This window comes from Carya illinoinensis, chromosome 4, assembly GCF_018687715.1.
Source record: "Carya illinoinensis cultivar Pawnee chromosome 4, C.illinoinensisPawnee_v1, whole genome shotgun sequence".
Lineage (NCBI taxonomy): Eukaryota > Viridiplantae > Streptophyta > Magnoliopsida > Fagales > Juglandaceae > Carya > Carya illinoinensis.
Genome location: NC_056755.1, coordinates 12,762,351 through 12,833,555, shown reverse-complemented (window position 1 = coordinate 12,833,555; position 71,205 = coordinate 12,762,351). Strand labels below are relative to the sequence as shown.

Here is a 71,205-nt window from a genome sequence, read left to right as displayed (position 1 = left end):
GATGAAAATTCCTCTGGAGATATGAAAATTTCTTAACTTTTCCTGGTCGAAGCTAAACTCTTTCAAAGATGAAAGCCGTGTTTGAAAGGATAACCTCTGTTTTGTTTTGGTTTCTTTCGTGTGTTTTTTTTTTTTTTGGTTCCTTTTTGTCGGTGTGGTCTATACGCAACTGATATGGTCCAATCTTGAGCTGTAACTGTGGGAGTCACCCACGTATACATCTTTTACCCCATGGCCACGTCTGGCTACGTTTTGATGTCCTTCTCATTGCGGCCCAATTAAGATGTACGAAGTAACAACATTTACCAAACTTTGAAACTTTCCTAGCTGCAGACCACTTTTTATTTGTTTTTTCTTCAGAAATTTCGCAATGCTTCGTAGCCAATCAAGAAGCAATGATTTTATAAAAATAAATTCCCAAAATATATAAATTTATGTAATGCATTAAATTTAATTTATAATTAAATTAATTAATTACATCAAATCACTTCAATTTATAAATTATTATTAATATCCAAATCCAAATATGCCATGTTCTCCATCATGAGCTGTCAATCACGACCCGTCTATAGTTCATGGGGAGGGGAAGCCAATGCACATGTTTTAGTGAGAGTACTTCTAATGGTTTTTCATCTTATTCTTTAAAATATCTCATAAGTCTTTTTTTATTTTATTTTACATAATAATTTTTACAATTCTCTAATTATCAATAATATTTTCATATCTTTTAATATTTACAATATTATCCTATATACAATATCATATCATTATGTTTTATTTTGAATCAAACTAAAATTGACATTGATTCAAAATATAATAAAAAAAATAGAAAAAAAATTATGCAGTTTACTCAAGAAAAAAACCATAATTTTGTTGCAAATTTATAGTTGGAAACTTGAGACCTAAAGTCACAAGAGCTGATTCTTTGAGCACATCCCAGCAACACAATTAAAGGAACAGGGCTGAAACGGAAATAAAGTATATTTCTGCACTGAAAGAAAACAGCAGAAGATAAGAGAGAGAAACAAATAAAAAATTCATTCATCTGTACCCAGGTCTTGTACATCTTCTATACACACTCCCAATCCTACAATTTATACGTATTCGTTAAATCAGTGGAATACATGCATTATCTATTGTGGCCTCAACTGTCAATTTCAGTCTTCATCCTCATTGCTAGAACTCTTATGGTCAGAAGATGGCCGTTTCAATCACTCAAATATCTCCTCCAAAGACTCGGACGAGGAAACACAAGAGAGTTTACTTTCCTGAATTTGGCGCAAGGGAAGAAAATTTTTGGCCCCCAATGTTTGACTTGAAACTTTGAAAACCTATCTTCATGGAATCCCACGTTCAGGCCAAACCAGCATTGTTACCCTCCTCGTTCAATCAAAGAACGTTCTGAGAAAGAAGAGGTCAATAGGAATAACAAGTTTACCCTTCCGTAAGATAATTAACCCTGATGGATCAAATCCATCCATATCATCTGCCTCAGTTTGAAATATAAACATCTTCCAGCTCCCAAAAAAATTAATCACACGCTCAAAGAAACTGCTAGCAACCAAGAGGGTGTATATGACCATGATAAGTGGATAGATTCTGTTAAACTCATCTCCAAAGAAAGGGACAGCATGATCGATGTTCCCCATTCTCTGCATTACAGTTTCATAAGACACCAAGAGAAACTAATCAATTACTATAGTAGGGGAAGAGGGACAGAAGTTTCATTCAGAACCTCTAATAATTATTAGTCTGATGTATTTTAGGAACAAATATAATGATAAACTCGATACATGAGGATAAAGTTTTGAACTACATTTTTTTTTATGACGGCGGAACTACCCCACCGTAGAGCCCTTCAGACTCACCCATGGAACCTACAGGGAGACTAGCACAACAACCCACCACCACGGCCTCCCACTTAAATTGCAGTTTGATCCCAAGGGAAATTGAACTTGGGACATGGGGCTCATGCACACAAGTTCGCCCTTACCACTTGAGCTACCCTGGGTGAGTTTTGAGCTACATATAACATGATTTGATACTGGATGAGGTTCCCTCATGGGAAGCAAATTCAAATCAAACAGGAAGTGCTCTGAAGATGCATGTGCAAACATAGGCAGATTTTTCTCAAAACTTGGAAGGAAAAAAGAGAAGCCCTTTACCAAATAAAAAAGAGTTTGAAAAGCTTTCCCAAGAGTTATATAGAATCTTCCCGGGCCACCCAAGAGTATCCACAACTTTCTTTTGATTTAGTAACTCACACTCCATGGGAGTGGAACCAGAGAACACGCCAACCACCAAATGTGGAAGGGATGCGAGGGTTGGAAGTGCCATTTGGCTCAAAAGTACTAGGCTTCAAGATTGTTTAACCATAAAAATTCCCTGTAACTGCAAACTATAGAGAGAATGGTTCCTTTGGTAAAATTATAGTCAAGGCCAAGGTGAATGCTTCACGTCATAAATGTTACTGATATGTTGTCAATTCAATATAAAAGTATGATTCCAGTCAGAAAAAGAGAGGTCATGTCCAAAAGCAAAAGAAATTGGCAATTTGCATGCCTTTTAGCACAAGAAATTCCAACTAAAACAGATCAAGAATGAAAAAGGTATCCTTTTAATAAGTAGCAAGAATAAAAAGATACATGGCTTGTGTAAAATGAAAAATGAAATACTTTAGCGTCTTGTATGAGCTAAATGGAATGCAGATCTTTGCATCCGGTGGAACAACACCCATCTATATATTTTCTTCTAAGAAAAAATTACTTGCTGCTAGGCTATCCATGCAGTGTTGAAAGAACTGACACCCGGTGATTGAAATACCTTCTCAAATACAGTCTCAGTGTCTTCATTGTCACCAAGACTAATGAGATCGAGAAAGTTGTAAGAAATTGGTGGAGCATACCGAGCAACCATCCTAGCAGAGATTGAAACGACGTGTAAGTACATTTGCTGAAAAATGGATAAAGCATAGTCCAATTTGAGACGACATAGATATGAGGCAAAAACTTACAAGCATATCATGAGCAAGTTAAATAGGCTTGTTTGCCTTGGAGTTAATGAGTAAAACATAAACATTCCAACCTTGAACAAAGAAGAATACGTGCAGAGGCACATATACATTAGAGGAACAAAAGCAAGGACCTGGAGAAAAAGGGAACCGATCAATTTGCGATTTCTCTTTACTGGAAAAAAATTAACCTAAAAACTACCCCAGGTCTAACTACTGGAGTCAAGATCCAAAGGCAAAACACCATACAAATAGCTAACGTCAGGAAAGTAGGAAAAAGAAAAGTAAGAGGCAGCTCATAACCATCTACCACATAATGAACAGAACAATAGGATTAGATAAGGAACAACCAAAAGGCAAACAGCACTCAATTTGCATAGTCTAGTCGTTCTACTTCTAACAATGAACATTCAACTCCAGCAAACCACAAGCTCGTGTTTCCAATGGACATATAAGCAAAACATGGTATGCCTATATAAATAGCCGCCCAATTATCCACATAAATAGACAAACAGATCCAATCAACACATGTATTTAACTTTAATAAGTTAACTTTTAGCAAGTCAATAGCCAAGAGTTTCTCAAGTTGGTTTCTGAGGATGCATCGCCAACAAAATTCTGCAAAAGGAATCACCATTTATTGTGAAGACTACAGTTCAACGCATGCAATCAAATTATTTATTCTAGGTAATAAACTACTAACTAAAATTTAGAGCAATCCAAACTCAGTTAAAACTAGGCAGAAATGACAAATCAAAGATGAAAATTATTCAGCTCCACTCAACAAGGCCAAATATGCCCAAATACGAGTGGACATGAAGCCAAAATAAAAGAATATGTGTGTGCGCGCACGCGCACAACCAAACACGAACACAAATACATATGCAGCAAAAGTCTGTGCAGTGCTTTCAACAAAGTACAGAACACACAGCACTGTTCTAGTAACATTATTTTCTCAGGAAAAGAAGATTAAAACTCAATAGGAAGGTCCTCCATCAAAACAATGCTCATAAGAAGTATAAAAAACTGAGTTCACACTGGTTAATAAGATTTATGGAAACAAACCAATTTATGGATATTAGGTTTACCAATTGTATCAATGAGGTGCCCTATTTTGCCAGCATTAGCAGGTCTAAGGCTTGAGATATACTTCCTGAATTGATGGATATAAATGTCTCAGGTCATGCACAAACAACCTGGAACATATACTAAAAACCGAAATAAGGAAAATGGTAATCAGGAACAGACCATCCAGTTGAAGCACGGTGTTCATAATTTTTTACTGTATCCTCCAGTTCAAGGGCCTCCATGATGTAGGCCATGTACTCACTGAAAAACAACATTAAATTAGGTGCAGTACAGACTATCCTCTGAGTTATCAAAAGAGACTTATCACAAATCTGCCAGAAAAGAAGGTGCAAGTGCAGACTACTTGCTTGAAGGGTGAGGATTTTTTGTTAATATTTAAATGCATCAGAGGATCCCAAGCAGAGACATAAGAAGCACATGAAAAGTGTGCAAAAGGACCACTTCGATGGTAAAAACTAAAAACCCCACAGAAACTAAGATCAAATGCAAAGTTCCTGCCTCAAAATTCTATCGGGGACAGCTCAACCTCTTTAAAACCATGCCTATTCCTCACGACCCATAAGTGCCAAGTCAAATACAAAGGAGACAAGTAACAAGTAACATTCTAAAAGATGAAGACGGTTCAATCCTTTCATTAGTAATGGCTTACTTTAGCAAACTTAACATAGGATCAAACATTGTTTAGGCTGCTTGAAGAAAGGCCTTGCAACCCCTCAATATAAATAAAAGTCAAGTGCCCCCTTCCCTCCCGCTTCCACTGTCTCTCCTACCCACTATGAGAAAATAAGTTTCATATCGTAGCAAACAAACTTATATTATCCATAGAAATGAATGAGGTAGTTGAGTAGGGGTAGAATAATTTAACAAGAATGTGCAGCCAATGGATATAACAAGCGGTTTCTGATTCTTTAAACAGATAATCCAAAGGTAGCCAATAGAATGTGATGCCTTGGTGTTGAGAAAATGAAAATAGTCGTCAAATACATGGATTTTTTTTTTTCTTTTTCCTTTTTCATAAAGGGCGGTCAGAATACAAAGTTAAATTTCTTAGTTGCATGAATCTATGCAAAACTTCACCTAATAAAAAAGTTTTCCTTTTGTAACGGTAGTACTCCTCTCGAGCTTGTCGAAGATGACGCCTAAGTGTTGCCATTGATCTCTCATCTGTATCATAATCCATATCATTTTTCCCCAAGCGGCCTCCTTGTGGTTTGAAGGATGGATCTTACATAAACTGGAATTGGAAGAAAAGATTCAAAATATTACAAAGAAAACCTTGTAGGTCCAAGGGAAGTTTAAAAAGTAAAGGATAGAAAGCTACAAGAACGACCAATCCAAGAAAAAAAAAAAATGAAAATACCATTTGAGTTAACATATTGTCGATAGGAAAATTCTATACACTATACTACCATCTCACTTGCATCATACTAAGTAAGATGTAATACATTTACTACCATTAAATGATTATTTATTACATGTTTCTTTATAATCAAATAGTGATAAATGCACCACATCATATATAGTGAGATGTAAATAAGATGGTGGTGTATTGTATAACATTATTCCGATCAATAACATTCATGTAGGGCCCCCAAAGGATCCCGCTTTGACATATGATTGGATGTTGCTTGAGCAACCTATGGAATCAAAACATAAATTTAAAAATAATTGAATAAAAAAACATAAGAAATGCATAATAATACAGCTAGATTAAGAAACGAAATCGTGCCCAGTGCAGATAAGAGTAAAAAAAAGTTGTCATCCTTGGCAGAGCCAAAAATCAAGTCCAAGTTTCTGTTTTGTCTTTGAAAAAAATGAAACAATATGGTTGCTGCAAACTAGTTTTTTATATCAGCAATCGCATGATGATCAAGGGACAAGAAGCCCTTCAAAAATAATGAAATCCCGTGTAATTGAGCTATGTCTATTCATTATAATAAAATTCTTATTAAGTAAAAAAAAAAAAAAAATCAAACGCCATCAACCTATTGGTCTCGCAATTTTATTTAAAATAATTGCTTGCTTAGTAATAAAAGCACCGTTTTAAACCTTTAGGACAAATGCACATTCAGTTCGCTTGTGCTAGAGGTTCTCGGCTACAGTCGAGGGTGATGTTTTACGGTTGAAAACGCTTACTGCTGTCGGTGGTGGCAGCGTTTCAGAGCTAGAGTTTTCTCGGCGTGCAGGGGTGGGCTTGCGACTCAACCTTAGGTGGTGGATTCAGTTCGCTTGTGGTGGGCGACGGTATGCAGAGAAACGGGATGGAGCTCGGGCGTAGGCAGCAGCAAACAGAAGAAAAAAGGAAAAAGAGGAAGGGGGCGGCGAGATTGAAAGAGATGAAACCCTAAGGGGCCGGGTCTTCCCACTTGCAAATAGCTGAACCTTGTTTGGGCCGGGCCCAAGTTGTCCTTTTGTCAGTCCATGTTTTTTAGGTTTTTGTTTTTTTCATGTATTTTCGTTTATCTAGTCTGTTTTAGGTAATTTTAAAAATCATAGTCTCTAGGGCCTAGGGTCCGTAGAGTTTTGTACTCCACTCCTTGGGAGGGGGAGTTGTGTGGGCTATCTTAGACGGTGGTCTAAGACAGAGGTTTGTCTCTCAGACTGTTTAGTCTGGAGGGCTGTCTCTTAGACGACTTAGTCTGGAGGAATTGGGCAAGACCATGTCAACTACAAAGAAATTTGTGGGTTGGGGGGCGAGTAAATGTTATAATTTGGCTTGTATTTTTCAAGTCAGAAGTTGTAATTGTCTGTTATATGAATGAATGAAACACTGTTTCACTGTCAAAAAAAAAAAAAAGGACAAATGCACATTGCCCCCACTAACGAAATTTAAAGAAACTAATATTAGGAGAGTGTCACGGTTTCATAGCACACTTCCACTTCAAGAATGGGCTTTGAATAAAATATGGTTATCATGCCCGCACAATGGGCTATTAGCTCAATGGTAGAGCGTGCCCCTAATAATTGCGTGCTTGGGCTGCAAGGGCTTAACCTCTCGTGTGAAATTATAAAATTATAGAAGCTCCCCTTTTAAGTTGAAGATCAAACAATTTCATCAAACTGAGTATGATCGTGTGATAGCATCTACTACACTAAGAGTATCAATGAAACCAATTATTGAAATTGATTGGGATATCCTTACCTAACTGGAATCAAGAACTTGTATATTTGTTCCACCCAAAATGGGAATGGGCAAGGGATATGAACTCATAGTCTCTAATATGATGATCGAGGCAATTCCACTATTATAAGCTCATTCCATATCGGTGACAGACCAAAATAGGGTTAGATTATATCAATCTAATAATTAGAATGGGTTATTCTATTGTATCTTACCAAGCTATATGGACACAATAAAGGTTTGTGGATTATACATGTGATTAAGATAATTAGTCCTGAAAAAATATTAATAGCCAACCTTTGTCAATTTTATATAAGAATTGGGAACAAGAAAACGGGAAAAAGAGATACTTATAGAGGGTTGAGAGAGAGAGAGAGAGAGAGAGAGAGAGAGAGAGAGAGAGAGAGAGAGAGAGTACTGTAGCATTTGAAAATTCTTGATGAGTTTCATCAAGTTTAACAGCCATTTTGGCAATTTTATGAGATAGAACTTTTTGATGGGTGGTATGGTCTGCATTTCTCCAAATGCTTTTGGGAATTTCGCTCAAGAAGAAATGCACCTGTAACTGTAACAAGCCCAAATGTATTTGAGCAGGCCATGGCTAAACCCAAAATAACTCCACTCCTGTTAATGAGGGCATTGAACAAGAAATGAGAACATAGCTCAATTGGCCTATTGAGAAACAATAAATCATATTTTCTTCGATAGAAGATAACAAGTTGTATACAAGAAAATTTTATTGCTAAATAAATAGGCATAGCTCAGGTACACAGAAAATATACAAGAGAGTACCTAAGATATCACATTCTGCTTTTTTCCTTTGTGCTTTTAATATTAAGAGAGGTGAGAGGGGGCAAAGGTGCCATTTTCCCTTTATTCTTAGGTTTAGTTTATTGACCATGCTTTTTTATGAACGTTAAAAAAAATTATTTTGCATCAGGTAGTCCAACTGTATCAGTACACTCTTATCCTAAAGAGAAGAGGATGTATAGGATCACAAAGAATTATCTTAACTTTAATAGAAGCTAAATACACCTGCAAGTTACAAAGGAAAAAAACAAAAAACATCTACCACTGAAGTGGGCATTAAACCTCCGCATGACATTCAAGTGATTGCTCCTTTCTGCGAAGTGGGAAATCAGTTTCCGAGTTTCCATGCTCAAAATGCAAACTCAATAAATTTAGAGGTGATGAACTCTATATAAGCATTGGATAGTTGGCCACAATCTTTTAAATATCACAAATCTAGCTTCCATGAGGATAAACCAGCCAATGCCAGATGATAAGATTCTGATCAGCAAGTGGAATGAAAATTTTGAGGTTAAGATGAAATATTAAAATATTATTATTATTGTTTTAGAATTTAAAAAAGTTAAGAAAAAGTTGAATTATTTATTATATTTTATATGTAAATTTAAAAAAATTATAATGATGAGATAAAAATTTTAAATTTAAAATAAAAATTTTTTATTACCAAACCAAACTTTAGATAAGTATATCTCCCATAATAAAAAGACACATTGAATTAAATGCCCTTTCTTTGAGTGTTCTCCTCCAAAGAATTTGCCAATGCATGTACTAGTATGTCAAATCCATCAACTGAAACACAGAAGATTTATGTCCTTTAATGTCTCCGTCCTTTTTAAAGAATTTTTTTTTTCTCAACAAATAGGAAATTTTATAGATAAAATTTTGGAGACAAGATACAAGTTCAGTAGAATGAAAATTTCTTACAGTCTTTTCAAAGGCAACACAAATTACAACACAAAATAAAAAGAAAAAAGAGGGTACTCGGAGCCAAACAATTGACTCCCATCCAAAATTTATAAAGGGAGATTGCTTGGTGACGGTTTTGAAATAGTCTGATGAACAAACTATAAGACTGTAGTTAAATGCTACAGTAAGGGGTGTGCTACAACGTGTTGGTCTGGACTGGCCGGAAGGAACTGCCACTGCCACTACCACTTTTACTTGATCTTTGATTAGGAAAAGTAGTAACATAGGAAAGCAAAAAACTGATACGAATTGCCAGAGAGGAACCTCCACTGTCGGTGATGGCGAGTGAAGTACACGCACTACAACTGGAGAGGACGGGAAGGCCGGGCCATGAAGAAGTAATGCCACCGATCCCATGCTGCGCATGGCGATAGAAAACGTCCCCAGACGGGACAGCGCATGAGACCAACGCGCCGATTGAAATGATAAACTCTTACTATCAACTTGAAGATCGGCGCCCAGGGATGCTAATGGTGGGGTGCGTGATGAACGAAGAACACTAGAAGTCCTTTTTAAAGAATTTATCTGTATGCATATGTGTATTATCAATTAAGTCAAATCCACTTCTTTTTTCTTTTTGTTTGATGAAGTAAAGTCAAATCCACAACTTCTGACCACACCTAACTGAAATATTCAGGAGACAGAGCATAAAACAATCCCAAACAAGAATTTTATACTTAGATATAAATAGATAAAAAAATTGAAAAAGTTTTTGTAGTATTTGAAGAAGTTCTAGTAATATATGATACGACTTGTGAATTTAACACAAATATGATAGAAAATTAACAAGTTTAGGTTTAATATAAATAAGTTCGTGTCAAAACGAGTTGACCCGTTAAGAAATGATTAATAAACGCGTCAACTCATTTAATCCGAAATTAACCTTTAATTATCCGTTTAAATTTTATTTCAAAATTATAATTTTATTATTGTTAGGTTGTAATATTAGTATTTCTTAATATGCTTATGGTTAATTATTGAGATTGTAATTCTAGCGTCTAGACCAAGGTTCATATTTATTATTATTGGGTTTATGATATTGGTGTTATTATGGGTTAGAATTTGAAAAATATTGATATTTCTTATAAAAGGTAGTCTTAGGCATTGTTTGGTTACACAGATGAGATGAGATGAGATTAAAATTGAATAAAATATTGTTAAAATATTATTTTTAATATTATTTTTATTTTGAGATTTGAAAAAGTTAAATTGTTTATTATATTTTGTATGCGAGTTTGAAAAAATTGTAATGATTAAATGAAATGAGATGGTTTGTGTAACCAAATAATGTCTTTTGTTTACATTGTGGTTACTACTAAATATAGATTTTAACTTTTATGTCAACTTATGTTAATCGTGTCAAATGGATTATGCAAGTTAGTTCAATCCATTTACATGAAACGAGTTGAAATGAGTTGTGTCATGTTGACTCACTTCTAATTTATTATTAAGCGGATCAAAATGGATGATATGACATGGCTAATTATTTAAATAGATTGTGTTAGAGTTTAAAGGTCTGACCTATTTAGCTTAACGGATAGTGTTTAGGTTGACCCATATAGTCAAATGCCCATAACTTGATACAACATAAATATGACCATGATCTGCAAACACGAATTGACACCCCTTAATTTGAAGTTAACAAAAGAATTCCGAATGACTTGCTATAATTTCTAGCAACCTAGACGGCAAACAAAAGAAAGTATGAAAAGAAACTATAACCCAAATAACAATTTTTTTTTTGATAAGTATAACCCAAATAACAACACTAAAAGAGGATAAGAAACAAACCAGTTCTTATGCATCATAATGATGAGAATAAGTCCAAAGAGGCCTATAAATCCCACAACTACATAAAATATGAAGTTAACATGTAGCCTGGTCTTCAATCTGTCTTTCATAGCGAAGTCCCCAGCATCTTCAAAACCCTGAATAAGGGGCACCACAGCCCTGCTTAGAGATAAACAATTTAATTGATGAGGAAAGGTAAATCTCTCAGCGGTAAAGCCATTTAGAAGCAAGTAATCATACACTGCCAACTAAAACACTAAAATTATATCCATTCATGAAACACATTAAAGACCAATATGGCCTTCTTCAACGTGTGTGTGCCTTTCCAGTAATTGTTCCCAGTTTAATAGTGACATACATTTTGATTTAGGAGTTTAAAAATACACATTTTTATAAAAAAGAAAAGAAAAAGGAAGTATTGGTTAAAACTACATCAAGAAATGACAATGTTTACTTTTGTTTGTTAGATGGATCGCTTGAATACTTCTTGTGTACTGGGTAACACCCTTTTTTATTATTAATGAAAGCAGTGAGCCCTCTCAATTATCTACCCTCAATCTTCAAAGTTTCAAAAAATTTCTTTGTATCCATAATTTACAGCAACTGAAGCCTTGATACAGATATAAAGTGTCCAGTAGCTTAAAATATGATTCCAGATAGATGCTATAGGAAGACATTGTTGGCAGAACATAGGTGGTCAGCAAGTCATTGAGGCTAATATGTATGGTTGCAACTTGCACACATCTTATCTAAAAAGGCACTTGACTGTGATTCTGTTTTGGTGGGACTCAAATGAGGTTTTAGCCAATTGTTATGGTTGAATGTTTCTTCTAACTTCAATGAACTATGAAGTCAGTTTTTCCTTTTTAAGTGTATCTAATTATTTGACACAACACTCACACTAAAAAACAAATCGAGCGTTAAAATCAAGCATTCAACTCAACTTGATTTGAGTTCAACTCGAGCTCAAACCGATTATTTGATAATTGAGCCAAACTTAACTAAGTACTACTCACTCGTACTTAGCTCAATTACAACCTTAATCCACTTGATGTAAAGTATTTATTTTTGTAATCTCACTTTTATAACTAGATTTTTGCATTGATGGGGCATCCAACACAAATAAGAGCTGTTTACAATATTTTTAATCTAAATATCTATAATATAATGATAACAGCGTGGCCATTTCTAATGGTATTATTTACTGAAATTTCAGCTCCTACATGGGCCATGAGATTTGACATGACAATGAGAAAACAGAAACCCACATCCAAAAAGTGTTGGGCCTACACTGATTTCTCTTATTGGATTGATGTTTTGGCGAATGAAAATACAGATCTAGTTTTTGGTTTTGGCAAGCCAATGAATTCCGCGTTTGGTCAACAACTACCACCAAAAAATATTGTTAAAAAATAAAAAACATAAAAATATCATAACTTCTAGGGTATATTTACATCCCATTAGGATGTTTAACAAATTTTCTTAATTATTAAGTAAAAAAAAAAATTAATCGATTGAGAGTCTTGGTGGGAATATCATTTCTTTTTGTTATATTTTGAGAGTAGACTGTCAATAAGCCTAATGCATGTCAAGATTTAGAAGTGGTAGAATCTACTTTAAAGTTACTTTTGGATGTTGAGATGAATTGTAAATAGTAATATTTTATAAATCTCATTAACATAGATTTAACTTTTTTAAGCTGATATGAGTTTAACTTTTTAAATTAAAATATATGAAATAGTTTAAGGTGAGTTTAATTTATTTTTTTATAAGAAGTTGAAAAAGTAGTTAGTCTCATCAAGTGAATAGTTTGAGATGAGTTGAATTTACAACCAAACACAACCTAATGAAAGCATCCATCATAACATGCATCGACACCATGTTCTCTCTTTCTAATTTCTTATTATTATTTTTACATAGCTTACAAAGTGTTTACATACATGGAAAATGATAAATGAACCCATGAGTTTGCCCGCTCAAACTTAACACCCATGCATTTTATTTGATTTATTTAATTCTTTTTTACTTAATAATTAAAGAAGTGATTTTTAATAAAATTATGTTTTTTTTTTTCATTTTTTACTAAGGATGTTAAAAAAATATTAAAAAAAAAATCAACTAGTCGCACGAGCGGCCCGCTAGCAGCATCTAGACATATATCTTTTATTATCCAAATATTTCCAACATTTAATTCGGGTTCAAGACTTAAAAATAACAATATAAGGTAAAGTCTATATTTTTTTAGTCTGAATTTAATTTTAAAGTATGTAAGTCACGCGTATTCTATTTAAAAAAAAAAAATCATGTAAATCTTAAATTTATTTACTTTAAAAAAAAGAATTGACGGTATTTATACAATCTAAAATTGTAAATATTATTTTTTTTAATCTTAATTTGAAGCGATGAAATGCAATGCATATTGCATAAATTGTGTGAGAATGAATCATTTGATTATTTATATATATTAAGAAAGGCAAGTTTATATTTTTTTTACAAGCTTTTATACCGTCGACGTATGATCTTTCTACTGACCAAACACGCAAAAAATTAACAGATTTTTTTTGCTCTTTTCGTGTTTGATCTGTGAAAGGACTCTATATTCAAATCATTTCTAATTATCAAATTATTGCATCTGGCCGCATGGGAACACTTGATACCATGTCAAACTGAGTTAACTAAGGAACCAAAAAGTAAAGCATCCAAGGCTGGCCAGTGAATATATATATAGATCTATTAGCCTACGCAATATAGCTTATAAGATCATCTCAAAAGTTTTCGCTAACAGGTTGAAAAAAATATTAAATGAGATTAGATGTCCCAATCAAAGTGCCTTTATCTCAAAAAGATTAATAACTGACAAAGTAAATGTGGTGTATGAGATTTTGCACACAAAGTAAGAAAGAAAAGAAAGTTGGGGAATGTGTCTATCAAGTTTGGCACGTCAAAAGCTTATAAAATAATTGAATGTCTATACCTAAAAGTAGTTATGATAAATCTTTTGATCTATGACTTATAAATATATGATCTTCAAACCAAACCATCACATGGTTTAAAAAGATGTCCTAAAACATATATAAGCTTCTGATTCAAGATCACATGGTTAGAAATTAACCAAAATATAAATTTAGTCAAGAATATCCACACTTTGGCTTATTTGAATATCTCTTTGCATAAAATTTCATATCTTTGAAACTAACATCAAATATCTTCAAAATAATAATATAACATGTATATAAGATACTTAGAATCTTCCAATAAAATTATTAAAGTCATTAGAATAGGTTTAGACTACCAAAGAGTTAAACTTTCTCAAAACAGAAACTGTTTTTCTTCTTCCAGTTTCTAAGTTTCTAAATCTAAGAAAATCTTTCATCAAAACCTTTAATCATGCAAAAATCCTCAACCAATAGTCACATATACATGTTAACAATACTCCATAAAAATTTCGGACCAATATCTATCCATTAGCTTGGTCAAAAACTCCAAACTATAACATATTCTCCAGTTTATCTCCCAGAATGACCTTTCTATAGTTTACACAATATTTGACTGACCAAATGATCTTCAAATGGGGCGAATAAGATATCCATGTAAACTAGACTCAAAAAGGAACAACTTATATGAAGGAGACTTTATGATAAAACACTTACAAAAGTTTCGAAATGGGTGTGCAAAAGACCTCCTAAAAGCTGTTCGAGAGAGAGTGTTTGATATTCTTTCAATGGAAAGTGTAAATGAAGATAATTTCGTGGGGAGAGGTGGCTGGAGATACTTATGGATGAGATATGGAAGAGATGAGGCTGGAGTTGAGAGTTGAGTGTAGTTTTCTCCTACCCAAAATATCTATAAAAGATTATTTCATAATATTATATCCAATAGTATCTACAAAAAATCAACTTAAGATATTTTTATCTAATAATATCTATAAAAATCAACTCAAAATATTTTTACCCAATAATATTCATGAAAATTACCTCAAGATATTTCTTTTTATTCAATAATATCTACAGTTTTGAACAGACGTTTTGTCCGAAAATATGAAAAAATGTTATTGCGCCATAAGACTTTAAATAACCCTCCGAGTCTAATGGCACAAACCATAATACATTTTGACACTTCTAACTATCTCCAATAATCAAAAACACACTTCTGATACCATAGTAAATAATAACACTAACTATGTAGTTAGACAAAAACCTATACGATTAATGGATTCGTGAAAACTTATGGGGTTTTCACGAGGTTCCTAAGTTAATAGAAATTTTACAATTGAATTTCTAGCGGGCTGTTACACACTTGTTAGCAAATGAAGCTTTACACTTACAATCTAAAGTAGTTTGGATAGAAGAAGCACCTGATTGTATACGAAACACCATAGAGATTGAAATATCATGTACTAAGTAATACAAGTTATTAATAAATACAAAGTTTATTTAAAAAAATAGAAAAGAGTTAACTAGACACTCTAGAGAAATGAAATTTGTAGTGCTTGAATATCTAAGTCTAGTATATTTTTTTAAAAAAAGTTGATAAATACAATATTTATATAAAAAAATTATATAAGATGTGACACATTTATTACTACTGAATAATTTTATAATAAAAATAAAATTAGAGCGTGATATATATCATTTAGTCTTCTTTTTAAAAAAAAATTCACAATATTTATAGCTAAATATAGGATTACTCAAAATTAAAACAACATATGCGGCACTACGGTGAGGTTTTCAGTGACATTTCTTATTTGGGCCACAAGACCCACACTGCCATGAAACATCCATCCACTTCTTTAATTCCCTCCATTCATCATTTGTAGGTCAGGTCAGGTGGCTCTTCTTTTGTTTTTCCTTTCTTATTTGGAACTATCGCTTTTTGAACTTCCTCAAACGGGAATGCTTTGGAAGATTCTCAATCTCCCATACAACAAGACTAAAGAAAGCTTTCCACTTCCTTTGGTGCATGTCCATTCCGTTCTATTCCTTAGTTTGTTTATCTTTACATGAATGGACCATTGCCCTGGCCCATTTAGATGGTGAATATGTTTCATCTCATCTCATCTAATTTTATCATTATAATTTTTTTCATATTTTTATATAAAGTAAAATAGACAATTCAATTTTTTCAAATCTCACAATAATAATAATATTAAAAAATAATATTTTATTCAATTTTCATCTAAAACCATTCAATTTCATCTCACTATGCACACCGCACCTTAGCCACACCTTTGTGTCGCTACTAATATTTTGATCTCTAGTAAGAACCTAGATGATTTATCTTATATTTGTCTTTAGTTTGAATAAATATATTTGCAAACTTGTTTAGTGACACACTAAACGTACCGCTAATGTGAAACCTTGCCACGTTAAATTATTTTAAAAATTATTAGTGTTTTGACCTTTTTCTACTAATATAATGAAGTAAAAATGAAAAACTTAATTCTCAACTTTATTTTTTTCCATCATCATTTTAATATTTCTTAACGTGATATTAAAAGAAACATAATAAACAGCCTCTATTTATTGAATGCCACATTATGAGATGGTAGAAACATGATGATAAAATAGATAAGTAGTATTAATCTGTGATGGATCTCAAAATAAAAGAGAAATGATATTTACAATCGTGAATATGTAAGTGATGCGTAAACTTTTTGAAAAAAATAAGTAACTACGAGACTTACATGTAAAATAAATTAATTTTTTAATAATAAATTTTACTATTTTTAAATAATTATATTTTTAAATAATTATGTAGCACTTACTCATTCGTTTAATATATTAAATGAAATGACAAGTCCAGATTTCAGAAAAAGGACGCAATATTAATAATAAATAGGAAAAGCTTCTACCTAAGAAAGCAAAAGAAAATCACGTCCATAGAAAATAGGAAAATATGACAAAGCCATGCTTGGAGCCTTGAAATAAAGTTCAGCTTTATCTTTATATCCATTTCATAAATGCAAGAAATTCGTATGATGTTACATACAACTAAATTTATTTACTTCATTAATTAATAAAAAGTGTTATATTTATAAAAAAAAAATTATAAACTAATATAATTTTATGTGATATGTTTAAAAAAAATGAGAAAGTAATAAAAAATAAATTTTTATAAATTTTTAAAAATACAATAATAATAATAATAATAATAATAATAATAATAATATAACTGTTATTATTGAACGAACCCTTTATTTCACAGATTACAACTTTTGGCATCTTTTTCTGTGCCGCATTGGAGTGGCTACAGTCTAATTTTGGCATTCACAGATGCAAGATTTCTTTTATTTTTGGGAAATAATATTATTTCCACGTAAACTTTTTTACCGAAATGCATTTTTTTTTAATTTTTTAATTTTTCCTTAATGATGAAGGATTTGTTTTTAAATGAATTTATGAATTTTTTATTTTTTTTTAAATATTTAAATACTTTAAAAGAATGTTGAAAAAAAAAGTAGAAAAGAAAAAAAGTAAAGAAAAAAAAAAAAAAGTTAAGCCTATCGGTGAGGATTCTATATAAGAATCTTACGTGGAGATAGCATTGTCCTTTATTTTTTCTTTCCCAATAATTGACCTTCGTGGATTTCACATAATGATAGTCTGAAGTGGGTCCAATTCTAATGGTTGTACAATTATTTGCCAACAATGTCAACAGATACCTTTCTTACTGCAACAAAGCTAAGACACTTGGGTCAGGGATACCTTGCTTGCTTGGGCAGCAAAGGCAAGACACCGGGCTCACTCATATTTTGGTGATTGAGATTGTTTATAATTTATTTATTTAAACATATTTTTATAATTTAAAAACACATGTATACATATTATTTCATAAAAATAAATATATAAATTGACACATCTTTATACGAGAATATTTGTAATCAACTCAATAAAATTAAAATTTAGCTAAAGTACATAATAAATTATTATAATAATCTCAACAAATAAACATTTATTATAGTTCAAGACTATTTCGCTGACCAAATCTGGCTAACTAAATATTATTTTTAAAATAAAATAATAACATTTTTTCACTACTTTGGTCTTAGACTCTCAGTTCAAGAAGAAAATGCATGGTTGATTCTAACAACCAGTATTGAAAGTTGTAACTTTGGAATAAATATTGATAGATTTGGAAAGAATAATGAAGAAATATTTAAATATAACAATAAACTTAAATAAAATTATATATCAGTTGAAAACATATGGTCATTGTAAGAAAAAAACCATTAGAAAATTTTATCTTAAAATGATATAAACGTTAGAGAATTAATATGTAATTTGTTAATAGCAAATTAATATTCAAATTACAATTATAACTAAAATAATGAAAAGTTCAAAACCAATATTTTAATAGAATAGTGATAGATTTGTTGAGTCTCTTATTTAATATTGTAAAAAGTAACAAACTAAAATTTGTAAAAGTGAATTTTTTAGTTAAATTTTGGTTAAAATTTGTTGAAACCACTACTAATATTATAATGTATTAGACCTATTTTAGAATAAAAGTAAATTTACAATTTAACATTCTATACCAATACCAGTCAGATTGTGAATTTAGATCTCTTTATGGATAAAATATTTCTCACTCTTTTAAATTGTAAAAAATATTTGAATTAAAAATTGTAATAGATCGTTATTAAAGTGAACTTGGGAGTTGGTGTATTGCCCAAGAAAAAAGAATTGATCAAATGTATATATATATATATTTATTTATTTATATATTCCCTTTAAGATTAGCCACCTACATTCAACAGAAAATGGCAGCAGAACATGGAGGAATGATCGTATTAGTACAAAATATAATATATTCTCCAAACAGAACAAAAGACTGAGATATGTAAGAAGATATCAGCATCACGTTTAGGCCCATTTGGTGGTTGTCCAAATATCTTTCGGTTAATACAGAGAATGATGCACAGCCAGATCACATGGTGGTTGTGCCGACCTGTACTTACCAAAAGGCAGCCAACTTATACGACTTGGACAATTTATATATATATATATATATTAAGAAAATAATATTATGTGATATGAGTTTGTTCATTTAATTTTATATTTTATATTTTATTTAATAATTAAAAAATGATTATTAATATATTGGTAATCTTTAAAATATTAATATATTTAAAAAATATTTGAAAAAATTTACATTAAAAACACGCCCAATTTTAAAAAACTAGCCGCATGAAACCATCACTTTGTTTAAAAAAAAAAAAAAGTTGTAACCCTCAAGGAATCCTAGTAAAGATCATATCAATTATCAAACAATGAATCTACGGAACATGCGAGTGGTAGAAACACACCCTTTTCTGAAGTGGTTCTCCATCGCTTCAACAACTCCATGACCTTGAACTAACTGCCTTTGTGGCAGTCATTTTCTTATTACTTGATCGTTGATTGGTTACGAAAAACTAAGGCCGGTTACATCTATTTTACATTTTTTTCTTAATTTTTTTGTCAATAGAGTTTACAAACTAATGTCACAATATCTATCTATTTTACAGGAAAAAGATTTAATAATCTAATATATAATATCAAGTCACGTTATGAACATAATTTATGCTAACCAAAATCAAATGACATTAAGATTACACATGTGCATATAACTCGGAAACCCGACTGACCCAAACCGAAATATGACGGGTTACCGGCGATCGGTTTACCAATCCATTAAAAACAATGGGTTTGAGTTTTGGTGTTAAACAGACTAATAAAAACAATTTGTCAGTTCTTTCAAACCCTAGCCTCCAAGATTCCAAGTACCATGTGGGCATCAATGTCGTTCTACAGCTTGAAGATATTGAATCTGTTTAAAACCCGTGAGGGTGGAGAAATGGTAGCACAAGTAGGGAATAAACTCTGTAAGGGGAAAATAGTAGCTCGGGTAGAGAAATGAGCTTGTAGCCGTCCAGCACCTCTTTCACTTCGCAACTTCTACTACATCCGCTGCCACTCACTCTAGAATTGGATTTCTCATGTGCTATTCCTCCTCATCTTCCCCCACCATCGCAACCGCTACCTCCGGCCATAATTGTTGATCTTCCTCTTCAGAAAAAAAAATAAAACTAGGTAAAAAAATCATATGGAAAAACCAGCTCACTTTTTAGAGAAGCAACCCAAAAGCCTTCAAGGAAGAAAAATATGAAACAGACTTTCATCATGATCAAGGTCGATGGTATCCAGTGATTTTGCTTGTTGTTGGGACTTTTATTTTTTGATTGTGTATACATTTGCTATGTGGTTGTTGGGGGAATTTGAAGGGAGGGAAATGAAAGTTATCTTTCTCATTATGAGGTGAATTTTGCACATTCTGAGGATTAGGTATTGGAACTGCTCCATCCCACATGATGAAGTGAGTGTCGTTTCATATGTAGAAAATACGTACAAACAAGGTCCCTTCGCGATGAAGAAGAAAGAACACTATTTTCATATATATATATATATATATATGTATTTTTCTTTTTCTTTTTTTAAAAAAAAGATCAAATTAGCTCATACGGATTTGACTCAATTTTTGTTTTAATAAATCAATTCGGATCAGGTTAGCACCTTAAATAGTGGTGTCCAGGTCAAGTCGGACTAGGTATAGACTCGTTATTTTTAACTCGGGTTGCAAGGCTAATTAAGATAACAACAAATGGTGTATAGAATAATAATATATTAGAAATACTTTAACAATAGAAATATTATATAAAAATAAATTTATTAATTAATATAAATTAATATAATACGTTAAATTATAAAAATATTTTTATTTTAAAATACATCTACCTAACTTGTTTCGAAATTATCCTCCTAAAATTAAATAATGGATGAATAATTACACCCTACACCTCGATGAACGGGAAATTGTTAGTGGCATTATGAAAACTAGTGTCAGTGTCTATTCCCGGACTGAAAAAAAGAAATAATTTCATTCAATAATTGTATATACATTTTGGAAAAAACACTTTGACCATAAGTACAAATAGCTTTGCAGCTGTCTCTGCCTATAGATGTATAAATATAATAGCATGATTGTAATGCATTTGCCACATGGGATTCTTATATTTAGTTTGGGAGGACTGTGGTTTTTGTTTTTGTCCCCGTTTGCCTTTTGTTGTCTTTTGCTTTCGTGGTCTTTTCTGTTTTCTCTTTTCGATCGAGTGGTAGTATGATATCGTTTTTATTGCTTCGTGAGTTTGTGTAAAGGAAAATGATTTGGGTCTATACTTTTGACCTTTTTTTTTTTTTTTTTTATTTCTTTAGCGATTAAGTAAATTTTTTTAATGATGTTGTGAATTTTTTTTTATTTTAAAAAAATATTTAAGGGTATAAAAAAATAAATGAAAATAAAATCAAAAATTACAAAAAAATATAGACTAATTATATGAGTATTCGAAAGAAAAGTTTCGGTAACTGTAGCAGCACTCTTGTATAAAACACTAGCGACAATTTCGCTTCGAAATACTCCAAAATACAAGAGAATAATCCTCTCCCTTCCTTTTAATATACTAATTCTAATTACCAACGCATGGTCCTCCCATTTTGTAAACGTTAAGATTACGTTTGTTTGTATCTCAAATCATCTCAAATTGATCATATTAATAGAATTTACTACCTTTTAATTTTCTATAAAAAAAAGTAAAACTTATCTCAACATATTTTATAGGTTCAAACACATATATTAATCATCTCAATATTTTATTTACATTTAAACACATCTTAATATAATTAGTAAAATATTATTATTTATTAACTCAAATCATCTGAAATTAACTCAACATTTAAATACAACTCAAAAAACAATCCATTCTCATATGATCCCACAGAGAACCTCGATCAAGGTCGAGGGAATTAGGGCATGATATCTTATATTTTAGCATAAAGACTATCAATTATAACTACTTAATCTTTTATCATCGAATTATATCATGAAATATTTTCGTATTTGGATTATGTTGTATCCTTGAAGTGTCAATTATTTTTTCCTAATATATATGTTAAATCACCAAAACTTATAATTACAAACCACCATCATTTTTTACTATGTCATAAACTAACAATTTTGACAATTGAAACCATGTACCGATTTGTCAATTTGCACAATCATTCAAGATTAATCACTAATGGCCAAATTTTATTTGTCAACTATTGATTATTGAGAATGCTAAAATCACAAAAAAATTATAAAAGTAAATTTATAAATTGACATAACTTCATCTGATACGTTATATTTATTTTACAATAAAAGTAATTTTATAATTTAACGTATAATATCAAAATATATCAATTTGTGAATTTATTTTATTAAGATCTCTACATGACTAATTTTTTTATTGATTACTTAATATGTTAGTTATCAGTTTTGACAATTTAATGTGTAAATTAAGAAAAAATAATAATGGAAAGATGTAAAATGTAATTTATGATGTTTTCTTTTGATTGGTTTCGATGTCCAAGAAGAAAAAAGAAAGTGATAAATTTATTGCAAATAAAAAGTTCAGAAAAGGGGGAAAATAGAATCATATAGGATAATAGTATTATAGAGCCAAAAACGCATCCAACGGTAAGGAATGCCCAGGAAGGCGTACTTGCGTGTACCACAGCAACAACACCCGCCGGGAGGAGACAGGAGCAGGAGAGCACTCTATTTGTAGCAGGAATCGGATAGCAGCAAGTACGGGTTTTCCCCGTCGTCCCACTGTCAAATCATCCAATATCTCATTGCAGAAAGTCCACCACTCTCTCTCTCTCTCTCTCTCTCTGTGTGGTGTTTTCGCTTTCTTCCAAGACTTCCTCGTTTGCCAATGGCCGCGAGAGGAAACCAATACGGTTCGGAGGATTGATTTTTTTTTTTTTGGTTTGGGCACGACATGGCTGAGAACGACGTCGTTCGGCAGACCTTCCGGGCGCTCGTGGAGGGCGCGGACCGAAAGTTCGCAAGGGTCCGGGACGTACCTGCGTACGGACGGGTGACGAGCCACCACTACTTCCACAAAGTGTTCAAGGCGTACACACGCCTCTGGAAGTACCAGCAAGAGCACCGGGGGGACCTTCTCAAGTCCGGCCTTAACCGCTGGGAAATTGGCGAGATCGCCAGCCGGATCGGCCAGCTCTACTTTTCCCAGTACATGCGGACCAGCGAGGCCAGGTTCTTGGTCGAGGCCTACATCTTCTACGAAGCGATTCTCAGTCGGAGGTATTTCGAGGAATCCAAAGGCTACAGCAAGGACGTCGGGGTGAGGTTCAAGGAACTGAGGTTCTACGCCAGGTTTTTACAAGTCTCCTTGATTTTGAAAAGGACCGACATGGTGAAGGCTCTCGTGGACCGGTTTAAGGCTGTTGTCGAGGATAGCAAAGCTGCTTTTCGGGTAATTTATTCGTTTATAGTAGCCATACGAGGATTTTGTGAATTTGGAGCTTAACTTTCGTATGACTTTTTATCTTCTTTCTTTCTTTATATTCTCTTCTTCTTTATATATTGTGAAATTTAACGGAATTGGTTCTATTTACTCGCACTTGGATTTGTTTGGTTGCTGGGAAAATGGATTAAATAATTCGGAGTAATTCGAGTTGCCTTGTTCTCCAATTTCTACTTGTCAAAGTTTTTTTTCTAACTCAATATGTATACAAACTTTTGCAAGGCGCTTTTACATTTTCCTTTATTATTCAAGAGATTATAAGAAGTGCGTGGTTTCAGTTTCTCATTTATTTTCCTCAATTTCTCAACACCCAAACAACGTCTTAGAAGTTAGGAGCACGGAGGATGGTTAATACTTTAGAACTCTTAGAGAAAGAAAATAGTTTAAATTGTGCAAGGATCTTTCAAGAAATTTTAAGTAATAATTTATATTTTATCCAAATTTTCAAAGGTTTATGTCTGCAATCCAGATTCGGTTAGAAGTGAGACGATGCTATTTGAGCTGTCGTGATAGCTAAGATATATAGATTATGGAATCTGGACTGGCAGTACCTTTCGTATGTTCATGTTATGCTCTTTTCTAACGTGAATAACAGAATATGACTTATAAATTTGAAATTAATAGATATTACCTTTTTCTATTGTCTATAGATGAACTGTATGACCAAATCCTGAGCTGTAAAGTTGTGTTATAGTTGATGTAAGATGATAAAGTTATGTTATAGTGTGAACTAATGCTTATTGAAAGTATGGCTGTTCCGTTATTGGCCCAAATGTGGCTTAAATAGCGAGTTGCCATGTATTAAACTGATCTGTATAGTAGATTTGCTTGGTTGACGGGGTGACTAACCCACACAGAGGAAGGGGTAAAGAGAAAGGGGCAAGAAGAAAACAGAAATAAAAAGGAAGTCTCGTCTTTGTCTGCAAGTCTGTGGGTGCTCTAATTTGTTACTTCTGACAGTGATGTAAAACTAATGGGTGACTGCTGTTTCTTGGAAAAACTAACATGGCACCAACATCAAGAAATTAGAGAATAGGTATCGCAGAAGTTTAATCCAGAAAAAGCTTAGCTGGATGGACTGTTTAATACCGTGCTCCATGGGTCGCCTAAACGGCAAAAAATGTGTATAAGCGAAAGCAGGACGGTTGAATATTTGCTCTTTTTACAAGACAATATTCGCCTTCCACTTATTAACAGGTTTTCATAAATCAAGCTATTAAAATTTACTTTCTGAAAATAAACCTTTGGTGATTTAAAATGTTTAACTGGATGCATGTGACTTGATGAATTATTAATTTAATAGATTAGGAGTATTAAAATGAGTCTTTAAATGTATATCTCTTGGTAGTCTATTTACATGAATATCACCATGGACATCGTTGATTCCTCCTAAATTTCACCGGTTTAGTTTAAAATATTTAATTAGAATTTGATCTTTCTAGATAGCTATCAAATGATACTACTTTCCAGTATTATACTGACATGCTTAAGGGCATTTATACTCTCATGTCAGGAAACTAACTTCAAAGAATGGAAGCAAGTAGTGCAAGAAGTTGTCCACTTCGTGAAAGTTGATTCGACATTTATGGATGTTAGACCTTTGCGTTATTGTGCTATGTTTGATTTGCATCCTGCTTCTCTTCCATATGTGACTTGCTTCCATGCAAAGAAGGTCCTAAAGTTTCAAGATGCACTGCTGACAAGCTATCACCAAAATGAGGTTAATAAGTCATGTTTAAATGTATTTTTCTTGATTAGAGATCATCTATACTAGATGGGTCATTAATTAATTCCTGCAGTAGGAAAATCTTACAAACATTCACGTCTTGTTATATTCAGGTCAAATTTGCTGAACTTACTTTGGATACTTTTAGAATGCTACAATGTTTGGAATGGGAGCCAAGTGGATCTCTCTATCAAAAGCGGCCAGTTGAATCAAATGGGAATGGCACCTCAATTGATCATTCTGGAGCATCTGGATTGATCAATATAAATTTGAATGCAGACATGACTGATCCAAACTTAACTCCAAATCCAAGGAAAGCTATTCTCTACCGACCATCTGTTGCACATTTGATAGCGGTGAGTTTTTAAGGCATTACTTAATTGTTTATACTGTGATCACTTATTTACCTGCATGGTTTCTCCTGGTCAACTAAACTGTTGCTTATACTTCTGGATCGGTAGAAAATTGAAAATTCTATTAAGGCTTTAGTCTGGTGATCAGAAGAGAAGTCATGTTGGAGTGCTTATTTATCTCTAGGTGGCCTCGTTGCTTGGTTTAGTTGCTTATATAGGCTCTTCTAGTAATGAAGCTCATTTGGATATCATATCTCAAGGCGTAAAATCTATATGGAGTGCCCTTAAACACAATGTTTTGTCTCTGCTTTTTCTTGAGGGGGGAGAGAGAGAAGGGGGGGGGGGGGGGGGTGTCGTGTCAGTGTGGATACTATCCTGTGAAAACAGATGCTATCAACCTTTTTGCATTGGTACTCCATGTTCTAGTATCCAAGAGTTCGTATCTCAGCATTGTGTTAGTCCCAACCTCGTTGAACCAACTTTCATTTGTAGGTAGCTATCTTATAGAGTTCTTCTGCTTACAATCCAGTGTGCTAACACACCGCTTACTGTGGGGACCACGTTAATAATAAACAAATTTAAAAACATATTTTTTTACACTAATTGATGTGGCAAACTTCCACATCAGTAGTGTGTTCGTTGAGTCAGTAATCAATCTTGCAAAAAGAACTTATCCTTCCTTCTCTCATGGCCTTTTCATTAGTAAGGCTGCTTTTAACTTAGTGATGCATGGGCAGGTTATGGCTACAATTTCTGAGGAGCTCCCTCCAGATGGTGTTATGCTACTATATCTATCGGCCTCAGGTTTTTGTCAGTTTTATGTAACCACAATAATAACTTAATGGCTCTTGTTATCCTGGATTAGTTACCTTCATGATTATCCATGCAGGGAAGGCTGGTCCTAGTAGTAATATTGCTCAGATGGAAAGCTCCAGTGGATCACGGAAATCTTCAAAAAACAAAGTAACTTCTCAGTTCTCTCAAGAGCACAATAGCTATATGTCTGAACCGAGTGTTAATCACAAGGGAGAGTCAAGTGGCTATTATGATAGTTGTCTATGGTTTGGTTCAAGAGGACATTGTGGTAGGTACCTATATTGAATGCATTCTCTGCCTGTTATGTTTTTGAAGCATTTGTGCATAGAACCTGTTAATTTAAGTCCTATTTAGTTTCTATTCCATTTATGAGTGGCATAATCCCCATACCATCCGTGTACTAACGTAGTTTGTTTTTGATTTTTCAGGTTCAAATAATCTCTACCCTGGTGATATCATTCCTTTTACCCGTAGACCTCTTTTCTTGATTATTGATAGTGATAATAGCCATGCATTCAAGGCAGGTTTGTCAAAACTTTTATATGATTTGATAGGCTTAGTGCTTTATTCTAGATAAGTATATATGTTCTAAATCTGGTTTTGCTGCTTTAAAGTCATGATGAAAATTTGTGGTTATTATAATAACTACACTACATTCAATATTGGAGTAAGTTTTGAAATGTTAAGACTGGGATTTAGAATTTAACCCAAGGGACGTCCACTGGGTTGATATGGTGCCATTGCTCCATATTTTTGTAGGTCTTATTTTTGCCCATATGACTGAGTAAAGTTTACAACCAAATTGAGTTGCGTGATTTTCATTGAAAGGCTTCCAATAGTACCGCCACCACTCCTTATAACCCATCCCCACAAGCATTGTTCAACTGTTAACTTATTTTACAGAATTTAGTTGAACTTGATGTTTTAACTACAATTATGTTAATGACATTTGGAGAACCCCTTCACTGAAGGAAATGTTTGGGGATAAAATTCATGGAAAAAGTACGTCCAAAGCCAATAGAATATTTCTACCATTTCATTCTCTCCTGGAACATTTATTCAAGCATTGCATTTTTTTCCCCTTACATTTGGTATATGCCAAGATAAATTGTAACACACTGATCTTTTAAGGTTCCTTTTAATTGTATCAGCATATACCTTTATCCAACATATAGTGTTTCTTCATTGCAATATTTAAATGAGCAATTAATTGTACTCATGCATGAGTACATCTGATTCTTATTTCTCTAAAGTTGCTTCTAAGTTCCATGTTACTGATACATTAATGATCTGCAGGTTTTACATGGTGCAGAAAGGGGAGAGCCAGCTGCTCTACTCCTTTCACCTTTGAGACCAGCATTCAAGAACCCCTCGAATGTTGATTTATCACAAAATGGAAGTCAGTTTACCTTTTTCTTGACTGCTCCTCTACCAGCATTTTGCCAAATGGTTGGGCTCTCTTCTTCTGATACTGATGCAGTAAGTTAATTGCTGAATTTTTTAAAATTTGTTCAATTTCGTTATATTCTAGTTCTTCCAATGTGTTAATGAGGCTTTATTTTTAGGATGTTTACAATGATGCGGATAACATACTCTCCACTGCCTTCGCTGAGTGGGAAGTCATACTTTGTAAATCAGCTAGCATGGATATTGTCTGGGCACAAGTTTTAAATGATCCATTTATTAGACGGCTTATTCTAAGGTATTTTTTTCTTTCATTTTGAGCAAAGTAGCATCTATTATTATTTATTATTTGTTATGCTCATTATTGGTCCAATGGGACCTACAACCCGACCTAACTGAACTTGACCTTATAATCATTTGTGACCCATCGGGGTGCAGAGTCAGACATTCTAGGTTGGATTCCCTGTTAGGAGTTCCCTTGGATTATTTAGTACATGGTTCTGGTGGGTGGAGTTGTGTATCGGGGTTTACCGTCCATGGGCGAGGGACCTTGCTGGGTAAGGTTGAACGTCATCAAAACCTTATAATAATTTAGAAGGCCACCTCCATAATGAAAAGACAATTACAATATCTGCAGAATTGAATCGTGTTATATTTTTTTTAATTAACTTGATGGATGGTCATATCCTGTTGGTTTTCTCCAGATTCATATTCTGCCAATCTGTGCTTTTATTATTCTGCCCTTCAGAAGATAGTGATCAATATCTACCTGCTTGCCTACCCCATCTGCCCAGTTCTGTCTCTCCAAATTCTGAAGTCGTGCGGTCTTCTGTCATCCGGCTTGCAAAGCACTTCAGGGTTGCTGACTATTTTCACTTTGATGACATGTGATGACCACACATCAAAGTAAGCTTGTAAAGTTATATTGCAGCCTTCAGGCGTTGATAGCTTCTGCAGTTTAATTGGGTTAGTTACCATTTGAATACATATACGAGAGGGGAGATTTTAGGAGGAATATAATTAGTTAAGGGGAGCTTTAGCTGGCGGTTTAGAGGTATTTCCATATTTGCATATCAAGATTTGTTTTTTAGTTTTCTTCACACATGATTTAAACCCCAAAATAATTTTTCATTTGTTCAAAAAAAAAAAAAATGTTACGCAAGCATACTCTATATGTCCGAGTGAGGCTTCTTCTGCATGTTTTATCGTGCCTATGTGCAACCCCCCGCTGTTTCAACAGTGCTGAATTTGTATGGTGATTTGGGGGGATGATTTGTAGGTTTTGTCTGAGCATTGCTAGAGGCTTTCGATTTAGTTCTAATTGTTCATGCCGCAGGTGTTGGATTATTCTTCATTCTCTTTCAGCGTAGGTTTTGCAAATGTTCTAGGACACATAGTAATGTATCTTGTTGGGCATTGCTGTCAATCGGATATGTGATGGAATCTACCAATGATTATAAATTATCCCTTCCTGGGTGGATATTCCAAATTGTTAGAAGTTGACTGAAACTTGTTTTTTTGGGTAGCAAAAATGTTCATGCATTAAGCAAATCTTAATGATGTTGCATGAAAATTTTATTTAAGGATTGGCTTCTACCCATAATTCTTCATATGGCATAAATGAATGATGCCGAGGACACCAGAGTAGCTGCTACTCCCAAACCATATGAACAACCATCGTTTCAATGGCTTTCGAATTAAGATCAACCCATAAACTAAGCAAATCTTGCTTGCTTGTGGCAATTATTATGCGTAGCTCAAAGCGAGATGCATAACTACATTGTCCAACCTCAGTAAACTGGGTAGGCATTTGCCAATACAAAGCTCTCTTTTTAGGTTGAAAGCAGCAGTTTTTCCAAAACGGCTAGCAAGGTAATATTCCATACATGTGATGATGTCAAAACATACAAATATCACTCCGATTACGAGAATTACAGACTATATAAGTAAGCTCGGTGGTCTCCAACAGCACGAAAACAATAAGCCAATTCCAGTTCACAAACGCTAATAACATTCATATTTTAATCAAGCAAATAGAGACGGTTCACTTATATTTCTTGGTCTTAAAAGAGGATTTGATTTATTGATAAATACAGTCTTCCTATTAAAAAGAAAGAAAAACATTTGAATATTCCACAATTTTACCCTCTCGCAAGCTAAACTCATTTAGGAAAAGTTTAGTTGCAAGCATACTTGTGCACTAATATGTGCACTAATTTATTGTGATTGGTTAAAAATTAGATTTGATTGAAAACAGTACTAATTTAACTTTTAAGTATGAAAAAATTAGTATTGGTACGCAGATTAGTACGCGACTTTGCTTGTATGTAGTAAAATTCTTTCAAATTTTGAATTTTTTCATTTAAACATTATTTAATCATTACAACTTTTTCGAATTTTAAAAAAATAAAAATAAAAATAATATTTTAACATTATTTTAATTTTATAACATTTTTATTCATTTTTTTTTCTCATTTCTCACAATCTAGTAAAACATTATAACTCTAGGCGCCTCTCTCTTTCTCTCTCTCTCTCTCTCTCATAAAAAACCAAGGGCTTCAATCTGATTTTCGCTGGAAGGGTTCTCCTCCTTCTTATTCTCTCATTCCTTCATTTGTTCACTTTGTCTATAAATGTTTCTTCTGCTTAGTTTTATTTAAGCAAATTCGTAAGTCAAAAATCGTTAGGAGAAAAGTGATAGTTTTGTAAAAATCACCACGCGTGATTCTCACGCACCACCCACATATGCTCATGGTCTTCATGTGCCATCCCTTCCGGCAGCTCTTCTCGACACACTTGCCAGATCACCAAACTTGCCACCATTAGATCTTTCAGATATGATTTTTATGGTTGAAAAGAGATAAATGTGTTACCTTTACGGGCTGTCACAGCTTCTAAAATCTACCAGAATTGGTCTAAACTGTAATTCATTTTTTTCGCATCTATCTTACGGTTTTCTTTTAAGAATATTTTTTAAAAGATTAGTCCATTAAGAGCATTGGCAAGTCGAAAATTTAACTAGAATCTCACATTTTGATCATAACATCAATTTTTAGCTAAATAAGTCTACATTAGACTATTCATCTTAAATGTAAAATAATAATATAATATTATATATTTTAATAATATTTGATTATTTTTTTTTATATTTTACAAATACACTTTATATTAATTAATAATTTAATTAAAAAATAAAATGTGGTAATTTATTTCAATGTAATACTTGTATGATTTATTTTAATATGCTAATTTATTTCAATGTGATAAAGAGAGAGAGGTTGATGAAAAGAATAAAATAATTAGATAAAAGTTGAAAAGTAAATTTTTAATAATAGAAAATTCTCTTAATTTACTGTAGCTCAAATGTTGACTTTTAGACTTTTAGGTAGTCTAATGTAAAAGCTTTTTTTACATTTAGCTAAAATTTAGATTTGCCAAATGCTGAAAATGGCTGAAAATACCCTCCAATATGCTTCTGCCAGCCCACCCATTAGACCAGGAATGGGACCGCACCGCACCGAACCCAGCTCCCTCACCCCCTCGAAACGCATATCCCTCCCTCTGTCCCTCACCCTCGTCTCTCTCTCATCAAGTACTTAGAAAATCCTTCGCCCCTCAATGCCGTGAACGTCTCTCCCATCGACACTGTGAACATCTTCACCCATTTATGCTGTGAACTTCATTGTAATTACCATTGATGTCGCATTCTATGGTCATTGACGCCAGATTCCTAGATCCCATCGACACCACCCTCGCGAGCTCCTATCTCCCATCGATCTGGCGCATGCAAAACGTAGGCTTGCCCCTCTCCTTAGGCGTCTCTTAACAAATGATGATGGTTTTTGTTTTATTGTAATTATTAATTTATACGAAAAAATATTCTTGGGATCAATATGTGTTATTTCCATTGTCTGAAAAGAAGCGAAGAGACCCAAATCTCTTTATAAGTCTTAAAAGCTCTTCTTTTACACCTTTCCTTTTGCAAAGGGTTGAATTGAGGTATAGGTGTTTGATTTAATGTTCTTATGAGCTCTTGAATCTCTGGCACGTCTGTTTAACATGTCAGAATTTGTTCGTCGTTACCCATGTAAAAGGTTTTATGCTGGTTCTTCTTGTTAAATTTATTGTAAGCTATGCCTTGGTGGTAGCGTGTAAGCATTTTAGTACAGTAGGCAACCTTCTTTTTTCCTCGTTTTCCATTTTATGGTTACATGTTGATGGAATTTTTGTCATGAATTTTTTCTTTAATTTCTTTAATAAAAAAAATTATTCGTGTTTGCCAGTGCTTTGCTCTAGGAAAAGCATATACAAATAGGTGTTTTATGTCAGACAATATATAATATATATTACCATGTAACCTTCAAAATATAGCTGCTTGGACCATTATCGTTCTCTTGCATCAGCAGTTTAATTTTGCCCCTCTTTCCCTGAAGGATCCCAACAAAACCCACCAAAAAGAAAAAACACATTTAATTGTTTGTTATGGTCTTCTGTTTCAGCAGAGGATTTTTCATGCATGTAACTACAACATTTCCTTCATACATTTGGATTCACAAACTGGTAGTTTCAGTCATGTGAGGAACAAATAAACTAGCTGTCATAAACTGGTGGTTTCGTTTTTTTTTTTTTTTAAAAAAAAAAAAAAAAAAAGAAGGGCTAGAACTCACAAGATGCCCCATTTCTTGTCTTGTCCCTGACCTTTTCCTAACTTGACGGATTGGGAGAGCCTCTTAGCATAGACCTAAGCATCCGAAGAATTGGAGTTGGCAATATATTATTCGCAGTTGCTTTCACACTGATGCTAATGCCTATTTCAGGTTGATAATGTCCAGGGGTGTTCATATGGGCCGGGTTTTACCCGGCCCAGTCCGGAACCCGGATAACCGGATATCCGGTTACGGGTTTCGGCCCGGATTAAATCCGGACTGAAACCCGTATTCTGAAAAACCGGGTATATGCGGTCCCGATCCGGTTTGAAATGCGGTTTATGTTTTAAGACACCGGGTACCGGTTTTGTACAAAATGAAAAGTGAAACCTACTCGTCTCCCAGCCGAACCCATTCTCATTTTCGTGCACCTCTCTCTGTCTCTCTCTCTCTCAATCCGAAGAAACCCTAGCCTCCCTCTCTCACTGCCGATCGAAGACAAGAATCAAGATGGCCTCCCTTTCCTCCCTCAGTGCCGATCGAAGAAAAGAAAAAGGTAAGATACTCTTTGAACCAGAAAAAAAAAGATCTCCGATGTAGTAGATGCTAATCACTCCAGCGTTTTCTTTTTCTTTTTCTAGATTTGCAGAGGGTCCCAAACTACTAGATGCTGGTGGCTATCGGGGAGATCTAACAAAGGGGGAAATCCTTTGATTTCTGTTTGGGGATGCACAAGTGTTGGGTGCTCTGTCTAGGTTTTCTTCATCGGTGGGTATGTTTTTTTTTCTCTGTTTTTTTGTTCTCTTTTTGGTGACTTTGAGTGGGTATGTGATGATTTGGGCATGCAGTGGATTTTCTGGGTTATATTTGATCTGTATGCTATATTTGCCAAGGATCTGTGTCTGTAACTGCATATGTTTGGGAATCTTTCTGTTATATTGATGAATGAAAATAGGTTGCAGGTGTGAAACTCTTGGACGAGAAGTAGTTTTTTTTTTTTTTTTAAATAGTTTTTGAGCCTTTTTCTTTTGATTATTCTGTTCCTAGTAATACAGCTTTTTGTTTGGTAGATAAAGATTCCTACTTGTTCTTGATGAAATGCCTGAACCCAAGGCCTTGTATAGAAGTATAAAATACCGTTGATATTAAACTAAGCATTTGGGTGTGAAAAATAAGGTAATTTAATTAGTATCGTATATAGTCGCCTTAATTAATTAAGAACTTGTCAACTTGCTGTACGTTTCAATCCCTAATATGAAGGGCTTAGACTTTTTGTTGCTTGCAAGATATATATTTGTCACAATTATAATGCACATAATATGGAAGGTGAAAGTATGCGAGCTGTCTTTGAGAGATGGTTTGTCTGTTATAGAGTTGATTTCGTATTTGCTGACCACGTTCATGCCTATGAAAGTTCAGTAAATAATTTCTTTTATGTCCTTTTCTAGAGCCCTATGAAGTCTCTTTTGCATATGCATGCCTTTTGGTCACAAGTGTGTGGTATTGTAGGACTGCTGATCAGTAGAAAAACTCAAGTATAATTAGGTCTCTAAAAAAGGGAAAAAAAAATCTTGGATTCATCCTTATCCATGGTTCAAAGTTGAGTAAATTTGCTTTGATAATGAATGTGGAGCATTGGATGTTTAAATTTGCTATTGAATGTGGAGCATTGGATGTTAAGGAATTGAGTGTTTTGAATTTTTCTTATTTCAAAACTGGTGGGGTATGTGATCTCTTATTAAAGAACAAAACCAAATAATCTTGCATAAAAGTCCAGTCATCTGTTTTGAGTGTTTTGGCTTTTTCTTATGATTTTGCTGTTGTGATGAAAGTTAAATGTTGCTTGTTCTTGATTAGGTGGGTTATTTTTCTTCGTTTCTAGGTTGAACCTCAAGTAAAAGTATTTTATGAGAGTTGTGCTTGCCCTTGCAAATTTCTTATTTGGAAAGCCTTGATATATCTACAAATTTCTTTTGTTTTTTCTTCTCTATTGTTCAAGTTATTATTTTTCTTGTCCATTGTTTCAGCTATAAGACCAATTCATGGGGGAGGAATGCTAGGCAAATCAATTAAGGCCAAAAGACAGATCACTCGAAATTGCTACTTGAAGTTGCTACTTGTTGGAATTATTTTTTAATTCAAATCTTGTAGTTTTGTATTTTGTATTGTAATATAATGTGTAAATAACAAAATAATGTAATATGTAATGGATTGCATGCATTTTAGTTTTTCATTTTTATATATTTTTAATATTTTGGAAATGTTAGTATTATGCTTTTTAATGAATTAGAAAAACCTTTTATATAATATAATCTTTTATACAAAAGTATGATTTTCCACACTTTTGTTAATTTTTCAAATAAATACAAGAGAATTATGCTTTTCAACATTTTCATATAAATATAGGTTTTTATTTTAAAAAAATCTGCTTCTAAAACAGACTTTAAAAAAAAAAAAAAAAAAAAAAAACTGGGTAAAACCCGGTACCCGGATTTCCGGGTTACTAAAACCCGGATTAAACCGGGTTTCGGCCCGTGGTCATAACCGGGTATATTCGGGCCGGAACCCGGTCCGGATTTAGAACCCGGGTTCCGGGGCGGGTATACCCGGATACCCGGTCCGGTACCCGGTTGAACACCCCTAATAATGTCAACAACAAATTAGTTCCAGAACTTGTAAAGCTGCAATTTTTGGCCAGGGACATATGGAATTGTGTGTATTCACTGTGTGGAAGGATAATAATCATTTGTTTTTCTGTATATACCTGAGTTTCTGTTTCAATTGTAACATGTTTAGAACATATTTTATCTATTTTCCAGTAAATAAAAAGTTCAAGTTCTCATTCTAGTTCAAGTTCTTGGATTGCAAGAGTGAAAGATATGGCTAGTTTTGAGAGACCTTTTTGCTACTGTGACATTTCATCGAAGCTATATATTTCTGGCAATGATACTAGTGTTGGTAGAAGATTTTATAATTATTCCAACTATAAGAACAATAAATAATGTGATTTTTTTTGAAAGAATTGATCTTCAAATTGAACAAAACACATGCTGTAAGATGCCGTTGAAGTTAGCTCAATAAAAGAACGGTAGGATATATGATGAACATGTAAAGATCAAAAAAGCCAAATTATAAGCCATGGAGAAGAAGTACAAAGAAAACCTTGAAAGTGCTATTCTTGTCATGGTTGTTTTTATTGTGAATTTTGTTGTAACTTTTATATATATGAGAAAAAATAATGTATTTCAGTTATTGCTAAGACTAGTGTAATCATTAAGTCACTTTTTGTAATGTAGATTTTTCATGTTAAAACAATTATTTTGTGTGTTGACACTGTTTTGACTATGGAAATTAGGGTAGGTTTGAATAGTGAGATGAAAATTTTTGATTTTAAATAAAATTTTAAAATATTTAATATTATTATTGTTTTAAGATTTGAAATAGTTGAATTGAGATTTGAGAAAATTAAATTATTTATTATATTTTATGTAAAAATTTAAAAAAATTATAATAATAAAATAAGATGAGAATTTTATATCTCATTCCACTTGTCAAAAGGGCTGGTGTTAGTTTTATAATTATTATTACTTTTTTATTTCTTTTTTTAATATGCTCATTTCCATTTATCTAGTTGCTGTTTCTTCTCATACTCATTATATTTCTCCGTTTTAATAGGCCCTCTCTGATATGTGATTTTTTTTTTTTTTTTTTGTCCGTTAAATCTTTTAAGAGCAATTGGAATTGATTTTGAACGGGAAAGGCTTATTTTGAAGGCAGCTCTCTTTTGCCTCACTTGGAGCCATCACCAGGACAAGTTATGACGCTGACTTTGGTAAACAAGATGCTAACTGACAGCCATGAGCATTGAGGCCATTGCCCAATGCAAATCTAAATTAAAGATAAATATTTCAAAAAATATCTATATTGGTCTAATTAAATTTTTTAAATCTGAAATTTATACTATAGTAAATGTTAACTTCTCTTCATGTTTTGGTGAACTACTAATACAAACTAAAAGAATATTTTATCATTTCTCTACCTCATGCTCGCTCTTTCCCTTGGCTTGTCCCCATTGGAACATAAGCTTTTTTTTTTTCTTTTCTAGTTTCTTCATAGTGATGTTTTCCCCGTCCCCTTTTATCACTTCAAAGTTCTTCCCCTTTCTCCTCACTTTACAGTTATTTTTTATTAAATAATTAAGTTAAGGAAAAAAATAATTAAAAAATAATAATTTTATTTTTTAATAATTAATATATGAAATGTATTTATAAAATATTAAAAAAAAACTTATCAAATATTATTAAAATAAATAATTTATATTATTATTTAAAATTTAATATAACTAATCTAATGTAGATTAATCTATTTAAAAGTCCATATTATGGCCAAAAGATCACATTGAAGTACTATTTTAGACCCATTGCCTATCCTCTAAGGTCAAGAACTCCACAAACATAAAATCTAGTTGCTGTATTCTGCTCATGAACTCCATAGCATAAAAGACATACAATCTCATCCACTCCACAAAATGAAATCATAGGTTCTATAAAATCAAATAAGTTCCATAAAATCTCATTCACTACACAACCTAAAAAGTATAAAATTGAATTCACTCCATAAAAATAACAAGTTCCATAAAATCACCAATTAAGTCATATAAAATCTCATTCACTCCACAATATCACAAAATAAGTTGATGAGCAATACAACCTGCTCCACAATATCACAAAATAAGTTGACGAGCAATATATCCTTCTTTATTCACTGTAACATAAGCCAAAACTCATCCAGAATGCATCACAAAATAAGTTGACGAGCAATGCATCCTTCTTTATGCACTGTAACATAAGCCAAAACTCATCCAGAATGCAAAAGCTTTACCATCTAACTCCAACAATCATGTCCTATAAAATAAAAATAAAATCAATTATAGTTTGTTAAAAAATTATCACCGTAACATAAAAAAGAAATTAATACAAATATTACATACAATGTAAAACTAATGTAAAACTAAAGATCTAAGTTCTGAGATATATTGTCAGTCATATGCCTAAGATCCCTACAACAAAACACAAATAAAACACATGAAATAAGTTCTCAAATTAAAGCATATAGAACTAAAAAAATTTTGTATTGACTGTATACCTCACTAAAGGACAATTATTCTTAGCATGTCCCTCGTTCTTACAAATACTACAATGTCTTTTCTTTGCTGGTTGAGTCTTTTTTGGATTCTTTGTCTGCAAAGATTTTGATCGTCCTTTTGTTGGCACCCGTGGAGGATCCTGTATTGTTTGTGAAAAATTTAATACAACCTGACTTTTTAACATTGCAGAATTATTGGTTGACATATCTCCACTTTCTAAACTGTTTTCTTGAGTATCTTTAGTTAAAAGTAACTCCTTATGGATCTTGTCTAAGGCATGAGAGAGGTAGTTGAATTTTTGTATTGACTGTGACCCAAGTTCTAAAATCTCATAAAATTGCATCATTGACTTGCTTTTCCTCATAGTAGGATCATCCTATGTCGTTACATGTGCTTCAGAAATTGGTATTTCGAGAATGACTCGATTTTTAGCATTGACTGTCCATCTCTTTAGAATATAATGTTGTGGTAGCATATCTAATTTGGATTTCTTGCCAAAGACACATAGAATATGCCTACAAATAATTTCCATAAACTCATACATGTGGCATGTGCATGTTGTCTTCTCTTGTCCACTCTCCAATGTCACATAATATATAGGGGTTTCTTCACCATGAAGTGTCACTCCATATGTCTTGCTTTCACCATCCTTTTGAAATTTGGTTGACTTGTATCGTTGACTATTGAAAAGCTCATATTGAAAAATCATAAAAGATTTTCTTGTATAGACTAAGACCGCCTCTTCTTCAATTTTGTAACATGTTTTCAATATTGCCCGTGTAGATTTTGTTCGCATATCTTTTTTTTTCTCTTTAAAATAACATGCATCTAAGGATTTCTCATATTGATGCACAAAGTCACTCAACATAGTACTTGAACAAGCATAATTCTTAAAAAATTTGTTCATGCTTTCATTCTTTTGAGTTGTTGACATACCAGCACAAAATGTTCTTCGCAAGTAAGCTGGAACCCACATATCCCGTCGACGGTAAAGATTTTGCAGCCAAGTGTTATCTACTAACACATACTTGACCAATATTGAAGTCCATTCTTCCTCAAACTCATCAATCGTGATTGTCTCATAGATACAATGACGAAAATTTTTTTGAAAGTCTGGAAATTTGTTATATATATGGGCTAAATGTTCTGAACACTTTTGTAAAATATGCCATAAACACAACCTATGAGCTGTATTTGGGAGTACCTCTGCAATAGCCTTTGCCATCACCTTGTTGTCATCAGTAATTAAAGTTTTAGGAGCCTTCCCAAACATTACTTCTTGCCATGTTCTCAATAACCATATATAAGATTCTACTGTTTCATTAACCAATAAGGCACAACCAAACATTATGATTTGGTGATGATGGTTAATTCCAGAAAATGACACAAATGGCATATTATAGATGTTCGTCAAATACGTGGTATCAAAAGTTACAATATCCCCAAAGTATTGATATGCAGCTCTTGACCTTGCATCTGTCCAAAAACAACTTTCTATACATCCATTCTTATCAACTTGCATAGAATACACAAATCCAAGTTCTTTACATTGTCTATCGAAAAAATAAGCATATAGCCTTTGTGCATCTCCCGCTGCAAATAATTTTTTTCTTTTGTTTCTTAAAAAATTTTCCACATCCTTACCAATGCAACCAATATTAAAGTCACTATCTGATTTTTTATTCATCATCGACATTATTTTTTTTGTTGGTAGACTAAACTCATTCAAAGTGAGAATAAACTTATTTTGAGCTCGTGTTGCCTGAAATTCGGGTTCTCCTTCATACCCCAGTTGGAAAATCTAATCACATTCTGGCCCGAAACAAGTGGCATTCCAAGCACTTTCACCACAAATTCCTTATTTCGGGTCAAACTCATGTCATCAAGACTCGACTCCGAAGACCCATCAACACTACTTTGTAAAAGAGACAACAGATTCTCCAACTCTTCCACATTAATCTCATAACCCTCCCCTCTCCATCCCCAAAACCAATAGCTTCAATCCGAGCATCACCATTTCCCTTCCCGGCAGTTAAACTATCCCACTTAGCATCACACGATTCCCCCGAGTTCCCGAAACCACATCCCCAGACGCAAAACTATCCAACTGGGCATCCCCATTTTCATCAAAATCGACAGAATGTTGGTGCAAAACCTCATGAATCTCCAAATCCGGTGCAAAATTCTTCAACCGGGTATCACCATTGTCAGCAAGACCTCTGCGGGTTGTTCTGCCTCACAGAGATGGGAATCGAAATCAGAGTGGTTCTTTGAGGTTTGAGAAAAGAACCGGTTTTGTAAAAGAAAAGATCTACTGGGGAAGACCCATGTTGTCTTGTTGAAAAAAATGAAAAGATTCAGCTTGTACCTAGAGAAACATAAAAGGAAAGGATTGTAGAGAAAGAAGGAACGAACCTTGGACTTGGGGTTTGGCTCTTACTGCAGAAGCTCCGTGCTCCTTCCTTTTTCGAAATAGCGATCTTGCCACCACTTTACCTCCGCATCCCCTCTCTGTCTCGCTGTCTCAGTGTGTACATGCGCGACTCTGCCACTGGCCCACTGGGCCCGACCCGTACACAAACTATACAAACCAGTTAAACCACGACGTTTGAGCCAACCTTTTCTTTTAAAAAATATTTATTATTTTGAAAAAACAAAAACCCGAAAAATAGTTTTTTTTTTTTTTTTTTTTATTATTTTTTTTATGAATGGGTTCCTAAAAGGCCTTAGGCAAACCAGAAAAAGAGTTAAGTTGCTTCGACCAATAGGAAAAGGATATTCATTGCGCACAATCCGCGTCCAAGCTCTTAAACAACATCCTTACCGTCCATTCCAGTCGAGAAAACACAAGTTATGCCCCCATCCACCGTTTGATTCCGTACAGAGAAAACACACGGATACTAAATTCTATCCGTTCGATCCTATTGGCACAGGCTATATATAACCCCCAACGTCTTTCAAATCCAAATCTTTGGCTGTTGAAGACACTGCTCATTGAGTTGAGAGAAACGAGAGAGAAGAGGTACGTTTCATATTTTTTGTTCGAAATTTTGGTTTTCGTTTCTATTTTCGTTCTGATTTGGTGCTCTTCCATATTTGTCTAAACTTCTGGGTTGTCTCGTCGTCGTTCTCTCTTGAATTCCTTAAGAGTTAGGGTTTTGAATCAAGAAGGCATGTTTTTTTATTTTTGGCTGTATGATCTCATAATATTACTGTTTTGAGTTTTTTTGGATCGTTCTTTTGTGATGTAGTTGATTTTTCTTAGATGACCTCCATGGTTTCTGTAAAATTTGTTGTCCCAGGAAATTTGTGGCCAAGTGTCCTTGATCTGTAATTATATTGAGCTTGTTCAATATGGGGTTTTGAAGAGGACACGAAAACGGTATTTTTGTCTGAACTTTTCTCCCAAGTTTTGGAGAACATGAAGCAATTAAGTTTATCTTTCTTTCTTCTAATTTTCTCGGTAACAGAGTCCGCGTTTAAATATATGGACATGCATTCCCAATTTTGAAAGTGCTTAACGTTAATTTTTATCTCGTCTTGTTCTCTTTGTGTGTTCAGACACATTCTGGGAAAACTTGTATTCTATGTAGTCTAGCTTTAGCCTTTTTTTCCTTTTTTTCTAGGTCCTGTCTTGACTCTATTTGAGAGATTATTTTCGCTCTGTTTCGGCAAGGACAACTTCAGTCTCGCTTTTTAATTCTAATGAAATGATTTGGTATTTTTTCGCAGATGGCCCGTACGAAGCAAACTGCTCGTAAGTCGACTGGAGGAAAGGCTCCTAGGAAGCAACTCGCTACCAAGGTTTGTACTTTGGAGTCTAAATTGTTTCTCTTGCGATTGTTGTTCTTAGATGTATGTTAATTGTATCTGTCATCCCATGCCTTTGCTACTATTCACAGGCTGCCCGTAAGTCTGCCCCGACCACCGGTGGAGTCAAGAAGCCCCACCGTTACCGCCCTGGTACTGTTGCCCTTCGGTAAGTCGGTCATTTTCCTCTTTGATTAGGAAAACATGCGTTCTCTTGCTTTAATGGGTTGGTAAATTAGTCCGTTCTACTAAATGTCCTTTTTTTTTTAAAAAAAAATTTTGTTTTCAATTTTATACAGAGAAATCCGTAAGTACCAAAAGAGTACTGAGCTCCTGATCAGGAAGCTGCCATTCCAGAGGCTTGTCCGTGAAATTGCCCAGGATTTCAAGGTGATTGATTAGTTCTTTTTTTTGGGGGGTAAAGAATCATCAGGTATGTTGGTAAATGGATTTTGCTAATCATTTGTGAGTGCCATTGCAGACCGATCTGCGTTTCCAGAGCCATGCGGTGTTGGCTCTTCAGGAGGCGGCCGAGGCTTACCTGGTAGGTCTATTCGAGGACACCAACCTGTGTGCCATCCATGCCAAGCGGGTTACCATCATGCCCAAGGATATCCAGCTGGCTAGGAGGATCAGGGGTGAGCGTGCCTAAGAAATGTGACTCGAATGGGGGCTAGAATGTGGATGTTGTTGGGGTGAATTGAATATATGGTTTTGGTGGCTGTGGATGGTGGGATTTATGTGTATTGTTATTTTTCTATTAAATTCTGTTAGGTAGCCAGCCATAGGTGGAGGTCTAATGTTGAGTTGTAGTTTGGATATATATTGGTTATAACTGGCAAACGTTTCATAATGATGCCTTTGTCTCGACAATTAATTTAATGTGTTAGTATTTTTATTGTTTTATTGTTAAATGTTCCTAGACCGCCTTTTACTTTTTAAGGAAATGAAAATTGGGCATGTTATCCGTTGGGGGGCAAGTGATCAGATTCTAGTTGTTGGATGATTTACTAACTTGCTCGGTGAATGATGTGATGAGATGATCAGGAAACTGAATGAAACTGAATGGGCGTATCATTGCTTTTGGTTGGAATTGATTGTGGAGGGGGCAACAGGTAGTGTGGTCGGGTCCTGTTTCGTGTGCTTAATGCGCCACTACTAAATGTGAGAGATTCCAGACGGTGTTGGGGCTGGGCGGCCATAGGACTTTGCTTTTATCAGTTTCATTCCAAGCGTTTTTGGTGCATGGCTCCGCTTCTTGTTTGAAGGCAGGGTTCGCGCCTGGAACTCCAGTTCTGAGCGTGTTTTCTAGTATAAATTTGATTTTTTATGACAAAAATTAAATACATGAGCTGTTAAAATAAAGATCCAAATCAAGCAACATATATGAAATGAGAGAATGATGAGGCCTTTCTGCCGTCATAGAAGTCCCAAAAATAGGGTGAGACTAGGTCCACGGACGTGTACTTCAAGAAAGCACCCACAAATGTGTTTAGTGAAAAAATTCTACACCAGTGTTCGTTACACATGCTTATATTCGATCCAATTCACGAACTTTTGAAAAAATATAAAAAAAGAAAGAAAACGTCCAAATGCACCCAAGAGAAACGGCCACTCCATTGTTGTACATGCGCCTCCTCTGGGTGGGTTTAGCTTTTATGTGCTTGCAGGCACTTTTTCTTTTCTTGATGGGTTAAGCATATAATTGGAAGTCAGAACACCAGTCTAATTAAGCCCACTTCATTTATGGTGGGTCATGGGATTTTCAGTTGGTCGCTGTTGGAAGTGTGATCTCCCAACACTTCATTAGCCGGCTGAAAGCCACCTTCAATCAGCGGTCAGACACCCAATTTGGATTTGGACATTCCCCATCAACAGATACATTTTCAGGTTACGAAGATCCGTTCCAAGCAAACGAAAATGATACTATTTGACAACTATAGTACATTGCTAACATCAGTATATGAAATGAAACAACAACAATAATAATAATAATAATAATAATAATAATAATAATAGGGATCGATCCTTCGATGATACAATCCTGTTTATCATCCAACGTTCCACAAACTTGTGTGTCCAAATTCCGAAGTAGCACCCACCTCTCATTTCTCTCATATTTGCCGCTGCGGAACACTACATTCAAGCCGTAGGTTCCTTTAGTGGAAAATCCGCCAACCTCGGGTTTTTCTCCATAAACACAAACAGACAGAAACACTCTCCCTCTGTCTCTCTCCTCATATTGAAAATACGTAGTACAAAGAATCACACGTTTCCCGTCAAAACCGATATCTTTTGTTTCCTTCCATTCTGCAATATCAATCTTTGTTGAAAATTCCATGCTTTGGTGCACTTTTATGGGATTCTCTCCCCTTCCAGATAGTTTTTCATTCTTTGCTTGTTTCAGGCCTTAACCTTTGGTTGGTTTAATTACAGTTTCTTTCTTTTTTAATTTTCCACCCACGTTTTGATTGCTTATCCGAGTTTCCTAACCCGTTGTTTCATGGATTTGGCGGCGACTCTGAAAAACATTCTTGGTTTCTAGTTCAGGGTCTTTTGACTTTCTCAAAACAAATCCTTCATTAGTCATACCTATCAGCCAGTCATCTGTAACATCAGAAATCAATACAAAGCCCCTAGTATTATTGTCTACAACAAAAACACTTGGAGGTTGCGAAACTACCCGAGGTATAAATAAATTTTTTTTGGGTGATTTTTTCTTTGATTTAGAATAAATTTGTTGAATCATGCATCAATATGATGATTGCTCTCAAGGAAGTTAATTAATTTGTTCTTTTCTTAGATTTCCTTTGATAAATAACCGGATTGAATGAACAACTAAACCAAAAGAAAAAAAGAAACCGAAGTTTACTTTGATTTTGGCAAGACGATTGATTTTTCAAAATTGTAATTATTTCTTTGAAGAGTTTTGGAGATGCAGCAGCAGCAGATGGGGTATCTTGAGGAGGAGATGAAAAAGTCGCAGGCGCAATTAAGTGTAACCGAGAAAGAAAGGGATCGAGCACTTGATGAGCTGAAAGAGATGAAAATGCTGGCTTTGGAGGCCAACATGAGGCTTAGTGAGGCGTTGTCCACCACGAAAGTTGAGGAGATAAAAATGGAGCTGAGCTCAGTGCAGGACTCATTGTCGATTGCAAGTCAAGAACTTGAGATCAAAGAAAAGAATATCGAGTCTTTGAAAATCGAACTAGCAAAGGCAAAGGGTTTGGAGAAAAAACTAGCACAGAGAGATGCCTCATTGGCCAGGTTAAAAATGGAGTTGAATAACTTGACAAGATCTGAGGCTAGTGCGAGAGCCTTATTGCCTGAAAGTAGGAAAAGAATTCTGGAATTAGAGGCAGAAGTAGAGAAAGAAAAGGATTCTGATAGGAAAACGTTTGATTCATTGGTAGCGCAGACAAAGCAGCTCGAGCAAACCAAGATTCTGCTTGAAGAGTCAAAGCTTGAGATTGCTTCTCTTCATGAGAGTTTGAAAATATTGGAGGGCTCATCCGGGCAAAGTGTTCCAAATTCCCAAAGTTGCAAGGACGATGATCTTGCTTTGCAAAAAACATTTGAGAGTTTGGGTCATGGACAGGAGAGTGAGAAAACTGCTTCCTTGAAGGGAAAGGGAACGACTCTCATGGAGGAAATGGATTTGCTAAAAAATGAACTGAAGTTGGCAACCGAGGCAGAAGAGAATGGGAAGAAGGCGATGGATGATTTAGCATTAGCACTGAAAGAAGTTGCGGCAGAAGCCAACCAAGTAAAGGAGAAACTCGGAGTAACCCAAGCAGAGCTGGAGTACACAAAAGAGGAGGCAGGGAATTTGAAAATGATGCTAAAAAGCAAGGAGGAGAAGTATGAAAAACTTTTGGGTGTGACAAGGAAAGAAGCTGATCGATATAGAAACAATGCAGAGAGGCTGAGATTAGAAGCTGAAGATTCACTCTTGGCATGGAATGGGAAAGAAACCGGCTTTGTTGATTGTATCAAAAGAGCCGAAGAGGAAAGGTTTGCTGCACAAGAAGAGAGCAGAAGACTGCTTGAGTTGCTCACAGCAGCTGAGAATAAGGCCATGGCGTCCAAGGAAGAAACTCAGAAACTGCGTGACATCCTTAAACAAGCCCTGAATGAAGCTAATGTTGCGAAAGCAGCAGCAGGGATTGCCAGGGATGAGAATTCCCAGCTCAAGGACAGCCTGGCTGAAAAGGAGGATGCCTTGGATTTCCTTACTCGAGAGAATGAAAACCTTAGGATTACCCATGCCACTGCTTTTGACGACATCAAAGAGTTGAAGAGGTTGCTTTCTGAAACATTAACAACAAAGGAGGTGAAGGAGGACAAGAGTAAATGTTCAAAAGAAGAAGAACATAAGGAAACAGGGAGAAAACTGAAGACTCAAAATTCCAGGGATAAGGAACATTACAATGGCACTGTAATGTGCACAGCTTTCGGTTTCAGTCTCAAGGACCTGAAGCCTCCCAGTAAACATAAGGATCATGTGGAGGGTGACCTTGAGAATGATGAGTCACTTGGGGGCTCAATATTCGACACTATAGATCATTCACCAGATTCAACTTCCCATAACAGCAAAAAGCCCTCGCCTGTATTCCAAGATGATGGGGAAACAGTACATCTGGATGAAACCCATTTTGATGACTCGGATAATGATAGAAACTTGAGAAAAAAGAGAGCATTACTACGAAGATTTGGAGATCTAGTAAGGAGAAGAAGTCTTCATGAATGAAAGGAGCCATGGATTGAATTAGAAACCTTTTCCAGCCACTTGGTTTTGATTCTTGTCCATGCACTTAGTTTTGATAAAAGAAATACTCCCTCCATAAAATGATTATACAAAAGTAATTTTATAAATTGACGTGATTTAATGTGATTCGTTAGATTATAAAGTTACTTTTATTATAAAGCAGATCTGATAGATCAGATCAAGCCATATTAATTTATAAAATTATTTTTATGTGATTCTTTTGATAATAAGAACATGATCCCAATCATCTGGAATATTGTACAATTTCACCTTAAATACATGTCTTACAAATATGAGACTTTATAAGATGACATGTCAAATTATAAAATAAATTTAATAGATCACGTCAAAACCACGTATTAGAGAGATAAAAAGAATTATGAATCTGGCTATCTTGGTTGTTGCCGTTTGCGGTTATTTAGTGTAAAAAAAAAAAATTCGATACTTTTGAGGGAATAAATCTGGGCATCAGCCACTATTTGGTTGAAGCCGGAGTACACGTGATGTGGCTTTAAAGTGTATTTACAATTTTATCCTCGTTCTTGTTCCCCCTCCCGTTCCCCCCTCTCATTTTCACTTAATTTCAAATCTAAGTATCCTCTCTCTCTCCTCTCTCCCCCCTCCCCCCTCCCCGGTCGTCCCATCCTCTCCCGAACCCTATCTTGAACTCCCCTCTCCCCCCTTCCCGTGCCCCTCCCTAACCAGCGGACAGAAGACACCCCCCCAATCCCCAACCTGCGTCCCATGCTCTCCCCCCCCCCCCTGCCAAACCTCTCACCCCCGCCCCCCCTATGCGTCTTTGAACCTCTCACCTCCCTTCCCCTCTTCGCATTCCATCCGAGTTTGTATAAATCTCGGTGTCGGTCCGGTTTGTATAAATCTGCATGCTTTTTGTGGGTGTTGGTCCGGTATGTATAAATCTTCATGATTGTTTTGGGTGTTGGTCCGTTATGTATTAACCTTGAATTTTTTTCTGGGTCTGGGTCTTAATCAGGTATGTATAAATTCGATATGTATAAATATTCATGCTTTGTCAGGGTCTTGTGAGATATGCATAAATCATACCCATTTTTCCCCCAGTGGTGATCCAGTATGTGAAAGAGCATATTTATTTGGAATGTGATATTGATCAAACTATTGTATTCATTCTGTTTGTCGCCAATATGAAAAAGCATATTACTTTTGCTAGTTATACGGCTTGATGCTTCTTTAATTTATTAAACTATTGTATTAAATTCGAAACATTTGGTTTCTTGGATCTGTTGGTGTACTTTCCAGTTGTAGTAGTGGTTGTTGATTTAATAAAATTACTACATGTAGACTATCTTTTTAGTATTTGTTATTTTTCAAATTGCTCTTGAGCTGAAATGCAAAGGAAAACCAATTAAAAATTCTAGTTTTGCTTACTCCTTTTTTTTCTTTGAATGCAGTATTCGGTGAGGAACAAATTGTAGGATCTGTTACCTTTGATAGTAGAATGAGTTTAGAAAATTCAGTGCATCAGGATGCATGACCATAAGATATCAAATTGTATTAATAGTTTTGCAATGTATAAAATTGACTTGAAGCTTTATTGTATTAATAGTTTTTGTTTTATCTTTTTGTTGAAACAACCATCATTCGGATGTCAACTTTCTTCCCTTTTTGTATTGGCTTAGTTCTGAACCATATTCCCATTAAAATATGTTGTAGTTTAAACTCCCATAATTATTTGTTGGTTAGACATCCACAACTGGGCTATATTACTATGTACTGAATTTTGTAAATGTTTAAAGTCACTTGTGTTTGAACTGTCCTTTAGTTTTTCAGAAGCACGCATGGCATCATCCCAATCATCATCGTTGTCTAATGATCTTTTAATGGAATCACCCACTTGTTGGTGTGGCTTGAAAACAAAACTAAAGACATCTCACACTAAGTCTAATCCTGGAAGGAGTTTCTTTGCCTGTCCAAAGTATGATATGGTAAAGCAACTATACATTTGTAGATTTCAAATATTTATTTGCTGCTTGCCTGGTGTACGCTACTATGCTAATTCCAAATTTGTACTGTGTGCAGGGGGATGCAAGGTGTGAATTTTTCATTTGGATGGATATCTTTAATTTGTTAGATCAGAACGTACGTAGTAGGGAGAATAAAGTTTGGAAGATGTGGGATGATGTACTTTTGCGCGAATATGAAGTTCGGAAAAGGGAAGATTAAGTTAGAGAGAGAGAGAGAGAACGCTTCAAAAGAATGAAAGAAAATTATTGTGTTTGTATTGGGTTGTTGTAATTGTATTAGTTTTAGCTTGGTTTGGATAAGCAATATGTAATCGATCCCTTTGTATGGAGCTGGAGTCATGATTAACCCCTTCCTATGTAATTCAACTTTCTGCATCTTTTGTTTATGATGTACAAAGTGACTGTAGTGATTGCAACGTAAAACTTTATGTACATTTAACCACCATTTGGATATTTTAGTTAATGGTTATTTCCTACTAATATTTTGGTACCAAGTGTTTAGATTTATTTTGGAATGTAACTTGTTATATAGAGACTACAAATACCAAGTGAAACAGGAATTTACTTTACAATGGCAAGAATCGGTTTGTACTCAGATTAGTTGTTGAATCAAAACCATCTCTCCATAAAATTAATCTGTACACAGGTACCGGTCCAAATATGATGAAAAATAGGGACTTTACAACATAATTCCGGACCCCACATGAAACATACATTTCGGGACCCCATATCAAACATACTATTTGGGACCCCACATCATCCATGGAAATACGTACCCTTCTTCATTTAACCAACATCATCCAAAAGACAAAATGAATAAAAGGGCATCTCCAAGGGTGTAATTCGGACAGTCACTTACAATATTCCCAATATTCACAACATTCATGCTACCGGGCATGAGACATACAATGCTTTCTCTACAACTCTATACTACTCTCATACAAAATCTGAAAAAAAATCTGTACACAGCTGCTTCTAGTCTTTGTATTTCCATTCTTTGAAAAGCTGCCTTAATCCGGTTTTGGTGGAATGATGCATCTGAATACTCTATACAACTTTTGACGATTCAAAAGTTCCGGACTCTTACGCGGCTGACTTCCAAACTAACCCAACTCTGTGAAATGGAAAAGATCAATGTTAAATGCAGTTGGGTACGTGTGTAGGGAATCACTGTAATCACACTAATTTTGCACATACTATTCGGACAATAACCAAAGTTAAATCCGTTACCTATTATGGCACATTAAACAGGGGCCTAAATGTCAAACAATAAGAGGAGAGACATGTGGGTTTGAAGTGGTAAAGCCTGAAACCTCATGGCATATGCTCTTGATTGCAGGAAAATCTGTTTCTTGCAACAAAGCACCTCTATTATGGACAATATTAAGTGCAAGCAAAAAATGGAAATGGACAGAATTTTACCACCCTCTCAAAATACACGATCACTACAATTCTCACTACTACAGTTGAGTAGTCTACACCCAAATATATAAGGAGAGATAGAATATAAGCATGTGGATAATATATTACTGAAAACTAACCAACCTAGTATACCTGGTAATGGGCATATGTTCTGAACCACCTTCTGAGACAGTGAGCTTCCAATCTATACATCTTTTCGTGCATCAAGAGAAGGGCTAGATTTGGTAGATGCTGTGACATATAAATCACATCATAAAAATCATACAATGCAGTTTTATGGGAGCTTAAATTCCACAAAAACTGAAAATTAAATGAACATACTTATAATTAGAACTACCAACCTTCGTATGTTGGCCATATGACCACATTTTCACAATTAACCAAACTAACCAATCATGCTACCAAAAACCCCCTCCATCATGAAGACTACTCGGACTAGTCATTGCAACTCCAAGAGGAAGGACACTCGGAACAACCATTACTTACCAAGAAGAGGAAAAGCCATTGCATCTCCACAAAAAACCTTACCTTTGGCATATTCACTTTGCTCACAACAACACTACGAAGAGCCACAAAAACTGCTTTCTGCAAATACACCACAACCTACACCCTACCTTCTCCAAGAGGAACGGAATGTGAGTATAAGCATATAACCACACAGTACACACAACCCTTCTGAAAATGGACAAAATTGAACACGAATTTGCATATAACCACACCATACACACAACCCATCTGAAACTGTGACCACGAATTTTCAACACTTGCATATTACACCTATACACACATCGATCTCCATTAGAAAGCCAAAAAAAAAAAAAATACTTTGCTTATTCACAAACTACACACAACCCTCTCCATCTGGACCAAAAAACCACTTATGAGAATGGACAAAAACAACCATGACCATTACATGCCAGACACAAAAACAGCAACTCAATTATCGTGGCACATCTGAAAGAAAACAACAACAATGTAACAACATGCTTTATCTTTCATGCAATCTTTTATTAGGGAAAATATATTTTCAAAGACACATTTAACCAATAGCCGAAGACCTCCTGATTTCCTAATGGCATATGCTCTGTGATCATGCTGTTTTGTGTCCCAACACCGATTCCTTCATCAGTTTGGTGGTGAAGGGATCCTGGGGTGGCAGACAATTCAGTGTCATCAACGAATAATTTCCTGCAAGCCTACAATGCACATGCCAATCAAAGTGAGAGATTAGTCCTTGCTTACCTTAACACTATGCTATAGAAAAATAATATCCAAAATACATTCCGTACCTTTCTTTTTCTTGTCATCTTCTCCACAGGCGGAACCTTTCTCTTACTTGGGGGTCTTCCTTTCCCTCGAACCACATGGGGGCTTAATATCTTCTTACTTTTATCCGTGAGAACGTTAGGTCCAACCTCTCTTGACTCGGATCTCCCACCAAATGTATCATCATCACAATTCGAATCAAAGTCATCAACAACGCGCAGGAATGCATTGACTTTCTGTTCACTTGTGGATATTTTAGTTGCTAATTTCATGCATCTTTTAACCACCCTTTCATACCTCCTACAGTCTCCACTCCCACGCACATCATCATAAGTACTTTTGATCAATGTGTACGTCCTCTCCTCATCCTTCCTCCAGCGGGCCAAGACATATTTATCTGGCACGACGTTAATTCGGGAAAAATGCAAAACTTTAAGTGCATGCCTACATAAAATTTCCCTCATCTGAAACAATGCACACGTGCATTTTAACTCGCATTCCTCTTCATTATAATAAAGTGTGTAGTGGACTATTTTGGTACACTCATGAATACTGATTTCATCCAAGATATCAAAGGTTAAAATGCACCCCTGCTTGCTTACCAGTGTGCAATTACATCACATTAGGCCCATCAACTCTTTTTGGAACTCTCTAAATTTTGCATTTGTGTATACCTTCTGAAACTGTTTCTCAAAGTTGAAAGGGGAAATGCATGGGATGATTTGGTTACTAGAGTTGAAATCCGCCGTTGTCTTTACCTCAACCTTCTTTCTCAAAGCATTATCAAATTGGTCCACGAATTCCTTCAAGGTGGTACCAGAATGGACATACCCATCAAAGAAAGCATTCATGCTTTCTGACCGTTGTGTCGTGCTCATACCCGCCCAAAATACATCCTTCAAGTAAACCCGGACCCAAAAAGTCCTCTCCTCATATAAGGACGTGAGCCAATTATTACTCCTCAGATCATACTTATCAAGAAGTTCACCCCACCTCTTCTCAAATTCCGTGCAGGACTGTGAATCATACAATGCTGACTGAATGGAAGTCTTCAACCCTGTGCTGAAATGGGAGTGAGATCCTAGTTTCTCTGAAAGTTTGCGCATTATATGCCATAGACAATATCTATGGCGGGTTTCTGGAAATACCATGTGGATTGCATTCTTCATTGCTCGGTCCTGGTCTGTTATGATGGCTTTGGGCGCTTGACCGTTTATGCAATCCAACCATGTGCAGAACAACCAAACAAAGGAATGCGTGTCAACCCCGCCCCTAGGAGTATGGACTGACCATGATGATTAACGCCAACAAACGGGGCGAAGGGCATCCCGTATTGGTTTGTTAGGTACGTTGTATCGAAGGTCACAACGTCTCTGAAGTACTCGTACACCGCCCGACTTCGTGCATCAGCCTAAAATACATTCCGTAACCTTCCGTCATCATCGACATCCATGGAAGAAACGAAGCCATCATTCTGATTTCTCATCCTCTGAAAATACTCGTAAAGGGCATCGCCACCTCCTTTACCCAACCTTTGATGTCTAGCCTTGTCAATGAAATTCCGACAATCCCTCTCTTGGAACTCTAGATTCTCATAACCACCCGCCTCAACGATAAGAGAAAAATAATTCTTATTCATTCGAATTCTGGCTCTGTCATTGAGGTCAATGATCCTTTGACTGTGCTCATCAAGAAGCTTGTGAGATCGCAAGAGTCTTGTCTTCTTGGGGCTGATAGTAATGTGGTTGTGCGCACTTTCGACTGTAGTGATCACCCATTTCTCGTTCTTGTTCAACGTCACATTTATCTTTGCTTTACAATCCGTTTTAGTTGTTGCACTTGGCTTCGACATATTGATGTTCTTAGGTACGTATTTTTCGCCACGGGCACAACCAATAGTGATATACACAGATCTCCCATCATCATCTCTCTTAGTCCTTTGTGTCCTTACACCAAACCCCTCTTGCTTGGCATATTTCTTATAATAGTCCATAACCTCCTTCTCACTACCAAATTCCATACCCGATCTTGGTGCTCTGACCCGTACCTCATCATCTGACACAACAGTGGTATCCTCTAAATCTAAATCTTCATTTATGTCAAATAACATTTCTGAACACGGAAATATAGAGATGGATTAGCAGAAATTCAATATTAGTGTCATTAAAGTTAAAGCAAAAAAAAGTGTCATAGCATCAGCAGCTGAAGAAAATGTACAACCAACATTTTCTTCATACTCTCCACCGGCTGAAAAATCTGGCCTTAAGTTATCCGGATTACCAGGAGGCGAAGGGTAGGACATATTTGAATCATAATTATGCTGCAACATTGCAATTCAATATTATTAATTAGCATTTCACACACACTTAAACCAACAATAAATGGCATCAACATGCGCACTCACATGGTAATCATTTGGAGGGCCAAATGCATTTTCAGATGTCATTAATGAAGTCGAAGTCGACGTCGAAGGCCTGGGTACCATTCCATCTTCCTTTTCCATCTTCCCCTTCCGAGATTTTAAAAGGGAAGAACATGATGGCAAACGAAGAAAAATGAACATACTACTCTAATAATTGATTAAATATTCACAAAAAAAAAAAAAAATACCAACAATATGAAAAACAATATGAAAAGTAAGATCACGAAGTCATTAGCTTGCGACTCCAACCAACTTATAAATTTGTTTTCATTACTGCGGCAATACATCGTTACCAATTCTGGGATATTGAAAAAATGAATGGAAGGTGTTCTGCCAACATCTATAGGAGCACATTACATACATCCTGATGATACTCACAGGGTAACTGTATTTCCGATTTATCTTTTCTTCAATGACTAACCAATGGATTTGAATTAAAGCCTTCAACTCTCAGATCCATGCTGATGTGGGAGAGCCTAAAATAGCATGAATATTTCTTGGCTTTATAATACCTTGATTGGTTGATGAGAGGTGTAGGGAAAAAGAAAATAGGAAGATACACTTTTCACCGTCCAACCAATAGGTATGTTATACTTTGTACTTTAATCTATCAATACTAACACTTTGCGTCCTCAAATTACAGAGAAATTACCGGTTTAATGTATAGTTTTGATTGTCGGTTTTTTTATAGTTGGAGGGTTTAATGTATAGTTTTGATAGTTTGAGAAGTAAGGTGCAAAACACGTGCTTGTTTGAGAATGTAAAGCACATTTTACCAAGAAAAACTTCCCCAATTATTCCCTTTTAAACTCTCTTGCGTCTTCCCAACAATCAGACGGGAAGTAACGCTCACCTCATAATCCTGTTAGAATTACAGTTTGGAAATACAATAATGACAAATCCAATGCCTCAGAGTACCAGGAATGAAAAAGAGAAAAAAACAGGTAGGTACCTTCCCAGCTCCCCGTATAGAATCGAGTCCCACAAACATGCTTTGGAAAAGGCTTTTGTTACCGAATCTTAAATAGTCATCAATCTATTGAAGAAGGAATGCACCCCACCGAAGAAGATGAAGAAATGGAAGAGAGGGAGAGAGCAGGAAGAGAAAGGGAAACAAACAGGTTGAAACAAAATCAACTGCAGCTTCTAGAAAAGCTAATATCTGGAAAAAAGGATGGTGCAGAGGTTTATTAAAGGAAACAATACCGCAGTTACACGGGTTTGAGGGAGGGACCAGAGTTGGGAGACACGGGGAGCGCAGCCGTGCAGATGGGCTCAGTGTTGGCGTCTCCGATGGCTGGCGATGGAGGGAGGAACGTCGACGCAGGCTTTGGCGCTGCTCGATTTCGTTCAATGCGGGGGGGGGGTTGCCACTTCAATTTGAATTGGGTAATATCCCCAAATTCAACACACACCGTTTCGGTTAATTTTGCACACCGCTACAGTGGCTGATCCGTATCATTACTCCTTTTGAGGTTCTACCAAAATGTGAATGCCCATCCTATTTGGTCATATTTGATAGGACAGGCAATCAGTTTTTCCAAATGTATTTTTTATAAGTATTTTTTGGCCAATTGTTTCTGTTAAGTGCGCCCTTTCACCGTCACAAAATAAATAAATAAAAAGAGCACTTTAAAACTTTAAAAAGCAAATTCACAACCTAAATCAAAATCTGGTTTAGGAAGTCATTCAGTTCCCATATTAAGAGAGTTCCAATCTAGTTTTGAGCATTTTATACATAAAAAAACAAAAAAAGGTAAATACAGAATGTGATATATACATACACATATATTTGTGTGTCTGTAAAGAGAAATGCAAAAAATTAGTTATAAAAAGAGATGGTTTGATATAGGCTTGCTACCTGCCCCTAGTGGGCGGGTAGCTGGCCACCCAACCCCCTGCACCTGCATGGGTGGGGGCTGCATATGGACCCCAATACCTAGTCCCATTTTGCATGGGTGGGTGACCCCACCCAACTGCTGGGTAGACGGATAGCCTTGAAAACTGTCTGAAATAAGCCAAACAATTCAAATTCCACAAATCTATATGCCAAATCAATAGATCTATCCATCAAATCCATATATCAAACCTCAAATACATAAATCCAACATAAATCATCTTCAACAAAAAAGAAGAAGAAGTATAGTAGTGATGTAAACCACGACATGGCCGTGGATCTAAGCAAAGAACCACGATCACGACTGGCCATGGGTCTGTGCAGATACCTATGACCTATCATGGCTCTGGTTCTCGGAGCAAATCCATGGCCAGGCAGTCACTTGTGACTTGTGGAAGAGAACCATGGCTAGTAGTGGTTGTGGACGGCTGCACTATTGCAGGGTTGGGGCTGTCAACAAAAGTAGAGATGAAGAAGAGATAAGAGATTGAGAGATGGGGGGTTAGATAACAAAGGGATTGAGAGAGAGAAGAGAAAAAGGTGAATGATGAAGGAGTTTTTTTTTTTTTTTTTTTTTTTTTTTTTTTTTTTTTTTTTTTTTTTTTTTCGTTTTATAGTTTAGGCCCTCCCCGGGCTGGGCGGGTGAAGCCTTGTACTCACCCTTTTCTTTTTTTAAAAAGTTTGCCTGCCTGCCCATCTACTTGGGCTGGACAGATTGCCCGCTCGGGCCCATGCGAGGGCATGCAGAAGGGCCGCGGGCCCATGCGAGGGCATGCAGAAGGGCCGAAAGGGCCTGATGCTGTGGTCCCTCCCAGCAACTCTAGCTGGATATATATATATATATATATATATATATATAACTTATCAAATCTACTTATAATTTTCTATATAGATGAGGCCATGTCAATTACAAACTAATTGTTTTTATTATTCTCTATATGGTTGAGGTATGAGTCCACAGTTCCCAACAGTGTGAATTGACGATAATGTTTTCTCATAATGTGGATTTTAAACTTAGTTAAAAAATCATAAAACGTCTTAATCTTATTTTCCTTTAGCAACATCTTCACTCTACAAATGACAAATATGTTGCTTTCTCCACTTGTCTTTAATCATGAAAAGAACATGATGTGTGTTGGAAAAAAAAAAATTCTAGAAAAATAACCTAATTGCCGTCAATGATTATGGTCTTTGGGAGGGGAACTTTTCACCTAGCCCATCCAAATTGGGCTTGGGCCCAACATTTGGTCTCGTTCCAGCCCAAGTCTCACTCTTCTGAGACCCCAAAGTCACCAAAGGGGTCCAGCCCTCAAGATTGCATTAGAGGAAGAAGGATGCATAGCGCGGGAAACTAGACATAAGGGATAGATGGGACATGCTAACTCTAACATCCCTTCTCACACCCAGCATTAAGAGACTTACGTTAACAAATAAACAGAAGACGTAGATGACCCTCTATTCTTTGACAAGTAATACTAATTACAATCATAGAGTGCGTAAGCAATGCACAATCATTTTAAAAAAGATTGGGGTCCATTATTAAAAAGTTAACTTTTTTTTGTGGGTCCTGTAGTTACTTACTTTTTTCAAAAGGATTGCATAGCGCTTCTGCACTCTATAATTGCAAATTTCATTTCTCTTCTCTAACAGAGGGGACCCAAAATGATTACGCCTTTCACCCATCATCGAGACTCGCCCTGGAAGCCACGCTGCATTAAAAGCACCATCCCAGGAGCCACGTTGCATTAAAAGCTTTGCCTCAAAACACGACGTTGCATTAAATTCCCAAACTAAGATAGATGCGTGTGGGAAGGCTTAACCCTGACACGAGGAAGAGAATGTTCCCTTGAAACTTTGTATAAAAGCTACATTCTCGATACAAAGAACTCTCTCTGAACTCGATTATTCTAAGGTCATTACCAAAAACACGTAAGACTAACTTAGGCACTGGAGATTCTCCGGACCACCTCTAGCCCACCTTCTTCTTTGTGTTCACAGGTGAAGATCCCGACCTGCCCGACCTGAGTGGCTAGAAACTTTTTCATAACATGACATTAATAGTCTCTTTTTAGATGTTTGGATAGAATATTTTGACCAATTTCAAGCTTTAAAAGGTGAGATATGTTTGGTTCATAAACATGTATAGTAAAAGTAAATTTAAAAATTGATATAATTTGATGTGACATATTAGATTTACTTTATCGTAAGAAAAACTTTACAATTTAATATATCTTTTAATTTTACGAAATCTTTATGTGAATGTAGAACATGTCTTAAAAAAATGAATAATGCATATTTCCATTGATATTCTAAACTAGGTATCAGTGCTAAAATTGATAATTCGAAGATGAAATTAGGGCTTCTACCCATCTTATACGTGCAGGTAGCTACCCGCTCTGCACCATTTCCCTGCTTGGGTGGGGTGGCCATATAGCTCCCTATCCTTCCCGTTCCCACCACTAGCCTGCTCCGCCCATCATAGTTGAATGGACATTCACCCTTCATCTCCAAATCCATAAAAAGCAGTATTTAACACAATAAACCAACATCAAATGTAAAAACTCTATAAAAAATTACAAATATGCTCGCATAGAAATCACCATGCATGGGTTTTTGGTCATGATAGACCCCTTTGTGGGTCTAGTCTAGAGTAGAGATCCATGTCCATGGGCCTCTACATACCAAAGATCTATAACTTTGGGTCTCTGTTCAAGTGCTACTCATGATGAGAGCAATGCGAAGAAGAGAATTAAGGAGAAGGAATGAAGATGAAGAAAGAGGGAAGATGAAGAAAAAAAGGAGAAGAAATGGAGAAAAAGAAGTAATTGGAACAAGATGTGAGCAATTATCTTAATAATTAGGGTTTCGACATTAATGCTATTATATATATATATCTCTCTATTAAATAAGCGGGAGTAGGGGATGAATAGTGTTTTCATCCATTAATTTGTTTCCAGTTTTGTCACTTATTTTCTCTTGAAATTCTTGTTTCTTTTGTCTTTTTCCTTCCTTCTACCGACTGTGTTTTTTTACAATACTTGCCAACCATCGCCTTCCGTACACCACCACCACCACCCTTGCAGAAATTGTAAGACCATAGCCACTGTGTTTCTTTAACCATAAATTACTAAGCCGCCATCCAAGCTAGTTGCACATCCTCTTCATCAAGGAAACCCAACCCCATATACGTCCCTTGCACTAAACCTCCCTGCCCAGACTTAACCATCATGTCCACATCATCCATAACACAACCCCAAACCTCCACACATAACCAACGCAGCCTCTATTCTAACAAGAAAAAATAGATCACCTCAAGCCATGCATAACCCTTCCTCATAGACATCTCACCAACAGCCATTGTGTAAGCCCAGATCTACCCCTCTCTCAATTAGGGCTTCACCGTCAGCCACAAGCTACAGCCACCACAAGCCACTAGGAAGAAAATAACTCATATGTATATTGTGGCTTACTTTTGATTCAAAATCAGGGGATGAATACACACATATACATGAAATCACACCAAACCAAACACAGTATGTAATATATACTTAGATCTAAAAAAAATAATGCTAAGAGGATTCATGAAACAAAGAGAAGTGAAAGAAGAGAAAAGCCTAGGGTTTGAAGGCAAAGACGTTAGGTTGGTGGTGTTAGAAGAAGAGAAACCATGAGGGAGAGGAGGGAATCAGGAGAGAGAAGCCAAGGGAGAGAGAGATGTGGTAGCAGAGGTGTTGTGGACTACGTCGACAATGGGCAATGGAGGAAACTCGGGGGAGAGAAGGAATAGATTGGTAGGGAAATGTTAAGAGAAAGAGAGAGAGGATCTAAAGGTGAAACCGAGAGAGAGGATGGGTTTGTCGCCGGCGAGGTGCGACGATATGCTCGTAGTGCCGTTGTCAATGGCGACATTGGCTTGTAGAGAGGCTTGTTCTGCAGTCACCGGGGGGGGGGGGGGGTTTAGGTCAAATGGGTTAGGGGGAAAGGAAGAGGGAAAGAAATAAGAGGGGAGAATGAATTAGGGTTTTGGGCAATCCGGTCCTAGCCCTACCCGTGTCCTACTTTTAATCTAAGTGTGAAAATATTACATGAGGAAATAAGAGAGGAAGAAATAGAGTAGGAAAGGAAATACACTAAATTTTATAACCAAACTTTTTATTCTTGATCTAAAAATAATGTTTTTCATCATAAAATAAAATGATGAGTTTTAATAAAAATTTCTTAGGAGAATATATTCATCTAAAAAAGGAGACTTTTTAACATAAAATAAATTAATGAATATTAAATAATATTTCTCAAAGAATAAAATCATTTAAATAAAATGATTTGTTAAAACTATATTATTTTCGGGGCTCCAAAATATAAAGAGGCTTCCTTGAGAATTAGACTTTGTTCAATAACAGTACAAATACCTCATTTAAAATGATTTTGGACTTTTAAAATATTTGGAAGATTCTAAAATATTTGGCTCAATTTAAAAATCATCCACTAGATTTAAAATAAAGATATTAGATTTAAAACAATTTTTTCTAGAGAAATATTATTCTTCATATCCACACCATACCCCAGCATGTGATTTGTTATTTTTGTCTTTGATGTAAAAACTCACATATTTACACATCAATATATGTATGTTTAAATAATATATTGATGTTTAAATAGAAAGAAAAAAAATGACAAATTACATGTTGGTGTATAGTGTAAGAGATGATGAGTTGAATTTTTTATTTTTTTTTGTAATTCATTATGCCTACTTTTTAAAGTAATTTCTTTGTTTATAAAACAAAAAATTATGTAAAATTAAAATTGTTTATATCCATAGATAGGCTTGCAACCTGAGCTACCAATGCTGGGTTTGTGCCTGAGCAGACCTGAAAACCTCCCTTTAAGGCGCCAACGCGATCTGAATCGATCCATCAAAACACAATCAGGTCAAACATATATGGCCCGACCTTGGTCTTTAAAAAAAAAAAAAAAAAAAAAAAAAACTGACAGGTTCAAAGCAAGACTTCTGCTCCTTTGAGACCTATCTATGCTCCTTCGCCTTCGAGACCCATCTCTGCTCCTTTTGCAAATTCATAGATTTTGTGTGGTTGAGTTATAACCTACCCATGCAATAGCTGTTGCTCCATTCTTTATGCTACAAGGCTTGACATGCACTTCCATTGAGGTAGTCATCAAGTTGATTCTTTGTGAGCTCAAGTACTCTAGCCATGAATGCATCCTTCTTCAAGGTTATTGTGTTATCCATATTTGATTGGCAACTAGTGAGGTTGAAGAAAACTGAGTTTGCACAAGGAAGTAGCAATAAAAATAAAATCATGAAGATCTGATTGACAACAAATATCATATTTTGGGGCTGGAAGGCAAGAACTTTGGTTGAAGATAGTCATGGTTGGGATGCATGCATATAGATCTAGGAGATCTGAATAAAGGTCCATTTGAAGCCAAAGGCCTAAAAGGAGTAGTTCAATTGTATGTTTGTCCTATTTCATAGCTTTGTTTTTTTTTTTTTTTTTTTTTGTCCCTCACCAGATGCTTTTCTTGATAAGTCCATGAAGCAACGGTTGCAATTCAGCCCAAAAATCAAGTTTGCTCCTAATGCTGACAGGCGGTAGCGCTGTAAGTCCTCCAAGTCTACCTTCGTAGCATTTGGCAGAGCCTCACAATGTGGCTGATTTTTCTGCATTTTTTGAGTTTGATTGACATTTTCTTGGGAAGGTGATAGAAAAAAGCTCCTTTCTTGGTATTGGGTTTTGATACTAGTTTTTTCTTTTTGAAAAGTTAGAGGGACGAGAGAATCTATGGCCTTCACTCACTCCTCTTCCTCCTTCGACCTCGAAATCAACATTGCTGCCCCCATGTACGACTACAAGGCTGTGTGGGATCTCGTGGCCTGGATGCGCAATCATCGCCACCCATGGTAGTTTTGGAGGCTAGAGTTTGAGAGACCTGAAGAATGAATTTATACTCAGTAGTCAGTTGGTTTAACACCAAAAGTTAAACCCGTCTATTCTCGGTCGGATTGATGAATAGAGTAGTAGTGACTTGTCATATGTGGGCCGAATCGAATCGGTAGGGGTGTTACTCGCACCATACGGTGCGGGGCCCCCCCACCCCTGCATGGGGTCGATGAGGAATTCTTTCCCCGTCCCCTGCCCCCGATGTGTGGGGGCGAGGTACCCCGTCCAACATAATGGGGTGCGGATTGGGAGGACAATTTATCTGCAACCCCCCTCGGCAACCCTACTGGGCCTTGGGCTCGAAAGCAGTTTCTGTACCAAAAATGGCCCAGAAACCGCTGAAATGGGCCTAAAATGGCCCACAAGCTTTTCGTTTAGGCCCAAAAAAGCTTGTAGGTTATTTTCAGCCCATAAAATTATAAGTAAAAAGAAAAAAAAAATTAAAAACTAGATTAAAAAAAAGGTTTTCACTATAGTAATTGATTTTATGGCTAATAAAAGTTACTAGTTTAATACCAAATAAACTAATAATAATAACTAAACTATTACAAAATTGAAAGGTTAAACAATTACAAAATTGCAAACATAAAAGTGTCTAAGAGATATTATATCAACATTACAAATTATTGAATACAAAATATGAACAAATAATTCAATTTTTGAATATTCTCAAGAGAGAGCTGTCAGCTGTGGCTTGTCTTTGACTGTGACACTTGGGGCGGCCTGGGTTTGAGCACATATTTATGTTGCAGTGGAGCTAGACATCGTCTCATGTGTTACTACAAGAATTAATACTAAAATTAATAACGATGAAATCGAAATGAATATAAATAAATCAAAATAATAAAATAAAAAACAATTACTAGGTGGTTCAAATCCAGACTGATCACCACCCTTCTCATTGGTCTCCTTAAAATCTAAAAGATCTGAAACATGAATATCATTTCCTATCGTTCAACTCTGTGTGCATATCAATGCCTCCACAGTTATAGGAGACAATGAACTACGAAAAGGATCCAATATGCCACCTCCAGTACTAAAGGCTGACTCTGAGGCAACGGTGCTAATAGGGATGACCAAAATACAGCGGGCAATCTTAGAAATAATGGGATATTTCTTTGATTCATTCTTCCACCATCCTAATATATCGAAATTATCATCATCATCTTGGACCATATCCGCTAACAAATAGTTGTCTAAATCTGAAACCACCTCCGTAAAATGATGGACTAGTGTGAGATTCTATGCGAGAGTTTTAGTCCACGGCATTCTGCGCTTCTTTGTAGGAGGCCCGATCATGGTGTCTGTAGAAGATGTTGGGGTTGGTGTATGTGTCTTGGATGTAGTATCACCCTTAATTGCATTAAACTCATCATACAATTTAGTTAGAGTATCTCGGGCCAATCCACCAATAAGATCAATCCATGCCTGATCATGAGCAAGTCCCAAACTATATAACAAGCTTGAAACTTTCAGACGGGGATCAAGAATAACAGCCACATATAACAAAATATTCATTTTAGTCAAATCTCCCCAATACTTGTCATCTTTTAGCATCATGGTCACTGTCATCCCCCTCATCCTTTCATTGGAACTTCTACGCATATCTTCTAATTCTTCTTTCACCCTACATATTTGTTGACAAAATCCATGGGATGTAGGGTACAAAGAACCAGATATATTCAATGTGACATCGTAAAAAAGTTTGAGAAAATCAACAAAAGTAGAAACTACCATCCAATCATCATCATTAGGCTTTCCTAATCCCCCATACTCATCAAAGTATTTGACATATTGGATGTCTTCATCACCCAATAATTAAAAGGCTGCCTTATATTCTTGGGCTGCCTCCAACATCAAGAATGTTAAGTTCCATCTGATAGGAATATCAGTACAAAGACCATTCTTAGATGTTATGCCCGCAGTCTTTACAACAACTTTGAATTTCTCCAATCTAGAAGGAGAAAACCTCACAAATTTCACAGCCATTCTAACTTGTGCAACTGAGTCATCAAAATCTTTCAACCCCTCAGTTACAATTAAATTCAAAATATGTGCAGCACATCTAACATGCAAATATTCACCACCCAAGAATGCCTTATTTGTCTCTTTAAGATAATTCTTAAGATATCCCAAGGTAATATCATTAGACGACGCATTATCAACCGAAATAGTTAACATCTTTTCCGACCCCCACTCCTTTATTGCGGTCTCCAAGGCCTTCCTAATCATGTCACCTTTATGATTAGTTATTTGACAAAATTTAATAATATTTTTGTGAAGATCCCAATCAAAATCAATAAAATGCACAGTCAATGACATGTAATTTATATTTTGGATAGAAGTCCAAGTATTGGTAGTGAGGCAAACTACCAAACCCGCCAATTGGCCCCTCAAAACATCTTTATCTCTTATGTACATCTTTTTAATATCCTTTGCCACAGTGTGACGAGAAGGAAGCGTAAATCTCGGTTCCAACTCTTGGACAAATTCTTGGAACCCTTTACCCCCCACAAACTGAAAAGGCAGCTCGTCCATGACAATCATACTACCTAACTTCCTTCTACACTTATTAGGATTATACTTCATATACTCCTTCAATGTTGGACCCCCGGCCCCACTACTCCCATCGGCCATTTTAATATCTAGTCTAGATTGACCATTCTCTACTAAGGATTTTAATATTGGACTCTTCTTGCATTGTTCCTCTAAATGGACCTTCAGCTGGGATGTACCATATTTTCTATAGTGACATCTATATATTTTTTCATAGTGATTTTATTTAGTTTGTGGGTTGTTGGGGTCACCATCCTCTAGTTTGGTAAACTAAGACCAAACTATGGACACAGGTTTCTTGCCTTGTGTGGGTTTCGGGGCAGGGCAAGGTGTACTCCCTATAGGGGTAGGAATAGGGTTAGGTTCTGGGGCAGAAGAGCTATCACTAAAATCCGGATCCATTTGAGAAGACATTCCTGATTCTCCAACATAATAAAAAATTTTCAAAGTGCAATTCAACACAATACAAAAATTGTAACAGCCCGCTAGAAATTCAATTGTGGAATTTCTATTGACTTTAGGAACTTCGTGAAGACTCTATAAGCTTTCACGAATCCACTAATCGCATAGGTTTTAGCCTGTCAACATAGTTAGTGTTATCACTCACTATGGTGCCAGAAATGCGATTTTAATTATTTGAGATAGTTAGAAGTGTCAGAACACATTATAGTTTACACCACTAGGCTTAATTGAATATTTAGGATTTTTCAGTACTAAGTTTATTACGTTTATTTTTGGAGTGAATAGTAACCTCGGTAAACAACTAAGCGCAGTGTTTTCAAAATCACAATGTGAAATGTCCAAATTAGGTTAGCGAAATTTTATTTGGACACTTGGCAAGATCTTAACCACACATAATGAATAGTATTAGATACTTGGCACAAAGAGAAACCATTAGATGGAATTGTGAAGGAAATCAAGGTGTGAGATCATGACACCTAAGCAAAATACACATTTGAAAAATATCTTAAGAATAGAGATTTAAAATACACATGGAAAGATTTTAGCCGCCTTACTCTTCCAAGTCTACTCCACATTTGGAAAATATCTTAAACTGATTTTTGTAGATATTATTGGATAGAATATTTTGAGATAATCTTTTATAGATATTTTGGGTAGGAGAAAACTACACTCAACTCTCAACTCCAGCCTTATCATCTTCCTTATCTCGTCCATAAGCATCTCCAGCCATCACCCACGAACTTATCTTCATTTACACGTTCCTTTAAAAGAATATCAAACACTTTCTCTCAGACAACTTTTAGGAGTTCTTTTGCACGCCCATTTCTAAGCTTTTGTAAGTGTTTTATCATAAAGTCTCCTTCATATAAGTTGTTCCTTTTTGCGTCTAGTTTACATGGATATATTATTTGTCCAATTTGAAGATCATTTGGTCAGTAAAATATTATGTCAACTATAGAAAGGTCATTCTGGGAGATAAACTGGAGAATATGTTATAGTTTGGAGTTTTTGACCAAGCTAATGGATAGATATTGGTCCGAAATTTTTATGGAGTATTGTTAACATGTATATATGACTATTGGTTGAGGATTTTTGCATGATTAAATGTTTTGAAGAAAGAATTTCTTAGATTTAGAAACTTAGAAACTGGAACAGGAAAAACAGTTTCTGTTTTGAGAAAGTTTAACTCTTTGGTGGTCTAAACCTATTCCAATGACTTTGATAATTTTATTGGAGGATCCTAAACATCTTATATACATGTTATATTATTATTTTGAATATATTTGATGTTAGTTTCAAAGATATGAAATTTTATGTAAAGAGATATTCAAATAAGCCAAAGTATGGATGTTCTTGGCTAAATTTATGTTTTGGTTAATTTTTAACCATGTGATCTTGAATTAGAAGCTTATATTTGTTTTAGGATATCTTTTTAAACTATGTGATGGTTTGGTTTGAAGATCACATATTTATAAGTCATAGATCAAAAGGTTGATCAAAACAAGTTGGAAACAAAAATCAATAGAAATAGCATATGAGAATTTCGGTCCTATGGAGTCTTAATAGTTGTGATTAGTTTTAAATTTTTCTAAATTGATATATGAATTGAGGATAAAATTTACATGAGGCATGTAAATTTTGGTGACTTTTGGAGTTAGTATGCAAAATCCTTAAGTTATGGGTAAAACGATCATTTTCCTACATGCAGAGAGTAAAATAGAAATTTTACTCTTTAAGTTAGTATTTTCCATATTTTAATTTATTAGTGATTTAGTGCTAACTTTTAGAATCACTAATTACAGTTCCTCGTGATCGCGCTTAAGGTTTTATAAGAAACGCGGAGATCGAGGTAAGTTAGCTTTTAACTTACTAGCAGTCTATTGTGTATGTGTGCTAAGTAAAGGAACTACAGTGTATGTATGTGTGTTATCATATATGTCATGCCATGCCAAGTTATCACGTAATTGTCTATTATACAGAATTTATTCTGTCATCAATTTTTATCTGTTATATAATATATTCTGTTATGTATTACTGTACATTACAAGTACGTCATGCTAAGTATGCCATCTATTACATGTATGTCAAGTTATGTAATATTCACTGTTGCAAGTATGTTATGTTAAATATGTTGTCTATTATATGTTATGCCATGTTACGAAATGTTTCTATCTCAAGTTGTTCATGTATTTCAAGTTATGTTCAAGTCACGTTATGTTACGTCAGGGCTTCAGTCCTTTCGTATTCCAGTCACATTTCATTTTGATTACTTATGTATGGGGTCACAGCAATTGTGACGCATACACTACGTGAGATACAGCAATTGTGACACGTAGAATACATGGGGCCACAACAACTGTGGAGTATGTATTTAAGCAGTTAAAGAATAAGTTTCCGTATAATACATGGGGCCACAACAACTGTGGAGTATGTATTTACACGTAGAATACATGGGGCCACAACAACTGTGGAGTATGTATTTTTCATGTTAAGTTAAGTTTGTGTAGAATACATGGGGCCACAACAATTGTGGAATATGTATTTACACGTAGAATACATGGGGTCACAACAATTGTGGAGTATGTATTTTTCATGTTAAGTCAAGTTTGTGTAGAATATATGGGGCCACAACAATTGTGGAGTATGTATTTACACGTAGAATACATGGGGCCACAACAACTGTGGAGTATGTATTTTTCATGTTAAGTCAAGTTTCAGAACAAGTTCATGATAAGTTAAGTTTCAGATCAAGTTCATGTCAAGTCAAGTTCAGTTCATGTTTCAATTTAAGTAATGTCAATTATGCTATGTTGTATGCCAAGTTATGCTTTAATTACTTATGAATTTGATTATGCATTTATGCTTTTACTGTCATCCATGCATCATTAGCCTGTGTGGAAGTTTTTCGTTAACTTGCTGAGATTTGTAATCAAATCTCACTGTGGTAGTCTCAACTACCATTCCCCCCGAATGGTAGATCTTGTTACAGGATCTGAAGGAGAATCAGGAGCTGACCAACTAGACACAGTTGACTGAGCGACGATGCGACGTCAATGTTAATATAGTAGTTAACGTAAATTACTACTTGTACGATGGAGTTGCATCTCCAGTACTTTTTGAATCATAATCATTTTGGACTAGTGTTATGATCTTAGTTGTTCAATGAGTCTTTATATATCAAGTATGTTTTAAGCATTTGGGATATTTTCAATTTGGTGCATAGTATTGCTAAAGAAATAATTTATCCGCTGCGAATATTGCATAATGTTAGATGCATGTTAGGAACATTGCATCTTATATGTCATGAATGGGGGCAGGTAACCTTGTGTTACATGTCTCGACACTTCAAATGTCCGTCCAATCCCAAACGAAATTTGGGGGCATTACAATAAATCCATGCACATGTATAATTACTAACCTTAGCACGTTCGGCATGAAATGAAAACCTAATTAGTTCGATTGAATTTGATCAATTTTAACATTTTTTTTCTTTTTAATAAAAGAGGATGACGGTATCGTAACTTTATTGGTAAACCCTCACTTTTGACAGAGGAATACCTTAATCAAAAAGAGTAATGAAATTATAAAAAAAATACAAAACTAGGCTTTTATGAAAAATATTATTGAAAAACACCAGCCAACCAGAAAATATAATATAATATATTGAAGCGTAAAGTTAAAAACCTTACAAATTAATGATGGAAACCAAGAATTAATACCTATACGGCCAAAGTAAAAAGGCTAACCATATATTTTGGGTATTGATCAAAAATGGGGGAAAAACATACCGTGTAGCCCTGAGTTTTAACATTGTGTTAAATCATCAAATATTCTAAAAATTTAAGCTGATAGAATGAAAATAGAGTGATTGAACAAAAAAAATTAGGGTTTCAGATTGGAACCCTAAATTAAATTAGGGTTCCAATCTGAAACTCTAACTTGATTTAGGGGTTTCAATCATGAAACCCCTAAATCAAGTTAGGGTTTCCAATCATTGAAACTCCTAAAAAAATTAGAGTTTCAAATTGGAACCTTAATTTAATTTAGGGGTTTCATAATTGAAACCCCTAAATTAATTTAGGCTTTTTGAAACAATTAAAATTACAAAAAAAAAAAAAAAAAAAATCAAACAAAACGGAATCAATCACAATCACAGCAAGAAAACAGTGAATACACATGCACAATCCATGAATCCATAGTACACAAGTCACAAATTCTCATCCTCCATCTCTGATTTAACACATCCTTCCTCCAATCTCCGATCAAAATTAAAAAAAAAAAAATTATTATATTATTATATAATATTATATATATATTACGGAGCGAGACGGGGGAAAAATGGAGTGGGATCACGGCCCCTTTGTCCCTCGCCTCCGCTGGGGGGCTTACATATGGTCCGGGGCCCCGCTGCCCACCCCTACGGATCGGGCCACTCAGGATGCCAGGTCATCTGCACAGGCCTATCCATAGATCTTCTTTAAAAAAAAAAAAAAACTATGTCTATTCCATTTAATTAATTTAGAAAAATTTACTTTGTTTATACATTTTCATTAATTCATACAAGACCATCTACTATATCTTCAAAATATTACAAGACAAGCTTCAAGAAATGAAGAGATCATCTGTCTTGGTACATAATCAAATCAACTTGGACAACAACGTTGAAAGAAATTGATTGTCCTCACCATTAGTCCCATTAATGAAACAACGACCAAAACCCTTAAAGTGTTTTCTTATCAAAATTTTCAGTGTTGTAATTATGTAACTAGATAAAACATTGACTTGTATAGATCTCTCACTTCTTTTAGCTTTATATTAGGTTTACTTTAACTTGTGCAAATCCATGACTTAGTTTTAATTTTATGTGCCTGCTTTTTTTCCCTCATTTCTCATTTTTTATTAACTTTATTTCTCAATTGGGCATACGTGCATTGTAACTTGTCTCTCTTTTTTTTTTTTTTTTTTTTTTTTCTCAACAAAGTATTTCGTAGATAAACTACAAGATTACAATGATACAAGATTTTGTGGGGTGGAAGTTTCCAACAATCTTCCCAAAACAAACAAAAAGCAGCACTAGAAAGAAAATTAAAGCGGGTTATCTCGCAAAAAGATTGGTTCCAACCCAATCCCAAATGAGGATGCCACTTTAAAACAGTTTTTACATGGTCTAATAAACAAACTATAAACCTACGACTTGAAATCATAGTTGAGAGAGGTGCATTGCTTTTTGTTAATCTGGTCAAACTGTAGGAGACTATCACGATCACATTATCTTGATCACGGGTTAGGGAAAACGGTAACATAGGGTAGCAACTTGATTCTAGGCCGAGTGGCCGGCGGGTCAACACTGTCGATGGCGGCCCGTGTAGAGCACGCGCCACCTTAGGAGGAGAGCGGACAAGCTTATCCGAAAGATCAATGACCGGGGAGTTCAGAGGGGCCACGCGTGGCCTCAGAAGCCGCTCCAGGAGGCGGTTGCGCGTATTAAACACGCACGACAAGGGTCGCGCGTGCAGCAAACGCGCCGTATAGATTCGCAGTTTTCTGTTGTGAGCATGATGATTGGCAACTGTAGAGGCTATAAAGGCGGTGCATGCTGGGAGGAGGACGGAGCAGCAAATCAGCGATAGATGGTGCTACGGAGTGGAAAAAAATCGAAAGACAATGGAAAAAGGGACAAACGGAAATCTATATGGATAGAGCCATTGGGGCTGGCTAGGGAAGGAGGTGCTCAGAGCCAAAGTTTCGAACCCCCTCCACCCGGGAATGGTTGGAAAATTTTGTTGACTATGGATGGGCAACGACACGGAGAGAAAAGGATGAAACCAACACCCGGGTTCTTAACTATCTTGTAACTTGTCTCTGACTAGTACGTTGTGTATGTATATATATACACACACACATATATCATTTGGGCAGACAGGTACATACCGATTGAGTTGAATAAAATTATGCAAGAACTCTCCCTCATGTAAGCTTTGTAATAAAATCTACCCAGCCCGCCTGCGTCAATGGACCTTTAGCCTGCGGGCTAATCAGAATTGCAGGCAAGTCAACTTAGTCAAGTAGCCCCACTTGAAACCATGTCTAGTTTTCTTAACGGCAGAAAAAATCACTTCTATTTTTATGGAATGAGATGAAATGAAAAATTTATAAATAATAATAAAATTATTTATGAATAGTAGTGAATAGTATTTTATAAAATTTTGTAAAATAAATCTAAAAAATCAAATGAAGATAAGTTATTAATTTGTAGAATTATTTTGTGTAATTTCTTTGTGAATATAGCAGTACTCTAAATGATTAATTAGATACAAAATTAAGATTGAAAATTAAAAAATATTTATTTTAGAGTGATATTTGGATGTTAAAATGAGATAAGACCCTCTCGATGATGTTGAACTGGAGCATATAGATTTTTTTTTTTTTTAATGTAAAATTCATCCTAAGATCTTCTATATTCAAAAGGTCGAAAGCTTAATAATTAGAGGTAAAAAAATAAATGAAAAGTAATGGCTATATATGCTTACCTTTTTCTATCCACATATGATATGATCACACACACGCACTATATAATATATATATATATATATATATATATGTATATTTATTTATTTATATATATGCAGCCAAAAAACTAACGGCATTACTCATTTACTTTTTGGATTCTAATTCGAACTACTTCTCCTGCCCTAATATTGAAATATAAATCCATGCATGGTGATACACGTTTCCACTAGTGGATAAACATTTCGATTTCCTTGGTCCTTGGATCGATACCAGCTATCACCAATTCTATAATTAACCATTACTTTCAAGATAATGACCTACATTAATATTTTAGTATAAATTTAATGTGCAAAAACTTCCACCTAATTTTTAAGATAACACTTATCTATTTTTTAACCATTTAATAACACGTTAAAAAACAATAAAAAGGACTAAACATTAAAAATACGACCAATAGCAGCATTCCTGATCATCTAAAGTTATATCATGATGATCATTACTAGAAGACCCCATATATGTGGACACGTTGCTCTCTTCTAAAGCAATAAAACCTGTTTTGGCAGACGTTAATAGAGATTAGTAGCATATGTGTGATTGGTTACATTTTTGTTTAGTTAATGAGTAATGATAAGTTATATAATGGTAAACTACGCAAGTATAGTTATTTTAAAAAGAATAAAATTTATTATTAAAAATAAATTTTTTATATAAATTTTGTATTTATTTATTTTTTAAAAAATTATTATACTGTATTTTGTATAACAAATTGTAACTATCATTTTTTTTAATTTATTGTTTTAAAAATTGATTCATCTTGAATTAACCCACGTGTACTTTCCACTCAT

General features: G+C 35.1%; 6 protein-coding genes, 1 long non-coding RNA gene and 1 pseudogene across 15 annotated transcripts in view; 5 read left to right on the top strand and 3 right to left on the bottom strand.

Moving 5' to 3' along the window:
* LOC122306252 overlaps window positions 1-2 on the top strand; it is a 677-nt gene extending 675 nt beyond the window's left edge. Inside the window, exon 2 of the mRNA XM_043118685.1 lies at window positions 1-2. This exon is cut by the window's left edge and continues 71 nt beyond it. Within this exon, the coding sequence (XP_042974619.1) occupies window positions 1-2 (2 nt within the window).
* Window positions 3-814: 812 nt separating this feature from the next.
* On the bottom strand, window positions 815-11,147 carry LOC122306251 (annotated as a pseudogene).
* Window positions 11,148-22,325: 11,178 nt separating this feature from the next.
* Window positions 22,326-28,981, top strand: LOC122307918 (protein SCAI-like). Of its 3 annotated transcripts, XM_043121047.1 has the most exons (10): window positions 22,326-23,142; window positions 24,707-24,913; window positions 25,033-25,275; window positions 26,010-26,076; window positions 26,162-26,356; window positions 26,517-26,608; window positions 27,385-27,567; window positions 27,654-27,790; window positions 27,931-28,049; window positions 28,197-28,981. In XM_043121047.1, exons 1-10 carry the CDS (start codon window positions 22,645-22,647, stop codon window positions 28,400-28,402), a joined length of 1,947 nt encoding a protein of 648 aa, XP_042976981.1. In that variant the 5' UTR covers window positions 22,326-22,644; the 3' UTR covers window positions 28,403-28,981. The 3 variants fall into 3 exon arrangements, 2 of the variants coding, with proteins under 2 accessions (XP_042976981.1, XP_042976982.1); XM_043121048.1 differs by lacking the exon at window positions 27,931-28,049 and having other exon boundaries at window positions 22,328-23,142; XR_006241859.1 differs by lacking the exons at window positions 27,931-28,049; window positions 28,197-28,981 and having other exon boundaries at window positions 22,327-23,142; window positions 26,517-26,612.
* Window positions 28,982-30,939: 1,958 nt separating this feature from the next.
* LOC122307271 lies at window positions 30,940-34,381 on the top strand. 2 transcript variants are annotated; one of them, XR_006241718.1, is made up of 3 exons: window positions 30,940-32,694; window positions 32,780-32,906; window positions 34,166-34,381. It is a non-coding gene; the product is annotated as an uncharacterized LOC122307271 (long non-coding RNA). The 2 variants fall into 2 exon arrangements; XR_006241717.1 differs by having other exon boundaries at window positions 30,945-32,694; window positions 32,780-32,910.
* Window positions 34,382-36,629: 2,248 nt separating this feature from the next.
* Window positions 36,630-39,924, bottom strand: LOC122307268 (protein FAR1-RELATED SEQUENCE 5-like). Of its 5 annotated transcripts, XR_006241714.1 has the most exons (4): window positions 39,700-39,902; window positions 38,221-39,515; window positions 37,284-37,423; window positions 36,630-37,042 (listed from the first exon to the last, which is right to left on the bottom strand). XR_006241714.1 is itself a non-coding variant. In XM_043120034.1 (3 exons), exons 2-3 carry the CDS (start codon window positions 38,978-38,980, stop codon window positions 37,023-37,025), a joined length of 780 nt encoding a protein of 259 aa, XP_042975968.1. In that variant the 5' UTR covers window positions 38,981-39,515; window positions 39,700-39,902; the 3' UTR covers window positions 36,630-37,022. The 5 variants fall into 5 exon arrangements, 1 of the variants encoding a protein (XP_042975968.1); XR_006241713.1 differs by having other exon boundaries at window positions 37,284-39,515; window positions 39,700-39,904; XR_006241715.1 differs by lacking the exon at window positions 38,221-39,515 and having other exon boundaries at window positions 39,700-39,903.
* A 292-nt stretch (window positions 39,925-40,216) lies between these two features.
* On the top strand, window positions 40,217-42,000 carry LOC122307270 (histone H3.3). Of its 2 annotated transcripts, XM_043120036.1 has the most exons (6): window positions 40,246-40,306; window positions 40,587-40,666; window positions 41,017-41,088; window positions 41,187-41,263; window positions 41,394-41,484; window positions 41,576-42,000. In XM_043120036.1, the coding sequence occupies exons 3-6, from the start codon at window positions 41,017-41,019 to the stop codon at window positions 41,744-41,746; spliced, it is 411 nt and encodes a 136-aa protein (XP_042975970.1). In that variant the 5' UTR covers window positions 40,246-40,306; window positions 40,587-40,666; the 3' UTR covers window positions 41,747-42,000. The 2 variants fall into 2 exon arrangements, with proteins under 2 accessions (XP_042975969.1, XP_042975970.1); XM_043120035.1 differs by lacking the exon at window positions 40,587-40,666 and having other exon boundaries at window positions 40,217-40,306.
* A 152-nt stretch (window positions 42,001-42,152) lies between these two features.
* Window positions 42,153-46,024, top strand: LOC122307267 (putative WEB family protein At1g65010, chloroplastic). Its single transcript, XM_043120033.1, has 2 exons — window positions 42,153-43,782; window positions 44,020-46,024. Exon 2 carries the CDS (start codon window positions 44,030-44,032, stop codon window positions 45,842-45,844), a length of 1,815 nt encoding a protein of 604 aa, XP_042975967.1. The 5' UTR covers window positions 42,153-43,782; window positions 44,020-44,029; the 3' UTR covers window positions 45,845-46,024.
* Window positions 46,025-49,041: 3,017 nt separating this feature from the next.
* Window positions 49,042-53,056, bottom strand: LOC122306250 (protein FAR1-RELATED SEQUENCE 5-like). The gene is made up of 9 exons (XM_043118684.1): window positions 52,958-53,056; window positions 52,774-52,873; window positions 51,984-52,665; window positions 51,228-51,825; window positions 50,577-51,017; window positions 50,346-50,483; window positions 49,816-49,872; window positions 49,420-49,518; window positions 49,042-49,095 (listed from the first exon to the last, which is right to left on the bottom strand). Exons 1-9 carry the CDS (start codon window positions 53,054-53,056, stop codon window positions 49,042-49,044), a joined length of 2,268 nt encoding a protein of 755 aa, XP_042974618.1.
* Window positions 53,057-71,205: the final 18,149 nt, after the last annotated feature.

Bases quoted from the DNA above. Each gene is read 5' to 3' on its own strand.
- LOC122307918 (XM_043121047.1), top strand. From the start codon at position 22,645: ATGGCTGAGAACGACGTCGTTCGGCAGACCTTCCGGGCGCTCGTGGAG. The intron at 26,357-26,516 runs GTAGGTACCTAT...TTGATTTTTCAG, and splicing joins TGGTTCAAGAGGACATTGTG to GTTCAAATAATCTCTACCCT. The intron at 28,050-28,196 runs GTAAGGTTGAAC...GGTTTTCTCCAG, and splicing joins TGGGCGAGGGACCTTGCTGG to ATTCATATTCTGCCAATCTG.
- LOC122307267 (XM_043120033.1), top strand. From the start codon at position 44,030: ATGCAGCAGCAGCAGATGGGGTATCTTGAGGAGGAGATGAAAAAGTCG.
- LOC122307270 (XM_043120035.1), top strand. From the start codon at position 41,017: ATGGCCCGTACGAAGCAAACTGCTCGTAAGTCGACTGGAGGAAAGGCT. The intron at 41,089-41,186 runs GTTTGTACTTTG...TACTATTCACAG, and splicing joins GGAAGCAACTCGCTACCAAG to GCTGCCCGTAAGTCTGCCCC. The intron at 41,264-41,393 runs GTAAGTCGGTCA...AATTTTATACAG, and splicing joins CCTGGTACTGTTGCCCTTCG to AGAAATCCGTAAGTACCAAA.
- LOC122307268 (XM_043120034.1), bottom strand. From the start codon at position 38,980: ATGTCGATGATGAATAAAAAATCAGATAGTGACTTTAATATTGGTTGC. The intron at 37,043-38,220 runs GTATGTCAACAA...TTTATTTTATAG, and splicing joins GCGAAGAACATTTTGTGCTG to GACATGATTGTTGGAGTTAG.
- LOC122306250 (XM_043118684.1), bottom strand. From the start codon at position 53,056: ATGGAAAAGGAAGATGGAATGGTACCCAGGCCTTCGACGTCGACTTCG. The intron at 52,666-52,773 runs GTTGTACATTTT...TTCCGTGTTCAG, and splicing joins AGAGTATGAAGAAAATGTTG to AAATGTTATTTGACATAAAT. The intron at 51,018-51,227 runs GTATACACAAAT...GCATTGTTTCAG, and splicing joins TTGAGAAACAGTTTCAGAAG to ATGAGGGAAATTTTATGTAG.